A 71,719-nucleotide genomic window follows, 5' to 3' on the forward strand; every position below is an offset into this window, starting at 1 on the left:
CGGACTGGATAATGACCAGGTTTTGCGCACTTGAGACATTAAAGTTCATAGCTATTCAACGAATTTTACTTTCCCCATAAAGGAAAAACTTACTATGCGCATCCTTACCTACCCTAGCAGTGGTATGAGAGTTCATGTGGTCTAATAGGAGTCTGTCCCAGTGGTGGGATTCCCTGGATTCCAGTGCAGTTCATTTTGACAAAACAATGGCATGAAAACAGATGCTGGCCCATTCAACAAAGTCTCTCAATGTGCCAGAAGTGTTTTACATACCAAGTACTTGAGTTCAGAAACTAAGGCATATGTTTGCCTTTGGTTATAGGGTCCAGTCTTTAAACAGTTCAGCAATGCGTGCAGCAGTAGGAGACCCTAACAGTATGTTAAACAGGGTGACTCAACCCAACAAAGTTCTTTTGCTAGGGGTAGACACATGTTTGAAATCAGACCACAGCATGGTCTTCCTCAACTTCCTTGCAAGAATGAAAGAATTTCAGGATACATTCCAAGCAGGTGTTGAAAACAAGGAAATGTAGAACTAGAGCTATCCTGGGGATTGCCATTGACAGTATTTTACATGATTTGCCAACTGAATATACTGGAGCATTTTAATTATCACAGCCTTGGACTCATCTTGGGAGACATGTTCAGCTCCTTGTCAGGCACAGGATTCAAACCTACCTCTCCAGCAGACACTGCAGTCTGAACACAGCACTTTGACAACTTGTACATCTTCCCAGGCAGCTGTGCTGTCTGCCACTTGCATCGCTACTCTGCAGTTGACAGCATGAAGGATCCACAGATGAAAAGCTTTCCTTGTCTTGCACTGCAGCTGTTTTGTTTTTTTTTGTCCAGGTAAAAAATGTGTTCATTAATCAGCTATGGGCAGCCTCTGTGTGTGGCATGTGACCGACTGGGGAGGGGACAGGCAGCACAGTGCCAGATAGGGCAGGGAACAGAAAGGGCAGGTAGGGAGCACAGAGCTGGGAGCAGAAGGCAGAGCAAATTGGGCATGGGGAAGAGTTCAGAACAGCACTTGGAGGGCATGGAGTTAATTTCTGGCACACCTGCCAAAAAGCTTGGCCTCCATTGATATGAAGAGTTGCCAGACTGAAGTCAATGAGTATGGGAAAGTTTAAGATCCAGCTTAAAAAAATGTGCAAACAAATTCTGTAGGCACATTAATTAGCATGCATAATCAAAGCTTGGCAACCTTAGGCTCAGGCCCTTTATTACTCATTGAAATCAGTGAAGTTTGTGGTTCAGCACCTTGAATTGGGCCCAGATCTGCCTTCTGTGTTCATCCTTCAATAACCTTTCAGGTTCTTGCATTAAAGCGTGGTGTTTCCAAGTCAGACCAGCATATCCAATCATGCTGTGTCAGTGACGGGTCAGCAGAATACAGGAATAGGTTGTCCTTTGCAATTGGCTCGAACACATCTACTTTATTCCTAAATAGCCAGTCTGCCATAGGCATATTATCAGACTGTTCCAGTGCTGTAATGTCAATCACATAACCGTGCACCATGTGTTTAAATGTATCAACATGAACATCTCTCACTAGAAGTTTTTCAGTTCACCCACATGAGCCTCTACAGCACTTCTGCTACAACCCAGTCCCTTCTACAGACTGATCCCTTCTGAATTTCAGGCATTATAAGGTGATGCCTTAGAAGTCGTGGGGGTTTGCCCCTCTCCCCCAGTGCCAGTGACCCATGGAGGGATGTTCTGTAACTTGATGTCAAGAGACTAGGTTACAGGTGCCTTTTAAGAAAGTGGGATAATCTCAAATTAAATTGGGGGATTAAATGGCACTGATTTGCTTTCATCCCATAACAGCTCGGCTTTGCTCCTCACATCTACAAACATGGGCAGCAGTTCAAGCATGTACAACGAGAACCCAGCACTTTGAATTGGTCACAGTATTACAGCTAATGTTTTACATGGCCAGTTAGTCAACCATGTTTGTGGTCTAGCACCAAATTAAAGAGAGGCTTTTTCTTCAGCTTTCCCCAGCAAACATAGGTCTGATACTCATACTACATCAAACATCATAAGAAGTATTAGGGTAACCAATACAAGACAGAGGAATGTGCTGGTTTAATGACAGTGACAATAAACTGGTTGTTGGATCAGTTTGTTGAGGAGCAAGGCAGGATTCGGGGTTTTGCGTTTGTATTGTATTTGAAGAATCCTTAATGTGGAGACTACATTCTCCGTTATCATGCTTGATGACTACCCACCGTAGGCACTCTCAGGCTTTTCTGAAAAATAGTCTAGGTTTAGGTGCAGAAACATCACAGCAGAGCAGAAAGGGGAAGGCAGAGAAACCCTTTAAATAATTTCCAAACTCTCTCTCTCTCTTTAAAAATAGAAATAGGGTTTATTTACATACAAATATAAAACACACATTAACAAGAGTCCTGAGTCAATCTGATATAAAACAGTTTCAACTCATTCAACAGCACACAAAGTTTGCAGTAGTCATGAGGTGACAGTCTCTAGCATCGTTATAAAGATAGGGCACAACTTTACATCAGACTTAAAAAAAAGCAGGTTCAAATCCAGTTAAATAGAGCTTTTGCTCTAATATCCAACTTGGATAAATTCCTATTTAGTGTATTTTGGTTTCAGTGCAATATTCTATATACACAGTTTGCCTTTTTTTTAAAAAGGCACTATAGAAGCAAGTCATGCTCTGTCCTGATATTGCCCCTTAAGCTCCATTTCAAAGGGAGGATGCATCAGCATGAAACTGTATTTCCGGAAGATCAGGGTGTTTCCACCAGACAATAAGTGCAGGAGGTGATGCATTTTAAAATGTGTTTTGGTTGGTTCCTTTACAGAACTGCAGAGATCTTTTGCTGCAGGATATTGTCTCCTTTGTGTTATCTATGCATCTACAGAGCTGAGTAACGCCTGTTTATATAAGGCACAAAAGAGTTTAGATGGGAACATCCCTGAAGTTAAATAGGGTTCAGCAGGAAGCAAGGGAAAATAATAATTTACAATTAAAAAGCAGCAAACAAGGGGAATGAATCCATAGCAGCTTCAAAATGCAGCAGGGATGGAGCAGAGAGGGTCTGGCCAAGAGGATAGGGCGCGATCCTCCTTTCAGCTACACACAGCCTTCAGCGTCACTATTTCATGAAGAGTTACTGGGGGAAGGAGAGGGACCTTTTCTGTTTCCATGCAGCTGAGTCTATCCATGGATCAGTTCGAGGCATGCAGCTTTGGTCAGCTCTTTCGGCTTCATTTTATGGTTTCTATAAATACATTTTCCCTCTTTGGGTAGTTTGCCAGTGCAAAATAAATACATAAAAACAAGAGTCATTAAAAATGGGATTATAGGGCAGAGGCTACTTGTAAAACGAAGGGGAAAATATGCTGATTTCAATACACATTCCACAAAATGGTTTGTTCTGAAAGCGGTTTTGCCCAGAACACAAAAATGAAGGCTTGCAGATTTCAGGCCAATATTCACTGGCTTTGATTATAGTTTGGCTGTTGCATTAGAGTCTATTTTTGCTTCATTGTATGTCAGGGAGAGGAGCCCAGATCCAAGTCCCACCAAGGGCAAGAGATTTTGGAGGGAAGCGTCTTGATCGTGGTATCTTAACGAGTCCAGGCTTTTATACTATAAATAAAAGCTCGGGTCCAAAATAAGCATTCTTCCCATTGGAAAGGTAACTGGAGGGGCAGTGACTCAGTTCCTTCACCTATGAGTCTTCCACCAAAATGCACAAACCAGAGTTCCCTGGATTATAAACATCGGGAATCACGTGACGAATGCCAAGTCTCTCTGTGATGGAGCTTGATGTTCTTCTGAATGTGCTCGTAACAAGACTGGACAAAGCAACAGGAGCAGAGTCAGTAAAGAGACGTGTGGGCATCCATTTCAGTAGACTGGGCCAAATTCTAGTCTCACGCATGTATGCTGAGATCAGAGTGAGTTTGCAAACTACAAATAGGACTTCAAACATTATCCCCAGGGTTAGTCGGCATGGCAAGACAGGGAAGGTCTCTAGCACCTGCTGTCTACCAACCAAGGTTCAGACCATGGACAACCGATGCTGCTGTTGCAGCAAGATGGGTGCAAGCTACTTGTGTAGTCTTCATCTAATCTTAAAGCTGTCACTCAACCAAAGGACTGGTGTACCCTAGGGTGCCATGAGATCTTTTTAAGGGCACCATGTGATGCCGTACAATCATTAGCACTGCTAAGTGAGCAAATATCTACACAATTCACAAGATAAACCCAGTGATTTCAAATAGGAATCCTTAGTGCCAGACCTGTGATGGTCTTTCTGAGTTCTTTGCAACAGAAGAATTCCTCTATTATTTTTTTGGTAGTCAAAAAACAAGTGAAAGCTAAGAGGTGGCACTTTCCAAGGGGTGCTTTGAGTCTAATGAGATTGAGAAGCGCTGCCCCGAAAACTGCTCAGGATTAGGTCTACCATATAACCTGTGTCAATGTTACAAAGTTCTTACAGACCTCCCGCACCCCCCGTTTTCTTTTTTAAATCAAAACTACTTGATTTTTTGTATGAAGAGAAGCGATGAATATAATCTAAGACTGAAATACTGTAGATAGTGGCATGGTTTCTATAATAGCTGGATTAATGTACTTATCCCAAAAACATCCCTGGTCGGGGGGAGCTAATCACCTGTCTTCAGGAAAGCTAATTCCACAGCTTCTGAGCAAAAAAAGGTACTTTAGTTTCATCAAGTCTTTCCTGCTACAGTCTGATTGGCATTGTTAAACTCTCTTACCTCCAGTGCTGTTAACAGAAAGTCATAAATCCCTCCTGTGTTAGTAGGATTCATCAAATCTCTGATCAAATGTATTTCTGCACCTAGATGTTGTATACTAGAAAACAAAAAAAGGAGCCAGGTTTGTCATGACTCCTTGTGTTATGTATATATCTGGTCTAGTAGTGGAGACAGAAATTCTTAAGTCACCAATCCCTGGTGTGTGACCTTAATCTAGTGGGGCCTGATTTGAGGGACTGTATGCCTGACTTTATCACGAATCATGGGTGCTCAGTACTTAAGAAACCCCAAACCGTGACTTTTCTGCCACATCATCCCCAACTGCAGATAGGCATGGTGCTCAGAGCTATTTTGGACTGGGGTGGTCATGCCAAATCTAGGAAAACAGCATCCGTCTGTAGGTCTGAAGATGGCAAAACACTGCCCTGGGAACCTCCATAATCACAATGCATCGAGTATCAAGGATGTTCATTCTTGAACCTCACATTCCTCTCCTCTAAACTAGTGAGGGGAGCACATGCAACATTTCTTCCAGGTATGTCTTAAATTCCTAGCAGTAGGTTGGTTAGATTGCTCTTATTAATTCCTAGCTCTTGCTATATTGTGGAAGCTTAATCTTGGTCTCCCATGATGTCCTCATGGCTAAGCTGGAAAACTGCGGCCTCGACCACCTCACAGTCTGATGGCTGGGGAACTGGCTCTGGGGTCAGACCCAAAGAGTACTCGTTGATGGGAGCAAGTCAACATGGCACGAGGTGACTAGTGGTGTCCCTCAGGATTCAGTACTTGGGCCGGTACTCTTCAACATTTTCATTAATGATCTGGATTTGGGCATCAGTTGTGGACTGGCAAAGTTTGTGGACAACGCTAAACTAAGGGGGAAGGCGGTCGCACTGGGGGACAGGTTGGGGATACAGGCTCACAAGGTGGGTGGACCAAAACCTGATGGCATTTAATGCAGAGAAGTACAGGGTGCTCCACCTTGGGAAGAAAAACCAGCATCATACTTATAGGCTTGGCAGTGCTACACTCACTAGCACCACGATCAAAAGAGACTTGGGGGTCTTGATCGACCACAACATGAACATGAGCCACCGATGCAACGCTGTGGCCAGCAAAGCAGACCAAACTCTGGCATGCATCCACCGATGCATCTCAAGCAAAACCAGGGATGTCATCCTCCTGCTTTACTCAACTCTAACAAGGCTGCAGCTGGCATACTGCATCCAGTTTTGGGCCCCGCGCTTCAGTCCAGAGGAGAGCCACTGGTATGATCGAAGGCCAAGAGAGCAAGCCTTACGAGGAGAGGATGAGGGACATGGGACTTTTCAACCTGGAGAAGTGCAGGCTCAGGGGGGACCTGGCGGCTGCCTATAAGTACATAAGGGGAGTGCACCAGGATCTGGGAGAACATCTGTTCACCAGGGCTCCCCAAGAGATAATTAGGTCTAATGGCCGCAAATTCCTGGAAGACTGATTTAGACTGGACATTAGAAAACGTCATTTGGATGCTAATCTTGCGGGGGTCATTTGACCCCAGCAGACTTCCTGCCTATGGCAGCGGGGCTGGACTCAATGATCTGGCAAGGTCCCTTCCAGCCGCTGGTGGCTATGAATCATCAGCCAACTCAGTAGCATCTGAGTCCCTTCTATAATCTACAAACCATTGTTACCCAAATACATTAGTCATGTTTTCCAGGAGGGTCAGGAACAGTTCCCAGCGGTCCTCCTTTCTAATCTAACAGCCAACCCTTTTCTGATCCTTTCAAGCTACTTGGCAAAGAGACAAATAGACTGTGCTCCCCCACAGGAATGATGGACAGGGCGTGGATGCTGTGCTGCTTTGGTATTTTGGTTGCTACCGAAACGTCCGCAGCATGGAAGGCAAAAGGTAAGTCATTTAGGGCTGGTCAGAAAGAGCTAGGACAAGTTTCCAGACAACCCTGATTTTCCTTGATTCAGCAACTGTCTTTTGGAAATCACATCTCAGGGAGACATAGTTGAGGAGCTCCATAATCCTATTCTGGTCTCCTTCGCACCATATTTCCCACGATGCCCCACGGTCTCCCATCAGAGATGGATGCTGATGCCTCATTGGAGCCCCTGGCTCTGGCTCATGGGGAGAAGAATATGGCTAAGGAGCCAGCCTCATAGAGCGTGGGATTGGGAGCTACCACTCAGCATTTGCAAAAAGAATAATTTGCAAGGGGGTCTTGTACAAAAGCCCATCCGCTTTCCATGCAAACCTGAAGGGTTTAAGCAGAGACCTGGGTTTTTCTTCGAATCGTTGCAACAGAAAAATGTGGCCAGCCCTAATCATCGAGTGTAGGCGAGAGGTATCATTGCTAGCAGCCATAAATGCAAAGCTATTTCTCACCTGGCTCGTGACACAACGTACATAAACAGCGGTAAGAGATCGTCCATTGGGAGTTTATAGTCCTTCCCCGCCACCCGTGACACGGTGCTTTCAATCTCCTCATACGTCTTCTGGAGGACCTCCAGTTTTTCCTGGGGGTCCACGGTCATGCTACCAATAAAAGAAGCTCCATTACTACCAAATTAAGTAATAAAACCCAGATGCATTAAAACAGACCGCTCCTGGCCTAAAGAGCTTCGCTGACATTTATGCACTAAAGAGCAGTTAAACCAACTGAACTAAGACTTACAAGGGCTGCCAATCCTCATGTTTTAGGATACAAAATAAAGTCAGAAAAATATTTCCTACCGCAGTTCAAAAAATAGGCATGAAGTCCCCTGCATTAGTCACCCCCCATCCCTGCACCTACAGCCTCTCCTTATGGATACCTTTCCCTGGGCTCAGGTATCTTTACCACCACATTGTCTAACCTTGCATCATAAATCTAGAGAATTAGGCCAAAATCCCTAGTGCTGCCCCTTCATCCCCAGTACAAAGCGCCACTTCATTCAAAACCGAACTTGTGAATTTTAAAGAAAAGATGTTCTGAAAAAAAATTAAGCAAACTCGAAAACCTGGAGAAAAGGTTGACAAAATCTCAACGTTCTCCTTACATAAATGGACTGGGATGTTTCAGCTTCATTTCAAAGCAGCTGTTTCTATGTTTAATCAAGTCAAGAGGGTTTGGAGGAATTGTTTCCAATGGATCAAAATTTGGCTTGGTAGGGGCGGGATTTCCACAAAGCACAAACTGTGGTCCCTGCACTTTTCTTCTTATCACTAAGAGATCATGCAAGGCAACTTACATTATTTTCTGCAGGCATTCAGTGGCAGAAAGGAAGCACTTATCTTTGATCAGGGAGCGCCTCTGAAAAAGGCAGACAAACAGCTGGGTGTCATTTCTAGTGCCCCAATGACCAGCTGATCGCACATGAAGCTTACCTATATCAAGCATGTTTCCATCAAGAGCACTTCATTAGCACACATATATTTGCAAAGTGAAGACATCAAGGAAGTGGAATATGTATGTTCAGCATTGTACCAACACTGCATAACCACCAAGATCAGAAGAAAAGCGGTACCTACCACTGTGGGGAATCTCTTATTCTTTGCTTTGGTTCTGCTTGGTGGATACACCTACATACACGTAGCTCCATGGTGTTGTAAGATGAGACTGATTTTCAGCCATACTAGTAAGATACCTTATGTAATCATATACCACACTTACCTTTCCCCCACAAAAAATAGCAATAAAAAATTGGGATGCATCTCCCAGGTAAGAAAAATGATTCTGAATAGTTTGGTTAAGAAGAAAAATCCCTCCCCACCTTTCGTTCTCCTTTCACAAAAGAGGCGCATGCGGTATGTAAATATATATGGCATCTATTGCCAAAAATCCTGTTCTCCATGTAGTCCTGTGATCCGATCTCTATGACCTGTTATCAATTCCTAGATCTTTGAAGCATACCTAAGTATGCAGAGGCCCAGATCTTCAGCTGTAATTACATTTGCATGCCTCCTTCAATAAGATGAGATGGAGGGTACCCTCAGCAAGTTTGAAAGAGGGAGAGAGTAGTTGATATGCTGGAGGGTAGGGTTAGGATTCAGAGACCTCAACAAATTGGAGGACTAGACCAAAAGAAATCTCATAAGGCTTAATAAGGACAAGTGCAAAGTCCTGCACTTAGATCTGAACAACCCTGTGCACCAGTAGAGGATGGGGACCAACTAGTCAAGCAGCAGCTCTACAAAAAGGACCTGGAGGTGACAGTGGACAATAAGCTGGATATGAGCCAGCAGTGTGCCCTTCTTGGCAAGAAGGCTAACGGCATCCTGGGCTGATTGGTAGGAGTGTTGCCGGCAGATGAAGGGCAGTGATTCTTCCCCTCTCTTCAGCACTGGGGAGGCCACATCTGGAGTCCTGGGTCCAATTTTGGGCCCCCCACTATAGAAAGGATGTGGACAAGTTGGAGAGAGTCCAATGGAGGGCAACAAAAATGGTTAAACGGCCTGGGGCACATGAGGAGAGGCTGAGGGAACTGGGCGTATTTAGTCTGGAGAAGATAAGACTGAGGGGGGATTTAATAGCAGCCTTCACCTCCCTGAGGATGGAGCTGGATTGTGCACAGATGACAAGACAAGGAGCAATGGGCTCAAGTTGCAGCAAGGAAAGTTGAGGTTGGATATTAGGAAAAACTCTCACGAGGAGGGTAGTAAAGCACTGGAATGGGTTACCCAGAGAGGTGGTGGACTCTCCATCGTTGGAGGTTTTCAAAACCCAGCTAGACAAAGCCTTGGCTGGGATCATCTAGTTGGGGCTGGTCCTGCTTGGAGCAGGGGGTTGGCCTAGATGTAACCTGAGATCCCTTCCCATCCTCATTTTCTATGTTTCTATGATTTGTTAAAGTTGTTTTACCACTTTCATTGTAATTGCTTCCACATTGATGCTGAGAATCTGCCCCAAAGGGATATTTCTTACCTGATTGGTTGTTAGGGTGAGGTCTTTGAGGGGCCACAGGTGCCTGAAGGGAGACCAAAGAAGAAGTGGCTATAACATGTAGCCCTCCACCCATGTCAGCTCATTTTTGTCCTGCTGCAATGAAGCATCCTTTACAGAAGCTGCTGATTAAATGTCTGCTGCAGCTCAGGGGGACTTCGCAAGTCCTGCAGGCAAGTTCTCTTCCCACATCCATGAAGCGAACCTCCCCCTCCATCCCAATTGATATATTCCCAGGTATTTTAAGGATTCATTTGCTGCCGTGTTACTCACTTCTGGACATCCAGGAACTCCAGCAGCTTTAGGTCAGAAAACAAACTGAGGTTCACAATGCCTTGGCAGTAGAGGTCATCTTCCTTTTCATGATACAGCATGTAGAGCATGGAAAGCTCCGGGTAGAAACAGGGCAGGATCAGAGGTAAAATCATGCCGTAGGCATTCAGGTTGCTGAGGTTGGGGGAAAAGAAAACCCAAATGATCCCTACTGCGGTCAGCCAAAAGCTGTATCCACGAAGGTCAACCTACAGGACCTCAAAGGTTGGTCTAGCTCATCCCCCTTCCCCCAGTTTTGAGTCAAATATTACGGCTACATAACTGTGACTGGAGTACCGTGTCCAGTTCTGGGGCCACACATTGCCAGGATGTGCACAAATTGGAAAATCCAGTGGAGAATGACATAAATGATTAGAGGCCTGGAAAGCAAGGTATATGAGGAAATGCTGAAGGAACAAGGGGTATTTAGTCTGAAGAAGACTGAGAGGGATGTGATTTGTTAACAGTCTTCAAATACCTGAAGGGTGATTATTGAGAGGATGGAGATGGCCTTTTCTCTGTAGCCATAGGGGACAGGGATAAATGCAATGGTCTCAAGCTGCAGCAGGGGAAATTCAGGTTAGAGATTAGGCAGAACGGTCGGAGGGTAGAACAGGCTACCTAGAGAAATTGTGCAATCTCCATCCCTTAACGTGTTCCCGATTCGGTTGGGCAGACACGTGGCTGGGATGGTTTAGCCAGGGATGATCTTGCCTTGAGCGGGGGGCTGGACTAGATGACCTTGTGGGGTCCCATCCAGCCCTACTTTTCTATGACCCGACAAGGATATGGCATTTGTCGTTGCACGTTCAGAAAACAAATTGAATCTGATGTGCAAGGAAGGGGGGTTTCAGCCTGCAGCGTGTTGGCTGAGCCAGACTGCTGTCACTCCATTGAAGCCGAGAAACAGCTGAAGCTGCCCAACCTGGCAGCACCTGATACCCTTGCAAAAGATATGGCATGTTCCACTTGCTGCAATCAGTCAGATTGGTAGTAGTGCCTGGAAGGGAGCGAACAGCATGAGTTACTGCAACAGCCGGGGGGATCCGAGCAAAGGGAACTTGTGGTTTTGTGCTGGGTACAGAACAAGATAACGCTGCAGTGCCCTTGTCTGGAATGGAGGTACACGTGTAAATCAGTATTTGATAGGTACATCCTTATGAGTCTGCAACGTGTCGCTCTATGCCACTGAATCATGCTATGAATAAGAAAGTGAAGAAGTAAATATGCTTTTTTCCTTCAGTTTCTCAGTGGGTCTAATAAAAGGTATCAAAAGTTCTAGGTTTTTGCATTTCTAATAAATCCCTGTATTAATTGCTCTCCAGAGGTCTGATATGCTATGCTGTCTGACAGCTATTAAAGGCTATCCCAATAACAGACACGCGATTCACGCTCTGCGTGTTCACACTCAGTGGAGAAGAGGTTGTGATGGCTGCAACACAGCAGTCAGGAAGGACCTATTCATCTCATATCCCAGAGTCTCACGTTCAACCACATAACTCATTTAAATGTTAAGAGAAACATTATTTCACCTGAAGCACCATTTGTCCTGCCTTCCAAACTCACTGGGCATCTTCTTCTGGCTATGGTGGGCAAAAAGATTTACCCAAGTCTAGCAAGTCCATTGGACGAGCATGGTTAAGGAACTCCAGTTTTGGTTCCCCATGACACACGCGAAGGATGTGGCTAACCTCATGGCTGGCCTCTTCAGCCCAAAGGACTAGGTACCCATTTACAACTCAGTCAACTCAGTGCACCCTTCTCCCCAAGTCTGGATCAAACCCACCCTGCAACGTAATCAACCTCACACCACTGAAAGATGCTTTAGCAACTCTGCCTCATTAAGCTGGTAATGAAGAAAACTCATTAGAGCAATTTTTTTTCCCTCCTAGCATGCTCACCTAGGCATTTAGATATACTCATCCAAACACCAAGAAACAAATGGATTTCCAAACAAACATTTCTTTGGAAGAAATGCCACCAATGTGAGAGGCTTAAAACCAAATGACTATTAGCCACAGCTACCTTGTCTCTTCATCTTCCATCTCTGCCAATGGTTGGCCTTTCTGCTCCAGGGCCAAATGTAGCAAACCCCTGAAAGGAAAGCAAGAATCGTGATTTAGCCTCTTTTTTTTTTTATTTAATAAAGAGCAAATCACTTACAGATGAACTAGGACTAGCCCAGGATTCAAAATAGGAAGCTAGCACAGCAATGTTACAGAGCTTGCGCACTAAAACTTTTGTAACTTAAAAGGAGTCCGTTCACTCTCAAAAAGCAACCACATGTTCTGGAGAGACAGTGTGGGATCTGTGGACTGGAAACTTCCCATATAAACCTCTGAGTGAAAGGAGTTTCGTGCCCAAAGATGATGTGTGGGCCAGTGATTCATCCCTCGTGATCCTTGTTAAGCACAAAAATGAATTTTCTAAGTCTGTAATTAATCCCATCAAGAAACAGCGACATCTCTAGACACGTGGATACTTGCTCAAGTATCAGACAGATGTGATGGGAAGTATAACTCCCATCTCAGTCAACAACTCCTCCTTGCGCCCCTATATGTAGCATATGAGTTGAAGGGTTAAGAGGCATTGAGGCCTCTTCCTCCAGAGAACGCCCTTAACTTACCTGTGAGTATAATGGGCTCAATTCTAAAAATACATCAACTAAAAGTATGGGTGTCAAACATATGGCCCATGGGCCAGATCCAGCCCATGCAGTCTGGCGTATGGAGCTCCCAGAGGGCCCCAAAATTTGGAGGTGGGGCCTGCTGCTGAAATATGGGACATGTCGCCCCATTGAGAATGTGCAATGGTGAGAGGGGGTAAGTGATGGCTATGTCACCCCTCGCACCTGCTGCTCAACCCACCATTGCCACCACAGCTGGGTCCGGCCGGCAAGGGAGCCCCATGGTCCAATGGGGAGGAGAGCAAGGTAAATTTGAAACCCCGGATCGGAAGTATGGCTCTATTCTGAAAAGGGCAACTAAAATGATACCCTGGCATGATATCCAATTTTCCATCCACAAGTGGAGATGTTTGACTCATAAGCCTAGTAAACCTGAGTGAAGCTGAATCAAGTTGGGGAGGCATGCACCAGCCTACTTTTGATGTTCTGCAAGCTAAACTCAACCCTCAGCATACACAACTAGATGGAGCTCATCCAGTCTCGTTATGTCCATGTTCTTACATCTGCATATGAAGTAATGAGGTAAGAAAGTACTGGGTATAGATGACACCACTACTGTTATATGATCACCTACAGAGCTTCATAAATGAAAGAACTTCCTTGAGAGAAATGCATTTGGCTTGGACAGATGTGGCAGATGTGACAAACCAGCTCTAGTCACCAAGGCTACAAAAAGATGCCACATTTGTCCTGGGATAAGCCATTTTATCCTGGGGCAAAGTGCAATGGTTCAGATGGCTATGTCCATTGTCCCTTTGATAAATCCTAAAAAGGTTGATGGGATATGAAGTCTTAACAGTTTATCCTGAGATGTTACAAAATGCATCTGAACAGTTATTGCAGGATTACACCACTGAATGCCTGGCAGAAAAGCAGCAGTGCATTCAGCCATTCACCAAACCCTGATTAGGAGGGCAACATGTGTACCCACCTACCCTAAGATATTTCTGTTCTTGGACAAAATACAGTACAGACACAACTTGTCCAGGGACAAATGCAATGTCTCTTCTTAGCCCAAGGGAAAAAGCTATATGTCCTGCTCGGCAAGCCTTCTCCTGTAGCATGAGGAAGCCATTCCCACACTGAACTTACTGGTAAAATTCCCATATTTTCTTTGCATAGTGCTTGACCTCCTCTTGGGCCATGTTCAGTAGGTGTCTGTTTGCCCCTGTCCCAGAGTAGGTTGCTTGAAAGGCTAATGTCAGGGTCTTCAGCAGCTTGCCTAATGGATGGAGGGAAGAATTCAGAACCTGCAAAAACAATGGAGAGATGTTGGACTTCATTAGAGACTGGAAGATGAGACAGAGAAGATGGTCAAACCCCAGGCCTTGGTTCACTACCAAGATGGATTAATCTGGGAAAAATGAGCACAGGTCTTGTGTCCATATCATGCTGGAAGAAAGTCACATTTCTCTTGACCAAGGCTTACTCCCACCAATGGCACTACTGCTTTGCAAGTAGCATTTTGTCGGTGAACCTGAAGAAGGATCAACATCAGGGTCTCTCGTTATCACCCGTGCAGGCAACCTGAGCACAAGCCAATCACTGAAAGTACATAGAAGCCACTGGGCAATTTCTTGGAGCTGGCTCTTCCAAAGGTGTGATTTAAGGAATGAGTAGGCTTGTCGTGCCATAAACCGGGCTACCAAGCTGAGCAGGGAACTTCAGTCTCCAAAACAGACCACCTCGACACCAAAGCTCACTGCATAATTCAGAAGGGGGAAATGATTTGTGGCATAACTGGCTACCGAGTCTTTGCTACATGAGAATTAGAGATGAAGTGGGGGAAGGAGCTACCAGCAACCAACAGTAAGTCACTAGCTAGAATGGGACCACCCCTGATCAACTTACTATATGGTTGAACTTGTTCTCCCTCTTCCCTCCATGTTTTTTTGGACCCCTCACTTGTTTTATAGGAGTTTAATGCCAATCAGACCTGTTCTGCACTGGCACCAAGGTCTGCTTATACTGAGTGCTTGACAGTCACAGACCTGATTAAGGGCTGTTGAGGGCACAGACCATTTTCCAAGGTCCAAGGGTGCATTCAAACAGACCTTTTGTAGATAGCAGTGCAGCAGCTCCGGCTCGCGATGCTGAACTAGCTCTTCAAGGATGTCTTCCATCTTCCCAGGTGCATCCTCAGCCCCCCTGCGAGACAGCAAGACAAGCATGACAGTGACATGAGATTTTACACGCATCACACCCATTTTCTACCTTAGACCTCCAGGCATTATAATCACATTCCTGGTAGACTTTTGCAAATGTGTGAACTGACACACGAGGCACAGGAGAAGTAGGCCTCGTTGCATTTATGGTCCATCTCATGATGAGTATTACTTCACTGTACCTTTCCCCTTCCCCAAAGACACACATAAACCATTCTTAGGGTGACTTGAGGCAGTCAGTGAGACGTTAGGATCCCCCCCAGATGATACAAGACAAGTTTGACTGGCCAAGTCATAGACAGAAGTAGGGCTGAAGGGGCCTCTAGAGGTTAACAACTTTAATCCTCTCAAGTTTCTTCTCTTGGTAAGAACCTGTATTGAAAAAGATCCCTATATGTGCATTCACCTCATGCTAAGCAAGAAGAATTGATTGGTTCTGGGCTTATACAATGCACTTGCCTCAATGAAGTGATACTGAGCCTGTGAACAAGGGGAAAAACAGGGAGGAGGTGACATAAACAGACACGAGCGACACACATTGCGAGTACAAGTCCACCGTGCAACTGAGCTCCGCCGCACTGGGAAGCCATGACCCACCTTTGGCAGCAGAGATACTCCTGAGATTTCCGTAGCTCCTTGCTTGTCTGCACGTGAAACCCCGTGAAAGACTCCTCAGTTTCTTCTTTGCAGCCAGAGTGGACGAACCCCAAAAACTGGTCGTAGATTCCCCACCATCTCGCCTCCACTGGGAATTTGTTAAGACCCAACTGACTGCACAATTAAGAGATGTCAGTGAATTCAGATCTGACGCCTTCTTCCATATGGCCATCAACTTCCTTCTCTCTTGATCTCATGCCGTCATAAACCCAAACAGCTCAAGCACAAAGGCATTTAACATAAGTGGGTGCAACTGGGAACAACAGGCAGGAATCCAGCAGGTCAAGTTAGACTGACCATCCTGGAAGGACAAGGCATTAGGCCCAGAAGTCATGGATGGGCCATTGTGGCCTAAAGCACTTGCCAATGAATTGATTGAGCAATAACAAGACTACATTTTTTCCCCCTTGTAACATGTACCGAATTCTATAGTGAGTGTGTCTACACGTACATTAATGTGCAGTAGTTACAGTGCATTTAGTTTAGTACTTGCTTAATGAAGTACTAAGTAAATGTGCAGTAGCTACAGTTACTGTGCAGTAGTGCTGGCGCACGGGTTTTTTGTGACACTTACTGCACAGTAGCCTAATAACACTGCACAGTCGCGTCTTAGCATGGTTTTGGATTGACATGTGACTGCACTGTATTATGAGGCTACTGCGCAGTAAACGTCTTGTTTAGACGTGCCCAGTGACAGTCACAGAAACAGCTGAACCATTTCTGTACAATTTCATTTGAGTGGAGTAGTGCCAAATGGAAACCAATGTGTGCAAGGCCAGCATCCCCTTTCTTCCCTCTAGGCTGAGTTCCCCCACAATATATTCCCCATAATCCCCTGGGGGCCTTATAAGAGTCTTAGAGTTTCTCCACATTCAGTTTCCTGTAACGTTTGTGACGTCATGAGCGTTTGCAAACTTTGTCATGCACTGTGGCCTCTCGTTCTTGCTTACAGCTTTGTTGCTGTCTGCTGGTACCTCTTTTGGCCCTCCTCTATAGGCTCACTAAATCTGGACCTACTCCCAAGCCATTAGTTGCTGTTTCTTACACTTTGATCATTCTGTCGCCCAGCTGATGGCTGGAAGTGTTCAGGACTCCCTGCGTCTGCAGCCCTTGACCGGACTTGTTACTAAAGGTGCCCTCCAGAGTGAAGCCATTGGCAAAGGTCAGCTTTCCCTGGAAAACACAGAAACGGGAGGTCATGGGGAAATGGGAGACTGGAAACTTAACCCAAGCTCCCCTCCCACAGAGCCCAGAAGTTGATGCAATGCCTGAAAGGAAGTCCGTTGCCATCAGAAAGACCATAGACTTGAAACACTCCAGCATGGGAACTTTATTCATTCTCCCCCGCTCCATAAGGATCTCCAGACAAGACGCAGAAATGCACTTGCATTGAGGGACATTCCTTATGCCAGTAGGATGATGGTAGTCCAGCAAGAAATTTAAAGAATCACAGAAAATTTGAGCTGGAAGGACTTGCAGGAGCTCATCTAATCCACCCCCTGCTCAAAGCAGAGCCTTTCCCATTAAAACTCTCTCATCCAAGTGTTTGTCTAACCTGTAACTGGGCTGAGTAGGATCAGGAAACTTTAATTCTCACTTAGTTATTTCAGTGTTCCTTAAATTACTAGAAGGTATGACCATTAGTGATGCGTAGGGGGTGCACGCGGGTGCATGTGCACCCCCTGAGATTGGCCGTGCACCCCCTGGTAGCACCACAGGCTCAACTATCGGCTGCTGTTGGCAATTGGCCACTGGGGGACCCCCCCCCAGTTGGTGATCTGGTGTCCCCACAGACTCAGGAGGCACCAGTCGCCCATGGGTACGGCGGAGTGAGCAAAGGGACAATGGAGTTGGATTTATGTAGATAATGGATTTCTTGCAAACGCGCATTGCTACCAAAGCAAACCACATACTCATGGTTTCAAGACCTGGGGAAGCTACAGCTCACCTGGGCAGCTGGAAGTGTTACAAGGAGAAGGGCCACTCGTATGGTTAAGGGCCTGCAGGCCAGGCCCTACAAGGAGAGATTAGAGAAACTGGACCTTTTCAGCCTCCGCAAGAGAAGGTTGAGAGGCGACCTGGTGGCTGCCTATAAGTTCGTCAGGGGGGCACAGAAGGGAATTGGTGAGTATTTATTCACCAAGGCGCCCCCGGGGGTTACAAGAAATAATGGCCACAAGCTAGAAGAGAGCAGATTTAGATTGGATATTAGGAGGAACTTCTTCACAGTTCGAGTGGCCGAGGTCTGGAACGGGCTCCCAAGGGAGGTGGTGCTCTCCCCTACCCTGGGGGTCTTCAAGCGAAGGCTAGATGTGTATCTAGCTGGGGTAATGTAGGCCCAGCACTCTTTCCTGCTTATGCAGGGGGTCGGACTCGATGATCTATTGAGGTCCCTTCCAACCCTAGCATCTATGAATCTATGAATCTATGAAAGGAAGTTGATTCAAACTAAAGAGGTCAATATAAACTGGCTTCCAAACAGAGTACAACCATAGCTAATCCTTTGCGGGTTTGAACCTTGGATCTTTGATGCCAATAGCAGGGCATTTGCTGCTTAAGTTGAAGAACCGAGATTTTCAAAACCAGCCACCCAATATGAACGTTCATTTTGGATATAGTTGTGTCCAAGTGCTCAAATTAAATTAGATCTCAGCCTACCTAGAAGCTGTGGCAGGCACCAGCAGCCATGGACTAGCAACCAGAAGGAGGAAGCTGCCTTTAAGATATCTTATCATTCATCCAGGAGCACCCAACTTATTTACTCTGAAAGCAGATCAATAGGATACCAGCCACTCACTCCATGCTTCATCTGCAAAGCATATTTGTAGTGGCAAGCTAGAAGATTGAAGGGTGAGCTCATCAGCTGGTTAATTTAGTTAGTGATCAGCAATGACAAGGTTGACATTTAAATGGTCATTCTTCAGTTTTTGAAGTTAAGTCGATAAATCAAACAGGGCAGGTCATCCTTCAACCATTGTTTTATGCCATTGCAGACTCTGGTACTTCTCTGCTGTTCTTCTCACAGGCTTTGCTCAGCCATTATGAAGGCTGGAAGCTATTTTTAAAAAGAAAATGAAAGTTTGTATCCTGGAATACAAATCTGGCATCGGATTCTGCAATGCCAGAGGTGGATGATGAGAACAAGGGTCCATTCTGAAGTGTAGCCTTCCAAAATTGCTAGCATGATCCAGACAAGACCAACTGGAAGGAACTTTAAGGGTCTAATTAGGGAGAAAATGATTAACTTTTAACACAAGTCTCAGCTTTCTCGCACAAACAAGTAGTAATGCAGCTGAGTTAAGATTCGGTGAAACACTCACCTTCCCAACGAACATCAGATCTTCCGTGAAGTTGCCTTCATAGATAGAGTCATTTTCCAAAAGCAGAATCCCAGAGCCCTATGGGATTTAGGAACAGGAAAGGAAAGCGTTTAAGTGACACACACCCCACACCGGCTTCTTTGTCCAAAGCAGAGACAATCTCTGGTTACACATCACAAATGTCATGAGCTTCAGATATCTTTTTTCTGAGACATCTGGCAGGTAATCTACAGCAGGTCATAGACTGGAAAGGATGTGGCGTGGTAAGAGTTTATCAGGCAGGCACCATGTGATAAAGGTGTCTTATGCAAGGAAGTGGACAATGGTGTTTCACTCAGAAATACTGTATTAGCAGCCAAGTGTGCTGGGAAACAGCAGTCACTACGAACTGCGGATCAAGCCAGCAGTCTTTCTGATGGAGCACCTCTTCTGTGACTGCAGTCACGAATGCACATACAGATGTAACCCACTTGCCTGGGTTGATGATCTGCCAGTTCATGTGCTGCTGTAACTCACAGCACAGATTGCAGGACCAGCAAAACACTCCAGAGTATCTCTTGCTTGGCTGAATAATATGAACTCCAAACAGAAGCAAGACACTTATGACCATAATAAAGTAGAAACCCAGAGGAAAAGTTGACACTAGGAGGACAAAGCAAGAGTCATGTATGGGGCAAGGCAAGGCCCTTCCTATCATAGTTTCACAGTTGGTTGGGTCGGAAGGGACGTGAGCAGATCATCGAGTCGGACCCCCTGCCATAGCAGGAAAGAGTACGGAGGTCAAACGACCCCAGCAAGATGTTCATCCAACCTCCTCTTAAACACCCCCAGGGTAGGAGCCAGCACCACTTCTCTTGGAAGTTGGTTCCAGATCCTAGCCGCCCTGACCGTGAAGTAGTGCCTCCTGATATCTAACCTAAACCTACCCTCTGCCAGCTTGTGACCGTTATTCCTGGTCACTCCTGGCCATGCTCGGGAAAACAGGGACTCCCCCAGTGCCTGCTGATCCCCCCTGACTAGTTTGTAACAGGCCACAAGATCCCCCTCAGCCTTCTCTTGTGGAGGCTGAACAGGTTCAGGTCCCGTCGCCTCTCCTCGTAGGGCCTGCCCTGCTGTCCCCTGACCATGCGAGCGGCCTCCTCTGGACCCTCTCCATGCCGCCCACATCCCTCCTGAAGTGCGGCGCCCAGACCTGGACGCAGTCCTCCGGCTGCGGCCTGACCAGTGCCGCATAGAGGGGGAGGATCACCTCCCTGGACCTGCTCGAGACGCATCTGTGGATGCATGACAAGGTGCGGTTGGCCTTCCTGACCGCGTCCCCACACTGCCGGCCCACGTTCATCTTGGCATCAATGGTGACTCCAAGATCCTTTTCTGCCTCTGCACTGCCGAGAAGGGAGTTCCCCAACCTGTAGGTGTGGTGCCGGTTGTTCCTCCCCAGGTGCAGCACCTTGCACTTGTCAGTGTTGTATCCCACCCTATACTCATCCGCCCACCCCTGTAACCTGTCTAGGTCCAATTGCAGCCTACTGCTCCCGTCTAGCGTGCCCACGTCCCCCCACATCTTAGTGTCATCAGCAAATTTGAACAAGTGCTTTTCACCCCCTTGTCCAAGTCACCGATGCAGACGTTGAACAGCGCGGGCCCGAGGACCGAGCCCTGGGGGACCCCAGTGCCCACATCCCTCCGGGTCGAACATGACCCATCCACCACCACGCTCTGGGTGCGGCCCTCCGGCCAGTTGGCAACACATCTGACTGTGGGGTTGACACCACAGCCCCCAGTTTCTTAATGAGAACAGGATGAGAGACAGTGTCGAAGGCCTTCCGTTCAAGGGCTTTCATCCTCCTATAGCTACCTTTACACACAGAGATGTAGTTATTGTTCACATTTTCCACCTGAAATGATTTTCCTGATGGAGGCCTTTTAAAAAATAAATAAATAAAAATGGAAGATTTCCTGGGAAAACTTTGCAAAAACGGACACTTTCCACCAGAAAAAGAAAGTGAAGCCACTGCTACAGACTGGAGAGTTTTGGTTTGAAATTGTCTATTTCAGGTCTCCCAGAATGGAGTTCCAAGAAATAATTTCTAACATGACATTTCCAACTCGACTTTTCATCCCAGTTTAGGACTAAATTATTAACACGTCAATAATGAGACAGGATGTCCTTTTTTTCCAGCCAATTCTAGTCATTTTGTCTAGACAATCTCAAGTTAGATATGAATGAATCTCGCCCAGTCCTTGGCCTAATCCACTCCTTGGAGCAGCAAGTTCAAGGCGATTTTGGGGCTGCAAGCCTTCAGGGCAGACCCTCTACGCCGTCTGGGACAAAGGGGACCTGATTCATGACTGGGCTTCCTAGCTGCCACAACAAGAGTGCAAGTGTCGGATCCCTCTTATTCTTGTACCATGAGTACGGAAAAGTAACAACCCCGTGTAGACATAGGTGGACCTCAAGGAGATCAAATGCAGAGCCTCATGGGTATGTGAACTGTTCTGGGCCACACTTTTCAAGAGTTGTGATGACTCGGTGGTAACAGATCGGAGCTTAAATCTTATCACCTCCCTTACATGAGGATGCCTCCTAAAAGTCTTCATCTTCTTCTCTTAGGTAGGTGTTGCCAAGAGTCAATGATTCAACGCCATCCACCCAAAAAAGGCATTTTAACTTACCACCATTTTATCTGCGTGAAACATTCTTTGGTAGCAAACGCCGGACTGAGTCACCACAATGCCGTGGCCGTGCCGGTGGTCATCCTGCCACATCCCAATGTATCTCTCCCCCCTGGATCACAAGATGAAAAGAAGAAGTTGGATCATATGTAGAAAGATAACAGCAAAAAAAGAAACAAAATGTAACTTGAGGTTAAATGAAAAACTTGCTACTTCTCTAGGAAACCTTTGGGATATTAGGGAAATTGTGCTGATGATCTGTTTGACTGTTGATCCAGATGAAATACTGTGTTTTCATAAACATTTCATCCATAAGGTGCAAATCTACCCTGCCTTCTTCATGAGCACCAGACACAGTTACTCATCCACATGAGGGCAGATACAAGTTGGAGAACCATGCGCACCGGGGGCTTTTCCATCCCGGTATCTTTGCAGCCATCCTGCATAACTTACAGATCACTAACAGGTCCTGACAGCAAGACACGGTGTTGTAATGCAAACTAAATTGTCCATGTGCCCATGCTCAAGCCACTTGGAGGAGGCTGGGACTTCACCACCCATTACTAGCTCCACAGTAATTGCCTGTGTGCCCACTTTCACCCACGGGCAAATAAAAGCTAACTTGCTGTAGCTGTATCCCATGGAAATCACCATGAAGCACCTGTCATGCAGTAGGCTTCACCCATCTCTGCCAGAGTAACTTGCTTAGGAGCATGGGAACACAGGTGTTTCTGAAAGGGGCACGGCAAAGATATTTGGACCTTGTGCTAAGGCAAACTGTGGGTCAATTTTCTTGATATCAACATCATGGCGTTACCAGTAATACTAGACCTGTTTATAATAAGTGATGGGACATACAACTCTAACAACCCTTCTTGTTCTGGTTGTTGTTCAAGGACCTCCATCTACCAGGACCTCCATCGAACCCAGGAGGTGCACAGCCCCGCCAGGGGGGACGCCTTGTTGGACCTGGTGCTGGCCACGGGCGACGACCTGGTGCGGGGGCTGTCGGGGCTCGACCACCTGGGCCACAGCGATCATTGCCTGCTGGGAGTCACCATCCAGCACAAGGTGGCAAAAGCCTGCAGCAGGGCAGCGGCCCTAGATTTCAGGAGGGCTGACGTCAATGAGCTAAGGAGAGTAGTTGGGGAAGTGCTGAGGTCCCGGAGGGGAGGGGAGCCCGGTGTCCAAGGAGGGTGGTCGCTCCTTAAGGAGACAATCCTCCAAGCCCAAAGGGAGGTAATCCCGACACGGATCAAAGGGGGCAGGAGGGCGCAAAAGCCCCCATGGCTCACCAGAAGCATCCGGGAATGTCTCCTAGCTAAAAGGGAGGTGCACACCCGATGGCGGAGGCGGGGGGCCATCCCCAGGGAGGACTACACTGCGGTTGCTCAGGGATGCAGGGGGGGGTCAGGAAGGCCAAGGCGGAGATGGGAACTGGGACGAGCAACCTGGATCAAGGACAACAAGAAGTCCTTTTTTAAATACATCGAGGGCAAAAAGAAGGTACCGGGTAACATGGGGCCCCTACAAGACACACTAGGAAATTTAGTCGTCACACCAGATGACAAAGCTAACATATTAAACAAATTATTTGTCTCCATTTTCCTGAGCAGGGACCAGATCACCCCCACCACCAGGCCCCCTCAGGCCCCAGGGGAGGCGCACCCAGGCCCAGGGTCAGGGAGGATCTACTCGGGGACGTCTGGAGGGACTGGATGTATTCAAGTCAGCCGGTCCAGACGATCTCCACCCCCGAGTGCTGCGGGAATTGGCTGTGGTCATTGCGGGACCCCCGGCATGGCTGTACAAGCACTCGTGGTGCTCTGGTGTGGGGCCAGAGGCCTGGAAGAGGCCAACGTGGCTTCCATCTTCAAAAAAGGCAGGAAGGAGGACCCAGGAAACTACAGGCCAGTTAGTCTTACCTCGATCCTGGGTAAGCTTTTTGAGAGAGTTATCCTGGCGCATGTCCACGAAGGCCGGGGGGAGATCATGCTTAGGGGCAACCAACACGGGTTCATCAGCGGCAGGTCCTGTCAGACCAACCTGTGGCCTTCTACGACCAGGTCACCAAACCCTTAGATGCAGGGGTGGCAGTGGACATCGTCTTCCTGGACTTTCGGGAGGCCTTCGACACTGTCTCTCACCCCGTTCTCATTAGGAAACTGGGGGCTGTGGTGTCGACCCCACACAGTCAGACGTGTCGCCGACTGGCGGGAGGGCCGCACCCAGAGAGCGGTGGTGACGGGTCATGTTCGACCTGGAGGGATGTGGGCAGTGGGGTCCCCCGGGGCTCGGTCCTCAGACCCGCACTGCTCAACATCTTCATCAGTGACTTGGACGAGGGGGTAAAAAGCACCTGCTCAAATTTGCTGATGACACGGAAATGTGCGGGGATGTGGGCACGCTAGATGAGAGGAATAGGCTGCAGTCGGACCTAGACAGATTACAGGGGTGGGCAGATGAGAACAGGATGGGATACAACACTGACAAGTGCAAGGTGCTGCACCTGGGGAGGAACAACCAGCACCATACCTACAGGTTGGGGAACTCCCTTCTCGTCAGGGCAGAGGCAGAAAAGGATCTTGGAGTTGTCATTGACTCCAAGATGAACACGGGCCGGCACGTGGTCAGGAAGGCCAACTGCACCTTGGCATGCATCCGCAGACGCATCTCGAGCAGGGCCAGGGAGGTGATCCTCCCCTCTATGCGGCACTGGTCAGGCCGCAGCTGGAGGACTGCGTCCAGTTCTGGGCGCCGCACTTCAGGAGGGATGTGGGCAGCATGGAGAGGGTCCAGAGGAGGCCACTCACTCGCATGATCAGGGGACAGCAGGGCAGGCCCTACGAGGAGAGGCGACGGGACCTGAACCTGTTCAGCCTCCACAAGAGAAGGCTGAGGGGGATCTAGTAGCCTGTTACAAACTAGTCAGGGGGGACCAGCAGGCATTGGGGGAGTCCCTGTTCCCCCAAGCACCACCAGGAGTGACCAGGAATAACAGTCACAAGCTGGCAGAGGGGAGATTTAGGTTAGATATGAGGAGGCGCGACTTCACGGTCAGGGCGGCTAGGGCCTGGGACCAGCTCCCAAGAGAAGCGGTGCAGGCTCCTGCCCTGGGGGTGTTTAAGAGAAGATTAAATGAACAACTCGCCGGGCTCATTTGACCCCAGGACTCTTTCCTGCCATGGCAGGGGGTCGGACTCGATGATCTGCCCAGGTCCCTTCCAACCCTACTAATTATGAAACTATAAAAACAGGCGTTTTCAGGAAAACACCATGCCTGAACCTCCCATGACAACACTTCTAGAAAGAGAATTTGGCTTGGTTTTAGACAGATGCTATCTAATATTAAATACAAGAATGGATCATCAAAACTGAAACCCTCATTAGTCAAAACTGAAACAGAGTGTTTCAGTCTATCCAAAATTAATTGCAGGTTTCTTATCCAGAATTCGGAAATTCGGTCCATATGAAGCATTCGGGGCTTGTTATTTTTCCAAAAATGGGACACCCGTTTCTTGCACAATGCCAGGTTTGTGCAATTAATACATTTTTGTTAACTCACCCCCATCTCAAGTTCAACAGCAAGACAAAGAGTTGAAGCTCAAGGTTGTGGAAATTATTGGTCTGATTCGCTGTTACCTGTTTTTGTCATCCCAGACTCCATAGCCGTTCTTCTTGTCGTTTTCCCACTGCCCTGTATATTTAAAGGGATGCTCAGCTGAGGTGTCTTCCAGGATGCCAAAGCCTTGACGCAGGTCATCCTTGAAGTATCCCTTGTAGACCATCTCATTTCCATACCTGTAGAAATCAATTGCTTTAAAATAGCACCTGCTGGACTGCTTACAGCTCCTGGGCTGGGGACCCTGTCTCTCTACCACCTGAAATTTGTTTTTAGTCTGTAAAAAAGTTGTCTATTTTTTCCATCATCTTTCTATCGAAGGAACAGGTGGGTGGGACACTTAGTCTTGCTCCTGTCATTCTGCTGGGAATGAAGACTGAAGTCTAATTGCAGGCCAGGAGCATAGGCAAAGCCAAAAATAATGCAGCACATAGAGCTGAGGTTCTCAACTTTTTTTTTTATTATTTGTGGACCCCTAAAAAGTTTCTCATGGAGGTCTGGACCCCTTTGGAAATTGTGAATGGAGGCATGGATCCCTTCGAACTATAACTGTGGGTATTCCCATACTTTTTGATCATAGTCATCTTTTGTGGACCCCTTAGACATTGTCGACAGATCCCTTGGGGTCCATGGACCGTAGACTGAAAACCACCGTATTAGAGAAATGCTTCTGTTGCAAAGCACTCAGGGAGGCCATAGCAGCTCAGGATGGTTTTGACCTTTTGGATTCCTATTTAAAACCTCTGGCTTTATCTTGATGATCACATGTAGGTGCCTGCACACCGAACAGGGCTAATATTACACATACTCCAGAATGACTTTGCTGCCACACTTCTGGGTTTAGTTCCAGCAGGGAGATGGATTATGCTTGACAAGAGCACACCTAGGACTGCTAGAGCTTGGATACGTCATGTGCTACGTGGCCTATTGATGTCTGGCAGTAGCTAGATTATAATTAAAAATGCTTTGAGAAATAGCTTGGACACCTTAACCTGGTCCCTGATCCATCTGCCTTGTGCCAAGTATCGACTAGAAGACAGCATTTAATCCTTCTGAGAGCCTAGTTCAATCTGCTTGCCACTATTCACCATATGGGCTCAAACCATCCTGTTATCCAGTATCCTTTCCCTGAGTGCAGCGAACCCTTGATTCTCCAGAGACCAGCAAAGACACAATGCATGTAAAAAATACTGCTTTACTGGCCAGGTAGTATCCCATCTGACTCCTGGTACTACCCTACATACTGAATCCAGATGGATCACCCCATGTAGCCTGCACGTGTGCTACAAGTCCTACGGCAGGGAGGACAGCATGGTCCCATGATAGGGGTAGGCAGAAACGCAACCTAATTTCAAAGCCCAGTTGGCTCTAAGATGACAGAAACGTGTTAACTAGGATAGTCTTATCTGTTCTGGTCTTGATATGGTTAATGCATTTGGGGTTGCAGACCAAAACTAGGGTTGTATTCACTCGTGCTAACCAGCTACCAATCTAGGCTGCACATCAAAAGTACACAAACCTCTGAAGAGACCTCAGTGGTGAAATCCAGTGGTCTTGAAGTTCAGGGAAGGAGGCCAAGGCTCGTTACAGAGCTGCTTTTTGACCCGGGTTATACCCAAACTCCCTAATGGGGTTCTGAGATACATGCTAAGCCTGTGATAATAGGTTAATGCTACCCTGTCCCTCGAGCCTTTCAATGGGAAACTGCAAATCTTCCCATTCTTGGGACCAGGGTTAGAACCAGAAGCAGAAGAAATGGTTTTCTTCTTTCAAAAACAGCCTGCTTTACCTCTCCAGGAGGATTACAATGCCCCTCTGAACAAGCATGTACATGGCGGAGGGATGATACAGTTTAGCTCACACCGCCCGTCAGCCATGAGAGCCGCGTGCATTGCTAAGACGTGGAAGGACTAGAAGAAAAGAGGCATGAAGCCATGCAAGGTCTTTTGCAGAGCTGCCTTTGAGCCATCCATAACACTGCACTTACCATGGAGAGGCCTCAGCCTTATTTGACTACAGGCTGCAGGCTAGGGACCTACATAGGTCCCTGTCGCCCTCCTATACACAAGAGATTTGGGCCTATTCCTCAGTCTTGCCCCTATTCGATGTTGCTGCAATTCAAGGCATCCTGCAACAGAGCAAAAAGCTCCTGTGGCCTGTCCTACCCTGTGGTGCAGTTGTGCCAGGACCTTCCTTGATGATGAAGGGACTGATCACCCCTCCAGGGTCCAGCCATTCCCACACCCCAGAGCCCCGACCACAGACATTACTTACTCACAGATTCCATAGCCTCTCATTTTGCCTTCAAACCAGTGGCATTTATAGCAGTCAAAGCGATCTTCAGAAACGCGGGGGATAAGGCAGATCCCAAACCTAGGGTCAGACAGGAGACTTCAGCACAGGTGAGGGAAGATAGAGGTGGACTGGATTAACATCAGACAGATCGCCTAGAAATAGGGCCCCTCTAGACGGCTGAAGCTACCTACGTGTCTGCAACCAGAGCCACCTTCAGTATCACCCCACCCTAGGTTTTGATTTAGCTTCCCTCGATCCACCTTATCATGATAAGCCAATGAATAAGAGTAACTACTGAAGCTACAACATCTGTATCATCCATGAGGAAATGCACTCAGCTCAGTTAATCGCAAACAGAAGCATCTAGTTGACCAGGGAGAAGCAGCTATAGCCACGGTGGTCTACAAGACAGGCTGTATAAGGACCTCTCTCTTTCCCCATCCCACCTCATGGGCCAAGTTGGACCCTTGACTTTCTGGGCTAATCATGAATTACTGCTGCTTGGACTAAAGAATGGTGGTTGGAGACATTGGGGTTGGAGACGTTGAACAAGTGCCATTGCAATTGCAAGCTTCATTGCCTTTCCGGCGAGTACGGGGGAGTTATGCTCATGTGGTTGCACTGAAAAAGCTGAGAGATACACTGAAGGGATAAGATTGCTGCTCCGCATCCTGCCTGGGCTAGCAGCTCCTGCATCGTGAGGGTCAGCGGTTCCAAGCTACAAACAAGGACGATACCGCTACAAAGAGATGGGCATTCAACTTTTGGTAGGCATTGGTCCCACATGTTCCCTATGGACTGTGGCCATAACTCTGCAATGCTTCTCTAAAGGTTAAAGCTGGGTGATTATTTCCCCACCCCTCAATTCAGAATGAAGAAAATGGTTGGGGGTGAACTATTTTTTTTTAAATCCAAATAGCTTTTGAGTGTTTATATTTAATCTCCGTTTCAAATGAAAAGTCCAAACATTTGGCTATCTGAGAAAGAACACACACACTTGGACTTGAGATGTTTGACTTTTCAAAATAATCCTGAACAATTTAAATCCCCCCAAGACCCCTTTTTTCAGCAAGAAACTAATACATTTTTTACCAGCTCGACTGCAGAGAATGGGATATGGTGACCAAAAGGTTAAGGCATCTCGTGGTGGAACCACACATGCATGTATGACTTGTGCTCCTCCAGACACATGCTGAAGGATCAGTAAACTCAGCTATAAGTTTACTGTCAAAGGCAACCAGGTGCGATGCTGTCCACATCAGTCCCTTGTGTGCTAACAGCTGATGGAACTGGGGCTAGCTTCCCAGATTAAGGGCAATAAGAAGTCATTTTTTAAATACATAGGGGGCAAAAAGAAGGTCCCGGGTAATGTGGGGCCCTTGCAGGACACGTTGGGAAATTTGGTCGTCACACCAAACGGCAAAGCTAACATGTTTAACGATTCCTTTGCCTCCGTCTTCCTAAGTAGGGACCAGAACAGCCACCTCCATGCTGGGCCCCCCTCGGTCCCCGGGGGAGGCACACCTGGGCCACGGGTTAGCGAGGATTTAGTTAGGGAGCTTCTGGAGGGGTTGGACGTATTCAAGTCAGCCGGCCCAGACGATCTCCACCCTAGAGTTCTAAAGGAACTGGCCGAGGTCATTGCAAGTCCCCTGGCACAGCTTTATGAGTGCTCGTGGTGCTTTGGAGAGGTACAGGAGGACTGGAAGAGGGCCAACGTGGTCCCCATCTTCAAAAAAGGCAGGAAGGAGGACCCGGGATACTATAGGCCGGTTAGTCTTACCTCGATCTTAGGCAAGCTGTTCGAGAAAATTATGCTGGCACACATCCAGGAGGGGCCAGCAGGGGACTGCATGCTTAGGGGCAACCAGCACGGGTTCATCAGTGGCAGGTCCTGTCAGACCAACCTGGTGGCCTTTTACAATCAGATCACCAGATCATTAGACGCAGGGGTAGCAGTGGACATCAACTTCCTGGACTTCCGGAAGGCTTTTTACACTGTCTCTCACCCCGTTCTCATTAAGAAACTGTGGGGCTGTGGTGTAGACACCCACACAGTCAAATGGGTCGCCAACTGGCTGGTGGGCCACACCCAGAGGGTGGTAGTGGAAGGACGTGGGCAGTGGGGTCCCCCAGGGCTCGGTCCTCGGGCCCGCACTGTTCAACATCTTCATCACTGACTTGGATGAGGGGGTAACAAGCACCTGTTCAAATTTGCTGATGACACTAAGATGTGGGGGGACGTGGGCACATTGGAAGGATGCAACAGGCTACAGTCAGACCTAGACAGGTTACAGGGGTGGGCGGATGAGAATAGGATGGGTTTCAACACAGACAAGTGCAAGGTGATGCACCTCGGGAGGAACGACCGGCACCATACCTACAGGTTGGGGAACTCCCCTCTTGTCAGCACGGAGGCGGAAAGGGATCTGGGGGTCATCACTGACTCCAAGATGAACATGGGCCGGCAGTGTGGGGACGCGGTCAGGAAGGCCAACCGCACCTTGTCGTGCATCCACAGATGCATCTCGAGCAGGTCCAGGGAGGTGATCCTCCCCCTCTATGCGGCACTGGTCAGGCCGCAGCTGGAGGACTGCGTCCAGTTCTGGGCACCGCACTTCAGGAGGGAAGTGGACAACATGAGAGGGTCCAGAGGAGGCCACTCGCATGATCAGGGGCAGCAGGGCAGGCCCTACGAGGAGAGGCGACGGGACCTGAACCTGTTCAGCCTCCACAAAAGAAGGCTGAGGGGGATCTCGTGGCCTGTTATAAACTAGTCAGGGGGGACCAGCAGGCACTGGGGGAGTCCCTGTTCCCCCGAGCACCGCCAGGAGTGACCAGGAATAACGGTCACAAGCTGGTAGAGGGGAGATTTAGGTTAGATATGAGGAGGCGACTTCCCGGTCAGGGTGGCTAGGATCTGGAACCAACCTCCAAGAGAAGTGGTGCAGGCTCCTGCCCTGGGGGTGTTTAAGAGGAGGCTAGATGAACACCTTGCTGGGGTCATTTGACCCCAGTATTGTTTCCTGCCATGGCAGGAGCTCGGACTAGATGATCTGCTCAGGTCCCTTCCAACCCTAGAAACTATGAAACTATGAATCCCAATATGACTTAACCATACCAGCCGAAAGGGTCATTAGGCTTGGAATGGACCTTTGACCTTGATTTAAGCTAAAGACTGGGAAAAAAAATAGCAGTACTAGAACCTGAAAGCATGAACACCCAAGCAATAGTCTTTAGGTTGATGAGTAAGGGAAGCCAGCCCTATAAAGACGTACCCATGTTCCAAGCCCTCCTTGAAGTCTCCAACGTGGTTACGTCCATCAGGCCACTTCAGCGTCCCCCTGCAATTCACAGCAAGCATCAGAGAAGCTGATCAACCTCTTTATGATTCTCTGACTTAAGCTAAAACACAAAGGACTACCCATGCCCTTGCTCCAAGACACTTGTCACTAGGCTTGGGACTCTCTTTCTTGGTATAAAAACTCAGGGAGAGTCACAGATTCACAGACGTTTAGGGCTAGAAGGGACCTCGTGAGATCATCGGGTACAGCCCCCCCTGCTCTGGGCAGGAAAGACTGTGGGGGTCAAGTAGCCCCAGGCAAAGTGTGCGCCCAGTCTCCTTTTGAGGATCTCCAGGGTAGGCGCCTGCACCACCCCTGCTGGGAGTCTAGTCCAGAGTCTGGTCACATGAACCGTGAAGAAGTTTTTCCTTGTATCCAGTCTGAAACCTTCTAGTAGTTTATGATCATTGCTCCTGGTTTTCCCCTGGACCGCTCTGGTAAATAGTTGTTGGCCTTGGCCCATGATGCTAGGCCACAATTTGGAACAGGTTTCCAAGAGAGGTGATGCTCTCCCTTACCTTGGGGTCTTCAAGAGGACACTGGGTAGGCATCTGGCTGGCGTCATCTGACCCCAGTGCTCTTTCCTGCCCAGGGCAGGGGGTCAGACTTGGTCATCTGTTGAGGTCCCTTCTGACCCTAGCAGCTATGAATCTATGCTCTCCCCTCATTTATTTGCAAACTGCCACCAAATTCCCCCAAAGTCTTCTCTTTTCTAAGCCAAACAGTCCCGTATCGGTCAGCCTTTCCTCGTATGGATTGCTCTTCAGGCCTCTAATCATATAAGCGTCTCTTCTCTGGACTCTCTCAAGCATGTCCACATCCTTCTTGAAGCGCGGCGCCCAGAGCTGGACACAGTGCTCCAGCTGTGGCCTCACCAGTGCCGAGGAGAGCAGGAGAATAACTTCCTTAGTTTTCCTTGAGATGCATCGGTTGATGCATGTCAGCATCTTGTTTCCTCTGCTAGCTGTAGCATCACACTGGTGGCTCATATATTCATTTTATGGTCAATTATGGTCAATTAGGTCTAGGATTGTTCTCCAGAGTACACATATCGACTCAAGTGTTTGCGCCTTGGTGCAGAGCTAGGAATCAATAAGGAAAGGGCACTCGCATCCAGAGCATTTTTTATAGCCATGATTTCATTCTGCCACGATGATATTCATGGTCTCATTGCAAGTTCAGCATTTCAGGGAACTGAGCTGGGCAAATCCAATTAAGTAACACTTTTGATATATTTGCTGCGAATCGAGACTCAGCTCACTTCACAGGCACCAGGTCAAGGCTGGGATGATTTGGGCATTTTCATCAAGGTGTAAGTGCAGGTCAGAGACAACTCTTTGTTGCAAGAGCTATATCAAGTTTGAATCTTCAAAAATGTTTAGCAACCCAAATAAGCAAAGCCCAGCAAAATTGGTTTGTGAAAGTGTTCTGAGAAGATTTAGGGGCAAACTTTTCCTAAAAATGTTCATTCAGCTCCAGTCCCATTGTCCACAGCATAGTGGCCAACCTGTGGCACATAGCAGGTCACAGAATCACAGAAAATTCAGGTTGGAAGGGACTTCAGGAGGTCACATCTAGTCCAACCCCCTGCTCCAAGCAGGACCAGCCCCAACTACTTCATCCCAGCCAAGGCTTTGTCTAGCCAGGTCTTAAACACCTCCAAGGATGGAGACTGCACCCCCTCTCTGGGTGACCCCTTCCAGTGCTTCACCACCCTCCTCGTGAGAAAGTTTTTCCTAATATCCAACCTCAACTTCCCTTGCTGCAGCTTCGCTCAGCAGAGATCAAGCAGCAGAATAGCAGGTAGGACAGGGAGTACAGAGAAGGAAGGAGAAACCAGAGCAGCAGGTTGGGCTGGGAAAGATCAGAGTAGCCCTTGGGACGGGTGCAGGGCTAATTTGTGACATGCCTGTCAAAAAGGTTGACTTCCCCCACACTCATCTAAAGGCTCCAAGTCACTCTATGGATCTGACAAGTGATTCTCAAATGCAAGGAGGTGCCAAAAACGTGCCCAAGTGCCCAGAGATTGACAATGCTCACAAAAGCTTTTAATTTAGAATTACAGATTGCAATAATAATAATAATAATAATAATAATCTCAGTTACACTTTCCAGATTAGGATGCAGAACTGGAACTCAAGATCTTAATCCTACTCACAGCCCTGCCACTGGGCCAGAAAATACTAATCTTTATCTACTTCCCACTGAAAAGAGGTACTGAGCTCCACTCTGTAAAGTGCTTGGTGATCTACTGATGAAGATCTAGGGATTATTATGCTATAGCATCTAGGAGAGGGAGATAAATAAGTGTACCATTTGAAGAGTAGGTGAGGGAGAGGGAGATGTATTGCTAATTGCTTCATCTGTCAGCTTCCACCCCATGGGGAGTGGAAGGTAAACCAGACAACTCTATGTCACTTGGGGTAAGATGAATTACTCAGGCTTAGCTTCATTTGCTGCAGGATTGGAGTGAATGGATGAAAAGGTTACAGTGAGTCAGCTGATGTACACTCACAAACAGGAAATCCCCTTTATAACAGGATAATTGTTCACCCATCCCTGCCCCGACCACAGATCAGGACACTATAGTATAAGGTGCTAGCCCTATAGAAAATCCATACGTCCTATAGAAAATCCATACTCCAATTTAGGCACAAAGTGAGACAGGAAGGAACAGATGTATGGGCATTATGATGGAAAACCTAGATTTCATAAAATTATGGAGAAGTTGGGCTGGAAGGGACTTCCAGAGATCACCTAATCCAACCCTTTACCTGAGGCAGAATCATCCCTATCCAAACCAGCCCAGACAAATCCATAATCTAACCTATTAATAAAACCTCAATCAACCCTGACAACTCTAGACATCACACCCAGCCTGCCACAGGTAAAGCAAGGGGGACTACGACAACCAAAGTCCTGCTGCTATGAGGGTTGTTAAAATACCTGAAGACCTCCCCTTTTGGTCTGTAGTTTCCTCTTTCTTCTCCTTGTCCCCACCCACGTGCTGTTTTCTTTCCTGCATCAGCACAGAGGCTGAGAACCACCTACTAGTTTCCCAAACACATTTAGCAAGAGCTGCAGCACCAGGGTTACACAACACTTGCATATTTGTATTAGCACATGCACAGAGCAGGGAGCGCATCGGGGATTTAAGTGCTGGAATATAAAAACACAGCGCAGCGCTCATCATGCCAATTTGTGAAATGGGTTTGAAATGCATCTGAATGAGCTTTGACAGTACAGGCACAGAGCCAGCAAGATCAGCAGGATTTGTGCAACCACAGCAGGCCCGCAGAACTGGTGCAAAACTCAGCCAGCCCTTGGAAGGACAGACTCATTCACACGTTAGCAGATCAGTCAAGACATTTTCCTGCTCCCAGATCTCCAACTCTTTAGGGGTCCGGAAGAACTGGACTAAACTAAGGGTTACCGGGATCCAGATATGAATGGCCCATGGCCTAAGAGGTGACCCAGCACAGGACTGTATTATATGAGCAGAAAAGAGCAACCATCCGCGGCATCTAGTGCAGATCAGCTCACCAGTGACCTTACGCGTCAGTAGGCTTGTTATTACAGCTGGGTTCAGGGTGCACTGAAGGGAGCAAGGGTTGACAATAGAGGTTGTCTAATGGCTTTTCCCAGCTCTGCTACAGACTCCCTACAATGCCTTGGTCAAGTCACATAGTTGCAAGGTCTTCACCTGTGAAGTGGCAAAGCACCTTCCAATTTTAGCAGAGAGACAAGTGCTGTCTCTGGACACATCTACACACGGAGCAAGCCATACGGGGTCCTCATCTAATAGTTTCTTCAGGCCCTATTTTAAATTAAATTGGAAGCAGAGGGAAGGGTGTGATCTGACAGTATGCTGTAGAGCAGTAAGGGCCAATCTTTCAGGCAGGCATGTCACAAATGAGCACTGCACCCTCTCCAAGTGCCACTCCGATCTTCATGCCTGCCCGATCTGCTGCTCTGGTTTTGGCTTCCTGCCCCATGCTCCCTGCCTGTTCTGCTGCTCTGCTTTCTGCCCTCTCTGCTGCTGTGCTGCCTGCCCCCACCTTTCCCCACCTGCCAACCCCGATCTGCCATGTGTCACACAGAGCTGCCCATGCCACTTCTGGCACCCATGCTTCAGGTTGGCCACCCCTGATCTAGACCAAGCAGCAGCCCCATTCTGCAGCTGGGGCGAGGGACAGCTGCAAGGGAGCTTAGCTTTGAGCGCGAACTACTTTCAACCCAGCAGACACCACTGCATCCGCCACCACCGCGACAGCCACTGCAAAACACCCTTCATCAGGCAGCACAGGGGGTCCAGGCACAGGCTGGGCCCATGGGACTAGATGGATTTGACACCCCTGGGCTAGATGCCGCAAAATTCAAGGCCAGACATTTGCTTTTCTAAAGAACAGGTCTCAATACCAGAGCTACCGTGTCTGGTATGGAGCACTATTCTCTGCATATGACCAGGATTTAATACCCATGAGGAGTGCTTTCATGGTCCTTAGCACATAAGGATCAAGAGCAAATTGGATGCTTATCTTGCTGGGATCCTATGACCCCAGCTGACTTCCTGCCCTTTGGGCGGGGGGCTGGACTCGATGATCTCCCGAGGTCCCTTCCAGCCCTGATGTCTATGAAATCTATGAAATATGCCCTGAAGTTCACAGTACAAACAATACCACCACCAGCAGGTCGGAGAAGGGTCCCTACGGCAGACCGACAAAGTCCTGAGGACAGAAGGAAGCCGACAGACGACCTGCTCCTATTCTGCCTGCAACCAGCCCACGCTACGATGAGTCCCATTCCTTTAAGATCAAAGAGCCGGAAGCAAATGGAAGTCCTTACTTGCCATGTGGTTTCCCCCAACACCATTCTCCTTCGTACGCCGCGTTCTTGAGCCTGCCCTCCGCCTGGAAGATGTGCTTGAAACAGCGACAGATCGGAGGCTCGTTTCCTCCTCCAGCTTTGCTCCATAAAGGGAAGTCTCTCTTCCCGTTCAGCGCCTGACGCACTGCTTGACTCAGCTTCCACTGCCAGACAGCCTGGGGGCACAGAGCAAGGAGAGGATTTGGGCTACAGAAGGAAAGGAGGGGAAAAAACTGCTCGTGGCAAGATGAAAGTGAACAGAAGGCCATCTCCTGGGCCCCCACATAGTCTATCTACCACTGGGTGTCTGGTTTATCCATCATCTTCTGGTCATGTTGAATCAACACAAGGAAATCCCTCCTGGATATTCCTCTACAGCTCCAATGTTAAATGAAAGTGTTTAACACACCATCTAAAAATCTGACTGCCTTGAAAAGCAGGCTGTTTTGGGAATCTAAGATCTTTTATTGGACCAACTCCGCAGTGGGAGAGATGACAGACAAACTCCCAATGACACAGTTGGCCCAGTAAAAGAGATTACCCCTATAGTCCATTGCTTCTCACATATTTCCCGGACCATCACAGCTCCAGACACCACTTCTGCTCTACTCCGCTGCATGGTGGCATACATGGTCTTATAATCAGGAGGAGCATGGAAGTCTTATCTTGACCAGCAAGAGCAATGCAAGGTGGGATCCCAGGGAAAGGGATTTGACATCAAATTTAAATGTATTTTTTAATGTTAAAGCTTCAGTTACTTTTTCCCTCTCCCCTTATTGCTAACAATCAAGTCATCCTTGATATTAAATGTATCACATCTTCAGAGTGGTTCTAGCACTGCACTCACCCTTATCTGTGGCTCCTTGGTGAAGAGGAAGAACGTATCTTCGGGGGTAATGATGCGGAGACTATACCTGCAAAGCACAGGGCAGGATTAGGCGGGGATAACAGTATATCAAGCCGACCTACAAGACTCGCTGCTTTTACATGTTGAACCAATAAGCAAGTAACTGCAACCTGGGGCTTGTGGATGCCACAGCAGCATTTTGTCTCAGCAAAGACAGACCACTGATAAACCCAGGAGCGCTCAAGTGAGGTTTTTCCACCTCATCCTTCAAGTTAGCAGGCAAATAAGAGCCTAAGAGTGGGTGTTGGTGCTAAGCCTGCCTGGAGTGGCCTCACTGATGTCCTTCTATGTTTGGAGCATGCCTTTAGATGCAGAAAGCGAGGGGTATTCAGCCGCAACGTTGCCAGGTTCGGCCACTGGCGTGGGATTGATAGAGCCCTTTGTTAAAGGCCAAAGCAACCACAGCATCATCTAATCTGACCTTTTGGTATATCACAGGCACAGGATGCCATTTGGGTACCCCTTCATGGAGGCTGACAAACAGATCTTCCAGCAAGGCTGCTAATCAAGGCCAGGTGCACTGAGGTGAAGCAGGTCTTTCACCTTGGACATGCGTTCAGCCTCTATGTGAGATGCACATCTCTTAAAAGTTGTTCTTCTTGCCATGTCTGCTAGATTAAAGACTCCTTTTTTACTCAGTGTGTGCAACTACACATGCGCATTTACTGCACAGTAACCAAAATCTTTGCGCAGTATGGACACGCGTCTACACATGCATGCCCATACTGCGCAGTAAATATGGTGACTGATGCTGACTTGAGTGTAAATTTGATACCTGCGTATCGTGGGAATTAAATTTATGCCCAGTTAGTTACTGCAGTTAGTTACTGTGCAGTAACACACATGTAGACGCCTTACTGCTCAGTAACACCGTGCGTGTGGACTGACTTGGGACTAACTTTAGTCCCAAGTGGGAGCACACACAGCATTAATGCACTTTAACACCTCCACGTGTGGACTCCACCCTCTTCCCACTTACTGCACAGTATATTTAAGCTGGTGTATATGCACGTGTAGACACACACAGTATTTTCTTCCTGAGAATGTACTCAAAGAGCCCTTGAGTCATCTCAGTCTTTCCAAAGCAGCTCTTCTTTTTTCTAAGGTTATGCTTTGCTGGATGGCATTTTATCGATTAATTTTCAAGATGCCAATAAAAGCAAGCACTGCAAAGGTATCAGCTGCCTGGGAAGCTGCCTAAAATGTGTAGTAATCTCATATCCCGCACCCAGCTCCTGCTCACGTAGCCAAGAAGAAGAAGGACATGGGGCACATGATCTCAAACACCAAGCTAACCCCCTTCGCCAAGCAGAAGCATTTCACTCACAGTTCTGGGGCCGGCTTCTCCCCACAGGTTGCATCGACCCACAGGACCTTCAGATCAAAACTCTGAAAGCTGCTTCCCTGAGGGCAGCACAAAGAGAAGCAGGTTGGTTAGGTTAGACAACATCACTGTCTTGGGCAGCACTGACAGACCAGGTCTAGCGTGGCACCCTGAACCTCCCACTCTACCTTCTCGCCCTGATCGCCGCATGCCAACCTGCACTGGAGCAGGGAACGCAAAGGAGGGCCGGGCAGGAAGGGAATTATTTCTATTCAGGGCTTTATTGCATATAATTTTCTAAGGTGAGCTCAAAACTATTGCAGGAAAGAAGGCTTTGGCATGAGTTTTGTGCCTTTTCCCCAATCTGGGTAGGTCTAAAGCTGCTAGTACATAAACTACTTAGCTCAATGTCTAAGCTCTTGTATAGCTTACGGTGTAGCTGTAGCAACACGACCAAAGCCAGCTGCCCACCTATTTAATCAGCCTTTAGGGCAGGCTTGACAGCCCATGCTAGAGTCTATGCTACTCACAACTCTGCTTCCATCAGCACCTGACATAGCTAGTTTCCATTTAGCTTGGGGCATATTTGCACAGGATGCTGTGAATACCCTGAAGCCCTTTCCTTACATCTATTTACACCTAGACCTTGAAAACTTTTAACCACTTGCATAAGCATGTACAAATCTGCACCTAATATTAGCTCTCTTCTGGGCTAGCGCGTGGGCCAGCATTCATGCTGGACAGCCATGTACACGCCAACCAGCCAGGAGCCTGGATTTATTAGGAAGGTATCAGTGGCACAATACATTACTAGTGTGCTGGGGAAAAAAAAAAATTTCTGCTGGTGATCAGAAGTGAATCCAACTCTGCTGTAGTTACCAAATCAACAGGGTAGAAAGTCTTAGCATATGCCTTCGTTGAAAAGAGTCCAAGACTGACTCACCTGAATGAGCACTAGGGCATCACTGAAGAGCAGTACCTGGTCAGACCGGCCCGTACTGGCAAAAATCGGAAGATTTTTGCTGTCCTCCAGCAGCTTGCGCTCAGGAAGACGGAGTGCATCCTGGAAAGGGAAGACAAGGCGTTTTATGAGAAAGAGGTGAAACCCTCTTACTCCTGATCAAGGGCATTGATTAGATCAGAATTAGAGTATATCTTCTTGAAGCAAGACTCCCAGAGAAGCCAGCTGAGGGTTGAGCAGTGGTCCTCAAACTTTCCAGACTCAAGGGAGCCCTTGAAAAATGCCAGCTCTTAGTTTTCACTTCTTTTTCCTTGAAGGGAAACTCCTAAAGTAATCCTTCTGTTGCAAGGAACTCAGAAACTCCACAACAGCCAGAAAGTTTTTAACACTGGATTCCTGTTTGAAATCTCCAGGTTTATCTTGCGACTCATTCTTGTGCACCCAACAGCACTAACATTGCATAGGTCTCCATTGCACCTTTGTAAGCATCCCAAGGCATCCCAGGGTGCATCCCTGTGCATATTCTCTAGACAGGGTGCTCTGGTGCAGGGAGATTTTCCAATCATTGGATGCCTTTCTGTGGTTAGTTTGGTTTCCAGCTATCCATAGCTGCAGGACCCCTAGACAAGGAAGGTAAAATCAACAGAGGTTTAATTCCATCTTTGCTCTCAAGAACAACTGGGTTGTGTGTGCCTGGATACATCTGACCATGGGGGCCTACTTCTAAACCACCTACAGGCCCAGAAAAAGCCAGAGTACTTCTGGTGTGTTCAGGGCTTCATTCGTATTAAGGTTAGCCGCGTTCAATGGGAAGCAAAACGGCAACACCAGGAGCCTCTTACCCACTTCTCTTTTGAAACAAATTGTGTATTTTCCCACCTATGAGATGTCCCCAAATAAAATATGCAACTTGTTTCTGAATAGCAGAATGAAGGGGTGGGAGGAAGAGATAGTCCCTTGAGCATCTCCGCTGGGGAGCAAAGAGAAAACATCCACAGCCAGTAACTTCTGCTTTTTCCTGGAAGAGACTGCCAGTGGCGGAAACTGCTTTATTTCCTGGATCGTAATTTCCAGCAGCTGAATTTTGGAGGAAACGTGTGTGTTGAATGTGGGAAGATATGGCACTTATCCAAATCCCTTAGACCCCATCCTGTGAGTTTACTTCTGGTGGGGCACATCTACATGAAACACTTACTGCGCCTTAGCCTAATAACACTGCGCAGTAGCAGTGGCGTGGCGGTTAAAAATTGTGCTAATCGCCTACCGTGCAGTACTACTGGTAATGTGCAGTAGGTGTCACAAAATAAACATGTGCTGGCGCTATTGCGCAGTAAATGTAGTTACCGTGCATGTACTTAGTACTTCATTAAGCAAGTACTAAACTAAATAGGCAGCAACTAAGGCACATGAATGCATGTGTAGATGCTCCGTGGAGACCCGCTGCAAGAAACTTGCTTAGCTAGAGCCAGATCTTATTAGCAGCTTGCTGCTCCCAGCTGAAGGATCATGGGATCAGAAAGCTAACTAGACAGCCTGCCCATGAGCCCCATATTGTGGCAAATGGTCATGTCCTGGGAGAGGAAGACCTGGGTTTTCCATAAGCCTCTGGAGAAGGTGGAGAAGGAGAGAAGAGTGAGATGGAGTAGCAGCATGGTTTGAACCCTTTAAAAGGAGGCAGGATGGTCTTCTGGGAAGCAGGGTCCTTTCTCAATGAGCATGAAGCAGAAGGAAAGCCGGGCTCCTGGGATGGGAGGCTTGACAGGACTCGCAAGGACTGAGAAGGGATTGTTTGATGTGTTGTTGAAGACGGTAGTGGGAAGACTGGCACAGGAAACTTATGCTATCACTGGGAAGTAGGGATGTTAAATTTGACTCTTCAGGAAAGCCAAATTAAACCCTGGGCATTCTGGAGGTCACTGGGGATGTCTGAACAGACCCTGGGACAACGGCTACGGAAACTAACCCAAGATTGCAAGGACTTGCGTGTCCACCATTATGGCTGCCTGGAACCGTAAGGGAGGCCTTGCAATGATCACACCTTTGGTAAAGAGGAATGAAGCCCTCAATCACAGAAAATAAGGGTGGGAAGGAATCTCAGGAGGTCACATCTAGTCCAGCCCCCTGCTCCAAGGCTTTGTCAAGCCAGGCCTTAAAAACCTCCAAGGATGGAGACTGCACCACCTCTCTCTGTTCCAGTGCTGAGCCACTCCCCTACTGAAAAAGTTTTTCCTAATATCTAACCTCAACTTCCCTTGCTGTGACTTGAGCCCATTGCTCCTTGTCCTGTCATCTGCAACCACTGAGACCAGCCCAGCTCCATCCTCTTTGCAACCCCCCTGCAGGGAGTTAATCCATGGATGTTGCTAGTGCAAGCTCAATGCTGCTCTAGACTGCCAATAGGACCGCCACAGGATGCCAGAGACGGGACGACCATCCAGTCCATATTTATGACTCACTGTGAGTTTGTGCCCCAAGGATCTCCACAGGGCTTTGGTCAAACTGGCTTCATCCAGCACTTGGCTGATGAAAGACTGCAGCTCTGCATATTCCTTGATGGCACTGGTAATCAGGTCTCTCTCAGGGCACTGTTGAGCAGGGAAAGAGAGTTTAGGAATATTTCAGCATCCAGCATATCTACCCCTTCCTATGTCCAAACCAGAAGAGCAGCTATGAATTGCCAGCCTGCAATTCCTTGATGTCTTAGGAGACCTTGTGGCCTCGTCATTAGAGCAATGGGCTGTGGGTCAAGCCTCCTGGGTCCAAACCCTATTTCCAATGCATCTGTTACACTGGGCAGTACCGTACCCCTATCGTCTGTCAGATGTACTACTCCAGAGCCATTTCACTCAGTATGTGGGCCTCTGAAGAGCATCTGGGCATTTGGATGCTGCCAAATTCCCAGCCAGAAAGCTGCTTTGGGGATCATGTTGGCAGTGGTAGGGAATGAGTGACAGCTGCGTTAACCCCTTCACCACTACCGCCAAGGAGCCCCGTGGTCTGGGTCTGATAAGAAACCCATTTGAATTAACACTTTTGATCTATGTGATGTGGGTCCGATTTTTTTTCTCTTCTATGACCAAGACCTTTACTGTAAAATGCTTAAAGACGCTCAAGCAGAACAAATAACTCACACTGATAAAAGACTACCACCTGGGAAACCCTATTAATAAGCGTTTTGGTACAGATGTAAGTCATCTTTGTTATCAAAGCCCCACAGCTCTGGCATGAGGCTATCCCGGCATGCAAAGGTTAGTACCTTTCCAGTGGCCTCGCTCAACCTGGTAAGGATGAGGGAATACTGCTGGACGTGCTCTCGGATGGGTTTCTGGAGGATGGTATGCAAGGCCATGGATACGGAGGTCTCTGGGATCCCATCTGTGAGAAATTGCTTCAGCGCTGTCTTGTGATTCTTCCAAGCTTCGCTATGGGATTGAATCATGGCACAACTTCATTATCCAGTGGTATTATTCAGCCCCCCACAGTGAAGAGCTCTGCTTTTTTCTATCTATCTAAATGACGAGGCGACACGGCAGCCTTGGGAGCTTTTTAGAGGACAACCCTGGTGAATATACCACACGACAAGCGTACGGCATTCAGGCCGCGTTATAGTCCAGCAAGCGAGCCGCTGGACTGCAGACCAATATAGTACAACTATATTAGAGCTGCTGTTTAAGCTTGGGGGGAAAACAATCCGTTTGCAAAGGAGGGCAAATCAATTGAAAGGTGTTCCCAAAATAGTAGCCACTATAGCATTACTTCCCCACGGACTGAATTATGCATGAGGGACAATGCAGCAGCAAACCAAAGCTGATCAAACAACTCAGATTAAACCCTAAAACCAAAGGAGTTCAGTTTTTGTGTCTTCGCAGTGGCCTTTTTGACAGTGCTTGGACAATGGTTGACACCATACTACAAGAAAACCCAGGCTGCTCCTGGCCCCAGCATCAGGGGTGTTGAAACACAGTCGACTAGAGACAATTCTTCTTTAGTCGCTCACTGAACAAAACTGACCAGGAGCGCAGACCAAAGGAAAGTTATGCGTGCAGCATCAGGAGAGAGGGAGTTGACAAGCAGGCTGCAGATCTACACTATTCCTTCAGGCAAATCCAAAAAAACCCTCCAAAAAACAACTTTCAAATAGAAGGAGAAAGCTTTCCGTGTGAGTTTTACAGGCCTGGTGAGAAATTCTCAGTCTTCGGGGTTCCCGACAGTCCATCTGGAGAGACACTGAGTGCTCATAAAACCATTTTCCCTTATAAGATCAACTCTAAAAGGGCCAAGCGTCCATTGGTTCCAATCATCTGATTCCTTCCCACAGTTATTTTGCAGGAAAAAAGTCAGATTCAGTCTTGTTCATTTATGCTGGCCTCTAAATCATTGCTATTAAAAGGATTGTTTGCTTGGGCTTTCCCCACCATACAAGTTGAAAAGTTGCACAAGACATAATCAAGTTGCTGCATTTGGGCTCTTGTCCCAAAAATTAAGATTATTCATTCTGGGTCCTAAGCCTTTTCATCTTCCTATTCTCTGCCTCACTTCTCAGCCAAATTTGCTGGTAGGTGTCAGGACAGGGAACCATATAGGATCCTTTCTCACCAAGACAAGGATGGGACACAACCACTGACTGGTCCTTCTCCCGGTCCAAGAGTAGCAGCATCCTCTTGCTAACATACGGTGATGCACTAAGCACCATCTTCTGAGGCATGATATCTCTCCTTCCCACAGAGGAGCCAAACACTCAGCTGAGTCACTTTATTCGAGTTAAAACATTTCATGCTCTCGTGATGAATACGGTGCTTAGAAACCATCACACTTCAATCTCTACCTCAGTGGTTCCCAACCTCAGACAGACTGTGCACCACCGATTTAAAACAATGCAACCTTCAGAACTACCAGCAATTATTTGTCATATAAAGTAATTATAATCTGTTCATGCATACCATGGACAGGTCGTCTGCGTAATAATGGTGGTACGCGTACCGCCATTTGGGAACTGCCGCGCCTTAATACTAGTGTTGAGTACTTATTTGCAAGTTAACAGAAACCGTATCAAAATCCTTCTCCTCTAACCAAGCCTATCAGCACTGACACCTTGCATTGACCATTCTTGCAGAGGAGACTAGCATCTCCCCTACACTACTATTAGGTGTACCACTTGGACTCATCTTTCAGGACAGAAGCACATCAGCACTGCTACACTGGGATCAGGGAGGATCAAGCCACACACAGCCTGGTGTTGTGTCAAAATGAAGAGGGATGTCTTAAAAAGGAAGCAGCTTCTCACTTAGCCCCACCTAAACGTCCCAGGAACTGGACCAGTTCAGCCTGGTCAGATGAAGGACTTCATTACAGGAGTAAGAAAACCCGCAGCCTGTCCAAGCCTGGAGAGAGAGGGGCACGTGCCCAAATCCACCAGAGAGCTCAGACAATCAGACTTGTATTCAGTGTGAGCACAGGGTCTTCGGTGGTTCAAGATATGATATTCAAGGTGCATGAAATAGCCTGAGCACCACAAAGGTGGCACAATGTCGTGAAGCAGCAGGCGCCACTTTCTAGCTGTGGCAGATAGTTTTAGATAAAGACAGATGGTGAACGTGACCAAGTTTGGGAAGTGGGGAAGCAGCCATGTGTTTAAAGCAGAAGTCATTCACCCCGGTGTGGGTCAAGATGGTGTTGTTATGACTCAGCATTGCACCACAATGACACAGCAACTAAATGCAGAAGCAACCTGCATGGAAGTTGGCGGGACATGCAGACTCACTGTGACAGTGGGATCACTGCAAAACAGGACCCCCATGCCACCTCTTTGATAGACAGGCTGGGTCACAAGATGATGAAGCCCTTTCTCCCCATATATCATTGGTGCCTTGCTCACTGCCTCTCTCTTATCAGCCATGGGACCCCAGGACCAGCCTAAAAGTCCCACTCCATTATAATTCCACCATTCAAAATGGATGTATTACTTAATGCTGGACAGGAGATCAATGAGTCTAAGCCACTAACCTCTTATTCTTTGCAGCTTGGTCAAAGCTCTGAACTACAACACAGTTTGAAAAAGTTGTGAAGTACCTGTTGGTAAAAAAAAATAAATAAATATATAGACAAAGTTAAGTTAGGACTTAGCTACCAGGTTTCAGCAATGCTGGTGGTGACTTTGAAAGTCTGCGCCAGCTCGCTCCATACCTAGAGAGGCAGCTGGAGACAGGGCCCACCACATCCGATCTTGTAACTCACTCCACAGGTTTCACCCACTTTAGGTCCTCTCCAGTGTCTTCCCACCATTAAGATATTCTCCTGACACTCAACCTAACACCCCTTGTGCTCATACAACAGCAGCCCTAAAGAACTAAACTGCAGGGAAAGGACTACAACCCCAGGTCTATACGTACAACTTTCTGTCGCTCAAGATCAAGAGCCAAGTCTGCACTCAGCACAGACTCAAAGTAATGTGCATGGTTTTGCCACTAGAGGGGAAGAGAAACACGATTTGTCAAGAGTGTGCAATGGGGAGTGTCACTAGGTATTTGAATTACTCTGGCTATTCTGCCAGGAATTTAATCAGCATTTGTTAGATCCATTCCCATCCCATCTCCTTCTTGCTGCTTCCCAGAAGCTTGAAAATCCATGGGCTTTGTAATGGGGTGGCCCCCTTAGGCACATGCACACACAAGGGCACACTAACGTCAGATCCATCTGATCAGGACAAAGACCACAGGTGTCAGTGCAAGGGCTGGGCAGACAGACAGATGCTGTTTGGTGGGAAATGCAGCAATTAAGATTTTTCAGTCCAGAATGAAAATGGTTTTTGGAAACGAGATTCCAGATGTCTTTGGGGTGGCTCAGCTTGACCTTTACCTTTACACGCGCACACACACACACACACACACACACGCACACTACTTTTCAGTTCGTTTTTGACACACACCACTTTTCAATACCTTTTTATACAAGAACAATGAGCTTTGCTTCCAAGTCGGCTTCTAAACATATCTGAAGTTTTCTACCGCAAAATTGCCGAAATCAGGAGATTTCAACAAATCATAAAAAAGGAAGATCCCCCCACACACACACACACGCACACAAAACGGAACTGCTGAAAGCAGCACTTCTTTATTTTGACCACAACCCACACAAACTCAAATTGAAAAAGTCACATAGCCCTTGGTTAAAGTCTAATACTGGGAGGAGGGAGGGAGGGAGTCTGCAGGCAGATGTGGCTCCCAGTCCAACCTGCAAGCTCAGGCCCAGGTACCTAGATAAACTCAGGCAATACCAGGAGTAGGTAGGGTGTAGTAACTAATAAAAGTCAATCTATTGCTAAGAACATCTCTATCATGTAGCACACAGCAGCGACCGAGCTCTACAGTTCATCTCAGTTGACAACTGAAATCATAGACCATAGCAGAGCCCCAAACCTGCTAACACTTATTCATGCTTACCACTGACAGCTGTGTTTCAACAAGTCCTAGTGATGGTTGTTACTCCATCATGATGTGCTACAAGCCAGTCTCTCAATAGACGTTTCCATCTCCCCGTACATCGTCCTCCTATAAACCATCCCACTGTGATCCCAGCAACGCCTTTACGGGCTCGTAGCTCAGAGACATCGATTATTTCCCTGACACTCCAGGTTTTTTTTTAAATCTCTGGCGCAAACATGATCACGAGATCATAAGTAAGTTAAACCTTCTCGGAAGCAATAGCCATCGCTAGAGAGAGGACACCCATTAGATCGCCCAGTGCTAATCCTATAGTCTACCGGTTTGCTCCTATAAGCTACCTTGCAAAGACATTATCTATACTTACTGGATGTAGTGCCTGAGAAACAGGTCAGCCTTCCAAATGATGTAGATGTCTTGGATGTGGAAGGACGTGGACGTGCTGAACTTCTGCCGTAGGGCTCGGTGGTGGTCCTCCGTCACGTCCCAGAGAGCATGGAATCGGTCGTTCAACAGCAGCAAAAGTTTGAAGTTTTCTTTTCCTTTCTGATCATAAGGTTCTTGGAAAGAGGGAGGGGGGGAAGGACACCACAATGTCTAGAGAAGTGGTTCGCAAACTTCTTCAACTTGAGGGACCCCTGGGAAATGTCAGCTCTTAGTTTTCACTCCTTTTTTGACTACAGAAAAGTAATAGAGCAGGGTTGTTTTCTTTTCTGTTGCAAACAACTCCAAAAGACCATAACTGTGGCTTTCTGTTTGAAGCCTCTGGGTTGATCGTGTGAATCATGTTTGCAAACCTAAGAGTCCCCAAGTTGTGTAGCACCCCATGACACCCTTGGAAAGATCTCAAGGAAGCCTGGGGTGCTGTGGTGTCCTGGGTGAGTCGCAGGTCTAGAGACTTCATGTAAGGCACAGATAGGACTGGAAGGGATGGCAGGGTTTATCTATCTAGTTTGCCCTGATGCACACAGTAGAGTACATTAGTCTGTTTGCCAATACTTTTTATGTGTCTTCATATGCAGACAGGTATTTGACACGCTGACTTGTTGCAAGAGGTGTCCCTGGGCAGTCCCCCAGCCATTAGGCACATTTGTGTAGCTCCATCGATGTTTATGGAGCTGTTTATACTGGCTGAAAACCTGACTCCACGGGTTATATTCCCACACCAGAGTAAGGCAGGAGAAACACAGGGGAGGGGACGTTGCCAGGAATGAACTGTCAGACTCCACCCGCCAGACTTAAGCAAGCCTGAAGGCAAAAGCAAGACCGTGGGTGGCATTTAAACCAGGACTGTCGGTGGCCAGGAGAAAGGAAAAGGTCTCCATGTCTCCAATGGTCTCACCATACCTTAGCTTCCAGTAGAGCAAGAGAAAGCGCCTCATGGTCCCAGAAAAAGGCTTGCACTGGAGGTCACTCATAACCTACCAACCTCACTATCCAGTTTGGGTCTAAACAACATTTATTCCCATCCCCTCCTGCGAAAACCTACCCAACAAGCTCTGCTTTCAGATGAGAAGCAGCAAATAATTATGGGAAGAGGAGGGGACTTACCTGCTTGCAACATGGGCTTGAGAATGATGGAGTCAATCCGGGCTAGACATGCCGAGAAGGTTTCTTCCTCTCGCAGAAGTGACGTTATGCCTTCAGCAGTGCCCATGTCCTAAACGCAACACGCAAGAGCTTTACAGAGATCCCAAATGATTCATATTGCAGTCCTTCCTATAGCCCAAATTTGTCCTTCATGCTTGGTGTTGCCCAGTCCCTACCCTAGGAAGCAGTCGGACACACAGTACTAGTAGCATGTATTAGTTGCTCCGGGACTTTATAGTAAGGAGCGAACATACAGAGGCTTGCAGTAGATGCTGTTACAACGAGTGGGGAGTAGCCCGGTTTGCTGGGAGCAAACTCACCTCCAGGATTAAACGGACTAGAGAAGCAGAGACATGACACTTGCAAGAAGTAACTTTACCCTGCGTCCAAGTGAGTCGCCGTGTAGTAGGGCCCTTTGTTGAAAAGTCGAGCCCAAGTTATTTCTACAAGTGCTAAATTCACATTCCCAACTGAAACCCATGTATGTACAAAGCAGCCACACTGAGCATCAGACCACATTTCCTGCCTCAGATTATCTAATGCTAGCGTGCAGAAGCCCAGCTCTGCTGGAAGCCAGAAGACAACTCTACATTGCCACAAAAGCCACCTACCGCCACAGCAGCTCTGCCCACATCCCACTTCTTCAGGGGAACAGAAAACCTCCCTTCCTTTTCTAAGCACAAACTAGCTACGTCTGGCACCCGGGAGGATTTGCCCAAAATGGAAGTACCAAGCCACAGCGATGAACCCACGTGAACACATTCCCAGGGCTTCCTCCTTTTCTAGACAGAGATAAACATGCTTGAGAAAGCAAGCGTTGCCAACTAATGTCACAGAAGACTAGCAGGGAAAGGAGCCAAGGGAAAGAAATGCAGGGTGTGGTTTGCAGATATTGCTAACCAGAAAAAAAAATGCAACTCTGAGGGCATGGACAGATGTACAGAAGGAGAGAAATGGCCTTTAAGGAGCACAATTCAGCATTAGCTGTCACGGTGTAAGTGTTTCATCTGCCTATTCCTAACCTGCAGCGATTTACCCCCAAATGAAACAGGGAGGAAAGTTACTGCAGTTTAGCTTCACTTGGGAGGGGACAGATGGAAGCGGTACACCTGACTCAAATGGACAGCAGTAAGCCGCCCGCCTCTCCAGCCCCTGTCCCGTGCCTTGAGATCACTTTCATATGAAGAAGCACCTGTACAAGCCTTTTTTTTATCGGTGTGAAGGCAAGCAATGAGGGGCTGCCGCTTTGAATCTGTCCCAGATTCGCAGCATTGTGCAGGGATCAGAAAACAGCGGGTTCGCCCTTGCAGGGGGGCAGCACTCCAGCCTGCATGGGCTGCTTGGGGCTGCCAGGAGTGGGACACAGGGGATGCCAAGTGCATGCGCAGGCCTGCACATGTGCATGTGGCCAGGAAGGCAGCCGGGCAGCATAGAGAGCAGCCCCCTGCAGGTAAGTCTATGGGAGGCCCCCACGGTGAGGGAGGGAGTGGGGTAGGGGCAGGGCAGTGTGTGCAGCCTGAGGCTGGGATAGAGCCACATGTGGCTCATCCAGAGGACACAGGGAGCATATGCCCCTAAATTTTTCTGTGGGACAGAGGCAGCCCAGTGCAGGCTCAGGGCTCCTCACCCTGTTGCTTTTGCCCTGGGAGCCCTGTCCTGTCCATGCACCCCGTGCCTGCCCAGCAGCAGTGGGGGAGTGGTGGCATGGGGTTGTGCCCCCCACTGCTGTGGGGTGGGCAGGGGGCACATGGATGGCACGGGGCTCCAGGGCAGAAACAACAGGGCAGGGAGCCCCAAGCCCGTAGCAGACAGCCCACATCCGCTCCTGCTCGGCTCTGCTCCTGCTGCAGTGGGAAGGGAGCTGGGGGGAAGAAGGAGAGGGAGGCACATGTCCCCCCTTTCCATTTTGAAAAGGTGGTCAGCCTGCATGCAACAAACACATCCACTTGCTGGAAAAGGTGCTGAGGCAACTGCACCCATCCAAATGCACTTTGCAACCCTTTTTCATTCACTCCCCACTCTCCCCCAACACCTCTATATTATTTAAGGAGAAACTCCATTTTTTTTTTGCCTAGAGAACTTCAGCCTGTTCAGCAAAGCACTTCTGCTTCAAGACTGAGAATCAGAGTATAAAGCTGGTGGGGAGAACTTTTAATTTTGCTTTCTAATGCTTTTTGGCCAAAGCAATCAGTCTGCTGAGAGAAGCTAGTTTCACAGAGCGAACGGACGGTTATGTGTGGTTAACAAGCAGAGATTTGAAATCAATAAGAGTCTCCTTTGTGGGATGAAAGGTCATCGTTTCAGACGCCTCTGCTACAAACCACTCCAACGTCCCTCGACATGTCCTCTAGAGCACACACTGGAAATTAAGTACATCCGGTGCCTCCTTTCTGCCCCGCAGCCATCGGAGATAAGCCAAATCTGAATGACCTTCCTCGAGCCCTCACCACCTGCAGCATTGGCAACCAACCTGGATTGTCCAAGGCTATGATTTCAGTACTCTTCCCTCTCCCGTACTCGTTAGTACCATCCACTCCTCTGAGGAAGGGGACTCAAGTTCATGAACGCTTGCGGATGCTCTCTCTATTGCGCATGTGGCAAGAGGTCGGGTAGACATGCACTTTACAGACTACTACTCTACATAAGAGATATAAGTACACACCGTCATGTGCATGCATACAGATCTACATAGCTATATATGTATACATATCTACATATACATATCTACACACACGTGTATACAGTATATATCTGTGTGCGCATGTGTATGCATATGTGTGTATGCATGTGCATGCGTGTGTTTGTCTCTATATGTGTGTGTACATATGTGTGCACATGCATGCACATGTGTATATGTGTGTGCGTGTGTACATATATATGCGTGTATGTATATACACATGTGTATACGTTTGTCTATATGTGTGTGTGCATATGCATGTAAATATATGCATGCATAGATTTGTGTATATATGTTTGTGTATGTGTATATATGTGTGTGTGTATGAGATTATATGTACCCCCCCCCTTATTTATTTAGTCTATAAAGTGCAATCTCTACCCTATCTTCTGCCATTCATTCAGCCAGAGTTTGGTGAAGTTTTAAAGCAGCCCTTCTTACTTCACACGCAGCTGTTAGCTGGCAAGGTTATATGATCTAAGGAGACTAAAAAGATAATGGAGGGAATTCAGCCCCCCTTTCTTAAGGTCATGAGTTGGAGTCATTTACTGGAGCAAGTATTTGAGTATGGTGTTTACTCACCCCTAGACAAAGGAGATTTCAAAGCAATTGCTATTGTGCCATCCGAATGATGACTCAGGGCCGAACCTTAAATAGCCAAGAGGGGGGTTAGGGGCAAGCAGAGGTCACATCCAGCATTTACACATTTTAGGAACTGAATGGGAGTTGCGGCAGAGCTGCGCATCAGCAGAGTGCCTCAGGTCGGACGAGTGGCTCCTCTGGACAGAGGGTTCACAAAACTCCCTTGTTCTGCAGAATTAATAAAGGCAACGTGGGCTAAGCATCCCCAGTCTGCTGAAGTCTGCTCCTGGCATTATTAACCGTTTGCCTTCAAATACACGATGAAATCTCAGTCACCCATGGGTTAAGTTGCTTTATGATCCTGATTGCAATATTTTCTGTGGTTCTTACTTTCTGTACGAGTCCATCTTAATAATATGGCTGTAAATTCTGGCTTTTCCAGTTGCGTGATTTAGCACTGGGGAGAGAAGATGGAAGGATAGGAGCAGAGGGAGCTCCCCGAACACATTGCCCTACCTCGATCCTGCTTGAAAACTGGATGGATAGATGATGCGGAGCTTTCTCAGAAGCCATCCAACCTCATGGCCCACCAGGTTTTTGGCCTCTCTGCTGAAGTATACCAGGTACCCTCTTGCACCAAGAGGGATGGGGAGGCGTGAACCAAGACTAAGTCATCTTCCTGTGGCCAAGCATCCATTAGAGAAGAACAATCCTCGATCCAACCTGAGCTGGTGATCAGGTCCTATTGTATCAGGATCAAGGCACAGCAGAGCTGTCAAACATGCACATCAAGATGCAGCGGCCTTGACACCCCTGAGAGAGGTGAGCAGCATACTAGACTTGTTCTGCGGAGATCAGAGAACAATACAGAGAGGCATGTCCAATATTATTTTCAGCAGAAGAGATGAAGATTTTGCTTTCCACTAATTTGCAGTCCTATGCCCCATGCCTCTTGTTGCATTAGCATCACTACTGGGAAAAAACCCATAGACATCAGACAGGATTCAAAGCCTCTTGTTGAATTGCTTATCATCACCCGTTCTGTTACCTTCTCACCTATGATGATGTCTTCAGATGGGGACCATCCGCTCTCAGCACAAAATGCCCCACTTCTGCCCTTGAATCCTTGCTTTATCTCAGCTGCATTTCCAAATCAAGTGGAGCTTGATGCTTCAAAATCATCCCAGACAGAACTTGTGGTCCATGGGTAGGAATAGCACCAAGTCCTTTAGCGTCTAGGCAAGGTGGGAGGTATCCTCCATCCAAAGCAGGGGTGCCAAGAGCACATCTGTCCCCAGCACTTTCGTTGCTTTAAACTCCCCGTGTGAAAGGTCACAGCTCCACCCCTCCTGACTCATTTGTCCTTGCAAGTCATTGCACCATCCCAGTGCTTTCTGCTCCAATGACTGCCAGTTCATTAGCTTCAGTTCACCCACTTTTCAGTCTCATTCCCATCCCGTACTAGGCATATGCACCATCCTCCCTGAGCTGGGGGATACCGCTCACGTGACCCTCCGGACAACCCAACCTCATCAGCATCTGACAAGGAATGAGCCCACTTCATTTCTCTTGAGCAAGCTCCTCACCTCCCTAGAGACAGGCATGAGGACCCCTGGAGTCAAGCTTGGCGCTGGTGGAGAGCATCAAATGCAACTAGGGAGTTTTACTATGGGCATTTCTTCATGGCAGAGTTAGCTCCAGGCTCGTACTGAGGTGTTGACCCTAAAAGCTTGTTACCCGATTACCACGATGCTCCCAACTCAGGTTTGTTGGCTCCATTAGGAAGAGAAGTTAGAGCCGGGGCAATCCTCCTCCACCCTGTAATGAGGATGTCGGCTAAAGCATTTGGCTGTGAATAGCCCTCCAGTGGTTTTCTACAATGCCATCACCCCTCACATCTGCCTCTGTCCACAGAAACGATCCCACCTGGCACTGGGAATACAGCAAACAGCAGCTCAGTTCACTGCATCATGGAGAAGAGAGAGAGAGAGGCTGGGTGGCATGTCTAATATCGGTGTCAGAAGTGCCCCCCTGAAACCTTAGAGACAGATGTGTGCAGTACCAGTGGGGATGCAGTCATTTAGGCAGGGCTCTGCAGTGTGGCCTGCCCATAGCGGCAGGCTTGGGAGGCTGGGTATCCAGCCCCCTAGGCCAGTTCTGCAGTGAAGACACCACCTACTCCACAGATCATAACTCTTCTCACCCCACCATTGCATTTCAGTTTGCAGCACAGGTGTCCCATCTTGCAAATGCACTCAGGTCCAGGCATTACTGTCACCTAAAAGTATGTTGGCACCTAGAAGACTTGGATTATGATCACGGCCCTATTCCTCCCAACACTGCAGAGGTATAAAGATGAATCCCATCCTGTGGTTTATGGTTTAACATCCATTATGGTTTACATCCTTGCTCTTTAGAGTTAAACATAGAGGGGGGGGGGGGGGAATGGATGCAGGTGCAACTGCAAATTATGACAGGGGTGGCTTGTGGGAGCTAAATGTAGCACCGGTCTACGTGTCAATAGCAGGTTAGTACTTTCCCCCGGCAAAAGTACACCCAGGGAGATCAATCTCTGCACCAGCACCCACCTGCACCATTTGCGGCATGGAACAAGCCTGCAATACCTGGGCAGGGAGGTGTGATCTGATTACGAGCTCTGGGGACAACCCTAGATTTTAAAAGAAATGGATCTGAGCATTTGCGGCAGCGGTGGTCTCCACAGAAGACAGACGACTGGACTGTATATTTTTCCTGTTTGCTTGCTTATAATGCTGTAGTCTTTGACAAGGCTCTCCTGACTTGTTAATACAGTGAGAAGTCTAAAGAGGTACAAAAGCAACTCGTTTGGATCCATGCAGGTGAAAACGTGGACCGAGACCTAAATTAGGCAACTGGGGGCCAATGCAGACTGCTCTCGAGTCAACATGAGTTGTGAGCTCTTTTACAAGCTCCCTGGAGGCCCTGGGTTAATCTGTAGATAACAAAGTCTGCTTCTTTCTTATCTAAATCTTTATTCCTCCCTATCAAGACTAAGAGCATTGAGTTCATACAAATGCAGTGTGTTATCCGCTAGCTGAATTTGCAGTTAGGCTGGAGTCAAAGAAACCTTTTGTTTTACAAGGGAAACAATCCTAAGCCTTGTTTGGCCAACACCAGCTCTCTGAAACAAGCTTTTCATGTCAGATGGTGGAGGCAGGCAATGGGACTTGACTGAGAAGTTAATGTTCATGTACAATTGAAGTCACCAGGGAAGCAGGCTGGCAAATGCAGTGTGCAGATTAAAAGATGAACATTGGAAAGAAAAAAAAAGGGGTGGGGGATGACAATATAAACCCCCAAATACAGTGTCTAACAGGAAGAAGGAAGCATTTAGATACAAGATAGTAGTGAAATGCTTTGCGGGGGTGGGGAAAGAAGGAAGACCTCAGGACAGTGTAGTTGAATCAGCTGCTTAATCCCTGTGGTCCTTGGTCCTGGATGTCATGTCACCACCAATAAGTACTGCACACACCGGAGGAAAGGAGAACCAGGCTGATGTGGCAGCCTTGTAGACCTGATGGAGAAGTGAGGCAAGGTATGAGCCAGTGACAAGAAGGAACATAACACATTTCACAGGACTGTCCCTGGATGAAATCATCCCAGGCTGAGAGAGATGTAGCCGGTAGACTCATAGAAAGGGCTGGAAGGGAGCTCAGGAGGTCACATCTAGTCCAGCCCCCTGCTCCAAGCAGCACCAGCCCCAACTTCATCATCCCAGCCAAAGCTTTGTCTACCCAGGTCCAAGGATGGAGACCTGACCACCTCTCTGGGTAACCTGTTCCAGCGCTTTACTACCCTCTTAGTGAGAAAGTTTTTTCCTAATATGCAACCTCAACTTCCCTTGCTTCAGCTTGAGCCCATTGCTCCTTCTGTCATCTGCCCCCACTGAGACCAGCCCAGCACCATCCTCTTTGCAGCCCCCCTGCAGGGAGGTGAAGGCTGCTATTCAGTCCCCCTCGGTCTTCTCTTCTGCAGACTCAATCAGCCCATTTCCCTCAGCCTCTCCTCACCAGTCCTGTCCCCCAGCCCCACAGCCATTTTCATTGCTCTCCACTGGACTCTCTCCAACTTGCGCACATCCTTTCTGTAGTGGGGGCCCACAGCTGGACACAGGACTCCAGATGTGGCCTCCCCAGTGCTGAATAGAGGGGAAGAATCACTGCCCTCGATCTGCCAGCGACGCTCCTTCCAATGCAGCCCAAGATGCTGGTTGTCTTCTTGGCACCAAGGGCGCACTGCTGGCTCCTGTTCAGCTTCTTGTCCTCTGTGCCCCCAGGTCCTTTTCTGCAGAGCTGCTGCCTCACCAGGCAGCCCCCAGCCTGCACCGGTGCATGGGGTAGTTCTGTCCTAAGTGCAGGACTTTGCACTTGTCCTCGTCGAACGTCATGAGATTTCTTTTGATCCAATCCAACAATGTGTCAAGATCTCCCTGAATCCTAACCCTACCCTCCATCTTATCGATCAGCTCAGCATCTTCTGCAAACTTCCTGAGGGTGCACTGCATCCCATCTTCTATGTCGCTGATGAAAAGATTGAACAAAACCAGCCCCAGGACCGACCCCTGGGGCACTCCACTTCATAACAGCTGCCAACTAGACATCGAGCCATTGATTACTAACCTTTGAACCTGATAATCCAGCAAGTTTTCTATCCACCCAAGACCCTGGGAGGAAAACTTGCTGGCATGCTACTTGAAGAAAGAAGCTGTGAGCAGGTCAGAGAGCATCTGACCCAAGAGCAAGGAGACAGGGCGCGTGCTAGCGTGAACTAGTAAACAAATGGCTGGATGGGTGCTAAGGGGCTCGTTTCAATCCTGGGGACTGGAAGACTGGTCCACCCCCAAGCCAGAAGCTTTTCATAACCCTGTTCAACCTTTGCCTGCTCAGCATAAGCTAAAATCTGAGTGCACCCCTCTGCGCTCAACTACCTCCTGTTTCTAATGCTGCATGAGGCACACTGGATCCGGACCTGATTAAATGCCCTTTTAAAAACCACTGAAATAGATGTATTTTTTGTGATATTTGAATCAGAGCCTTTTGACCTCCCCCCAGATCTTCATTGCAGCCTGACAACCCTTTGCCTGTTAAAAGCTATTGAGCCCACTAGATCAGCTTGGCTCTAGGACAGCAGAGCTCAGGGGGACTGATTCCAGGGAGAGCTTCAAATCCCTTGCCTCCTACCGGTATAGGCCTCACTAGAATGACTGGAAAGGGTTAATGGCTACAACTGCCTGGGGAAAAAAAAAAAAACTTAAAACCAGCTGAAGCTTCTGGACTTAGCAGGGCCCTTGCAAAAAGACCCAAAAAAACATGCTCTGCTTGGTGCATGGGGAGGGGAGGATACCAGAGCCGGGAGGGGAGTGAACAAGACATGCTTCAGGAATGCAGATACATGTTGCTGCACCATCATTTAGTACTTGCAAATACAAGTACTGAATGGCAGCGCAGTAACCGGCATTACTGTGGAGCAGCATCCCCGCACGGCTTCCTAGTGACGCTGGCTGTGCAGTAGCTCGCTACGACTGCGCAGTAGCAGCGCGTCATGGTTCGTGCCCTGCAACTTGCAGGGACAAATGTCCGGTCGGATGCAAGGGCGGGGGTAGCAGTCATCTCCGAGGCAGTGCTCCCTGCCATGTTGCAGCAGAAACGCTCTCCCTGCGGCAGGGCATCACTCTGACCTGCCTCTCTTGCCACCCATCCCTTGGATGTTACTCCTTTCCACAGGTAGTTCTGCAGACCATTGCAACAGTTGGTGTGAAAGCCGGTGTGCAGAGTTGAGTTTCCCTACAGAGGACAAACTTTACTATGCTACCCACATGCTTTACCATCTTCCACGGATGGTCCTAAACACTGCTGCAAGGCAGAGCTGCACTATAGTCCCCCATTACACAGATGGAAAAACCAAGGAAAAGACAGGGCACAGCTTGCCCAAGGGCACATAAGGTATATAATGGAGCAGCACACTTGGGTTTATGTCCCTTGCCCCCCCTCACACACACACCTCGTCCTGACCATTGCACATGACAACATCTTGCTTGGCCCTTTGATCATGGAAAAAGATGTGTTGGCACATGAATAGGAGCACAGATCCACTCTCATCAGCGAATGAATCATCCATTCATTGCTCACCTCCACCACTGCCCCCGCCTCCTTTTTTGCCTATGCTAGGTCGACACAAACCTGGGCACAGCAGAGTTTTGTTGAAGCCTGTAGACACTGGTGGAATACAACGCAGCTGTGCGGCGCTAACCAGACATATCCCTAATATATAATTGGGATGCCAGGGGATTTTTAAGTTGCTGTAACTCTTACGCTGGAGGTGTGCATTCTCTAGATCACATGCAGAAACCTTGCCAGAAGTTTTCTGCCCACATTTTGCTTCATCAGAAAAGGCTGGTCCAATCCGTCCAGAATTTGGCTTGAAGCATTTCAGGCTTTAAGACACCGTCACACCAAAGGAGAGCGCTGACAGATCCTTGGCAAGATGAGAGATCCTCAGAGCTGCGTTGTGAATGATGCTCTTACCAACTTTACTGATGAAGGTAGCAAAACCCTCGTCTCGCAGAGCAGCTGCATCATCTGGGGAGTTTTCTGGCCATTGGAAATTAAGCAGTTGATCCCAATTCAATCAAACCAGGTTAAAAAAAAAAATCACTCCTGGACCAGAAAGTTTGCCTAGGTTTAATCACATTTCTTTGTTACCGTGTCTTGTGCGTGTGTCAGGTTTGATTATGTAGTTTTGGTAAGAGGGTAGACAGTGGATTTGTATGGGATGGTTTGGATGGAGAGGATCCTGTCTCAGGCAGGGGGTTGGACTAGACGAGCTCCGGGGGTCCCTTCCAGCCTGACTTCTCTGTGATTCATTATCAACCTTTGAGTGTGTTAGAGACGATCAGAGACCTTTCCTATCTGACCCCAGCTGCAGCGGGGCAGGACCCGAGGATCCTGTAGGGTCCTTTCCAGCCCCGAACACCGATGCCTCTATTAGCACACATTCACCACCCGTGTCAAAGTACCTGGGTGAAATCCTCCTTTCTGCAGAAACACACCAGCCTCTTTCACCATAACTAGGGCCAAATACCAGGCTCGTGACTCAGTCAGGGAGGCCGCGCACCTCCCCGGCAGACAGCTCCCCATCTTGCTTCATCAAGCCAGCCATCCCAGGTCAGACGAAGGCTGCCTGCCTTTTGCAGCCTGTGTCACGCGCCGCAGGAATAGTTTCAGGCAGGGGCAGATTGCTCTCCTGCGAGGTGTCTCCAGCTAGACGGTCTGCATCCTCCCCTTGTAGTCTCACGTGAGAGATGCAAGGCTTGGGTTTAACCTTGGCACGGAGGAGGACGGAGCCCACCGCTCGCTTACCTTGATCGCTGGTGCAGGGGTTGGACTAGATGTCCCTGCCAGCCCTCGTTTCTTAAGACTCTACGATCCCACTTTCCACCACTTTGGCATATGCTTTATTGGTAACAGCAGTACATTTCTCCCCCTTTCACTGAGACAGCTCAGCCCTCACCATAGTGCACCAATACACTTGGCTTCTGACAGACACTGCAGGAAAGGCACTGCCCTCCCATCATTACATAAGCCCCGAAAAGGGACTTCTATGCAGCACGCTCCCAAACTCTCATTTCATCAGTGACTTACCCGGTGCAGCGTGACTTTCAAGCCTCCCCTTCTGCAATCTGCCGAGCACAAATGCAGCCAGCTTTCAGACAAGTAGCCACGCGCAAGAGCGGCTAGAAACCCTGAAGAAAGGCAGTGTAAACTTATCTTACATAAGAGGAGCGCTCATGTTTTCCCTGTTGTTCAGCCGTCGCCGCAGATCCTCTGAGCTTTGGGGCCCTGAACTACTTTGTGGCTTTAAAAAGTCACTGCTCACCACACCCACCTCTCCCTCCCACAGCTGATCGGCCGAATCCAGCCGCGCACAGATCCAGGCCTGTCTCCTGCAGTCACAAGCACACGCGCACACCAGGCCCCGCGCCACACTTACGTAACCCCACTAAATAAACAGGAGTGTGTGATGCGTGGCCTATTACTTCTGTTTCTCAAAAAGCCGGTGGCAAGTCTATGTCAGAGGAAGGCAAAAGCACACGCGCCACTTAAAAACAAAGATATGCCAGGGAGTTTCTTCCCCACCGAGTTGTACCCCTGACTTCAAGCATCTAACGTGTCGTTCCAGCTCCCGGCCGCCTGTTTCCTTTTGGGACCTTGCGGTTTCCAGGATAATTTGCTGGACGGCTTCCACATAGGAGTGACTTTGGTTTGCATGGATCACGCTCACGTATCGCCTTCCTCTGCTGAACGCTGGCCCACATCAGATCAAAACAGAAAATAAATGCTTCCTGCTATTCAGAGCGCAGGGCCTGGGATACAGCAGAGCTGCTGCCCGGTGTCCCCAGGCCAGCGGAAAAGCCAGCCTGTATCAGCCATTATCAGCGACAAATGACGTGGTTTTCTACCCCAGCCCACCCATTCACGTCCAGTGACTCCCTGCACAAAAGCTTGGCAGCGTCTCCCCCTCGGGCTATAATGTGCAAATCCCCATAAAAGCCCCCACTGCCTATTTACACCCCATCAAAAAAAAATAATGTTGCTAAGCAAAGGCTCCTGCTGTCCCTTTCTGCTAGCTGATGAGCAGGAACAAAGCCCCGTTCTTTCCCCTCCTTGGTGCTCTGGCATGCTATGAGTCGCGGGTTTTCGCTCCAGCTGTAGGCTTTCAAAAAGTGCTGAAGTCACTGGCACTTACTGGGAAAAGAGGTCCGGCGCTCATCAACTCCCGCGGTACAATGCAAAGCGGCTGCCTTGCAGATAACAAGGGACCCGAGCAGCGCTGGTGGCTATGGAGTCTTTGTGCAGACAGATTGCTTTATCGCACCGACTTCCTCCCTGCTCCCCGGATATCCACAGGGCTCCCTGGGGTGGGACATGCACCATAACTCACTGTCCACCTTGTCAGGGGAGCTTTCTCTGCACTGATGTGCAGGCCAGCTGTCCCATACGGCGAGGAGAGGATGGAAAGGGGGGAAAAAATAAATAAATGAAGAGTGAGCGATGGGGTCAGCGTGCGCCTGCACTGTGAAAAGCTGGAGGGCTGCGTGGTTAAGACACGGGGCCATGCAGTAAAGCATCTAAGTTTTATTCACCACCTATTGCTTAAAGGACTTTGGTCAAGTCTCTCCACTTTATGGCACTTTGGTCAGGTCTCTCTACTTCGGAGCCTCAGTTTTCCCCACCTGTAAAATGGGGGTACAACTGCAAGGTAGGAGATAAGACACAGGGCCATGCAGTAAAGCATTTGAGTCTTATTCACCACCTATTGCTTAAGGGACTTTGGTCAAGTCTCTCCACTTTATGGCACTTTGGTCAGGTCTCTCTACTTCAGAGCCTCAGTTTTCCCCACCTGTAAAATGGGGGTACAACTGCAAGGTAGGAGATAAGACACAGGGCCATGCAGTAAAGCATTTGAGTCTTATTCACCACCTATTGCTTAAGGGACTTTGGTCAAGTCTCTCTACTTTATGGCACTTTGGTCAGGTCTCTCTACTTCGGAGCCTCAGTTTTCCCCACCTGTAAAATGGGGGTACAACTGCAAGGTAGGAGATAAGACACAGGGCCATGCAGTAAAGCATTTGAGTCTTATTCACCACCTATTGCTTATGGGACTTTGGTCAAGTCTCTCCACGTCCGAGCCTCAGTTTTCGCCACCTGTAAAATGGGGATAAAGCTGTGAGGTAGAGGTGACTTTGGGAAATTCAACTCCCCATTCACATAGGGCTTGGAAATCACAGAGATGTGGGTTTGGGGGGGTCTTCAAGGGTCATCTGGCCCAATTCCCTGCAGGAAAGCGCAAGTAGAAGGCAGGATGGGATAGCAGTGTATCACGAGAAGCTTGTGCCCCCCTTGGTTGCCTGCTCAAGGCGTTCAAAAAGAGGGTGGGAGGAGATCTTTGCTCATGGGAGAGCTCCAGATGAATGCTCTCAGACTGGAGGAACGGCAGGTCTCGCTGGCAGCACCCCAGGCAGATATCTAGTGCACAGTGCAGGGCAGTGCTGCAATGAAGGATCACTTTGCATTCCAGCTTTGGGTTTGGCCTGTGGGCGCTCTGCACAGAAACGCTCCTGCCAGGCAAGTCCAGCTCCCTGCCCAGCCTCCAACAGAAGTCACTCCGAATTTCCAGCCCTGAAAACAACCCCCAAACTCAGCATTAGCTGTGCCTTAAAAGCCACATCGCCCCAGTGTCACGGGGACGCCAGCTCTTCCTTTTACCAGCAGGAATTAGCTACTGGGTCCTTCTCATTATGGCCACAGGGTCTTTGGAATTTACCACCCCTTGGAAAGTCCTGACAATTCAGCATTTGTTTCTATTCCACATCAGGCCATGATCTTTTGCTCAAATTTTGCAGAAAAGTGTTCAGGTTTTTCTTTTTTCTTTAAGTTTGACGGAAACGCAGACACAACTATTCCCGAATAGCCAGCGCATTCCACTTAGGTCTACTGACGGATTCAAGCACTTCATTCTGGAGTCCTTTCGATCCTGAATGTCATTTCCCACCCCGCTGTGGAGTTGTAGTCAGTAAATCAGGTGGCCTCATTTTACCCTATGGGCCTGCCCCGTGGCTAGAAAGCCCCTCCAAGGCACCATGCAGAGCCTAGTCTGGGGGCAACTATTGCATAAGGAGAGGCGCGGGTCTTCACCACCCCAGCCCACAAGAGAAAACAAGGGCCTGAGCAAGCCTTCCAGAGAAGCAATGCTGGGACAAAAATACTAACTCATGTTTCCTTTTTAAATCAAGCTAAAAATAGAAGTGGTTTTCCTTCAGTTCCTCCCTGCACCCGTCAGGGCATGGGGACGCAGCATCTAGAGCAGTTCCCACGCAGCGTAACCCAGAAGCAGACAGACGTGCACACCAGGTAAACTGGTTTAAATCTGCATGGAACAATTCAAAAGCAGACGTGGAAAATCGAGTGCTATTTCGAAGCAGTTCAAGGGTGCGTGTGGACACCGAGCGCTCCATGACACAGGGCTGGTCGGACCTCCAGGCATCCCACAGTGCATTGCTCCTCACCTTACACACACTGCTGCTACTGGCTGCTCTGGGCTGTAGCCGCCTCCTGTTTTCTTGGCAGTTTTTCCTCACAAGCGCCCTTGCTTGGCACAGTCAATCGGAGGTCTCTTTCTAACAGCCAGCTGGGTCTTCACTCTCTATCCAGCCCAGGCCTTTCGATTCCCACAACCCCAGGAACCAAAAAGCACGGATCCAAGCACTCTCCCCTCCCCAAGGCAGGCAGACGCATTGCAGACGGGTCACTTGCCAGCTCCCGAAGTTTATTTAACTCGCAGTTAGGACTCAAGCAGAGAAACGACAACAGCCCTGGCCAAAGGGCACCCACCCCAGAGGCTTTCCAAAGCACGTGTGCAAGCGCTCTCCCCACTACCCAGCTACCATGAAGGGCTGGGCTGGGGCCCCTGCCATTGGAGACACAGCACTTTACACCCCATCCGTGGCATTTTGGAATATGTGCGCCCGTACCCACATGTACAACATGCAGAAAGAGACGCCTGCTTTTCCCACTGGCAAGTTCCCAACCAGCTCTGGTCCTCCTGTCTGACCTTGCACCCACTCCAGGGCCCCATGCAAGGGCAGCATTGACTTCCAGCTGCCGTCGTGCTCCTGGTGTGATCGTGCGATTGGGACAGCAACCATTCCCCCACCCCGCACTGTCTTCCTCCCCTCCTCCCACGTCAGCACCCAAGGTGGCTGCCCCAGATGCCCCAGTCTTGCTATGCCACTGCTCCCCATCCCTGACTTACCCTTCTCTCTCACCCTTTCCACCACCTCTTAGTGGGACAACTGGTCTCCCACCTGCATCCCTTGACAGCCCACTTCCTCTCCCGTTTCAGGTGACTGCTGCTTAAATCAGCCTCTGTCCTCAGCGTCCTGCCACTGTTTTTTGCACCCTCCAACACCTTCAAACACACTCAAACATTCAGGGATAAGAGATCGGTGCACTTAGTCCTGGCTTCAGGGGCCATGCAGTCTTTTGGGTAGTGGTCTGGACTGGATCTCAGCACACTTCAGTTCTGTTTAGGACTGGGCAGGCAGGTTTCCCACCCTGTAAGAAACTAAGACTTCAATGTTTCTCTCTGCTGAAATCAGGATGGAAAATCCAAGCTTCACATTTTTCTTACCTGGTGAAAAATAAAGGTCAAAATAGAACAATATTTCCCACCTTGCAGTTGCATCCCCAACTCCTACCGTGCAGTTGTATCCCCATTTTACAGGTGGGGAAGACTGAGGCTCAGAAGTGGAAAGACTTGACCAAAGTCCCAAAAGCAATAGGTGGTGAAATATTGCCTTGGCTGACCAGGAGTCCACTTCTGGTCAGCCAAGGCAATATCGTTCCATTTTGACCTTTATGTTTTTAAGGTTAATTTTATCATTTTTGTAAAGTTGTGGAGCAAAATTACTTTTTCACTTGAAAAGAATGATGCCCACCCCCTCACCACCCCCCACGCCTCGCCACCAAAAAGACCCCAAACCAAACCAAAGAACAGGATGCACTGAACAATTCAAAATGATTTCTCAAAAAGGAGTTAAAAATGTTTGACTTGGTTGGTTTTTGCAAAAAAAAATGACCGATTTTTGCAACCACATTTCAAGAAATTATTTTTGTTTTTCCAAGCAGCAAAAGATATTTCGGGCTATGTCCAACTACCCGCTATTTTAAACCTCTGGACGGTGGTGAGACTTACAAAGGGAACCGAGAAGACGTGCCCGATGTTGTCTAGATCCCCTTCAGTGCTGGAACTACCTCTTGCTGTATGAGCATATCATTTATAGCAGGGGTGTCAAACGCATCCCGGGCCCTGGGTCAGATCCAGACTAAGGGCTCCTCCTGGGGTGGATCAGTGGAGCCCAGAGCAACTGCAATGGGTCCAGCAGCGTGGGTCTGAGGACAAGCATCAGCATAGGTGAGGGTGTGGGGCAATGGCACCAAGCTGTGGCATGGGTGAGGGGAGTAGGGTGGCAACGGGACAAGTGAAGACTGTATCGGCATGCCCTCACTTACCTTTCCTGCCTCCAAATGTCCAGCTGGGGCCCAGGGCTACTCCACTAGACATTTGGGCCCCAAGGCTAGTCCAATGGCTATGCCCCCCTCGAATCCCTGCCAAACAGAACGGGTCCGTGAGTTGTATGTTTGCCACCCCTGGTTTATACCACAGTGCTTCCTTAATGATCAAGAAAATCCCAGCACTTATGCATGTGGTTGCAGACCTCGTGGAAGTTCAGCCGCCAGCCCAAAAAACTGAGAAGAGCTGCCCTGGCACCGAGCACAGAGCCAGGATTCTTCAACCTCTACATGCAAATAACCAAGAAACCCTTTCCCCGGCTGGAGAAATGAGACAATCACGAACTATGAAAATGAAAACCTGCCCTATTCCATCTCAGCATGCCAAATCCTTTGCAGCAGGAAGTCTGTACTTGGTACCAACCAGCCTACAGAGGGGACCGTTACAGCTCACGCAGCACACAGCGTGCTTCCCGAGATCATCTCCTCCTGCTTCCACCTATTTAAAGCTCTAGACCTAGACAGCTCGGAGACCTCGCAGCTCCGAGGAAACCCAAACCACTGACCAGTGCTTGCCCCAGCGACAGTCATCTATTCCAGCAGAACCTCTAAGGAAGTTGGTTCATAGCACAAGTTCCTCTTATTTTTTTTCAAGCTGTGGGACACGGTCTCCTCTTCCCCGGGGGAGGTACCGGGGCTATTGACGTTGCCATGCTGACTCGGCCGCGGAGGAAGAGGTTTGCAACACAAATGCTAAAAGGGGCAATGCCAGCTCAGACTTACAGGTACTATCCATTATAGGCTAGCGGATGGGTGTACTCAGTTCCAGGAATAACTTTGGATCCAGGGAGCCACTAAATCAGCCGAAGCATGCACTAAAGTGCTTCCTGTGTGAGTTTTATCCAATGCAGTGACAAAAGCCATCGCTCTTCCTCCTAACTGCTAACTTCCTTAGCTTCCTCCAAAGTTAGGTTTTACGGTGGTACAACTCATGGTGTCACCTCACGCTAGATTTCTTTTATTTGTTTAAGGCTAGAAAGTCCCTAAAGCTCTTTGCAGGAGGCGTCATCTCCCACCATCCAGCCACAGTCCTGAATCTTTGCCAGCACGGGGTGGCTTTGTCTCCCTGTAAAGGTCAGATCAGCATCTTAGCGGAGCTAAGTGACACAGTCCTTTAGCTCGGGCACTGGGCACTCATGCTTTTGGATCCCAAGGTCCCCATACATTGCCCATCAAGGGGCATTGCTGCATTAGCAGAGCCCTAATGCCGGTCATACAGAAGGAAAGCAAGCCTGAGCTGTGAAGTGATCACAGAGTCCTGCTTCTTCACATCCATGAAACAGGCTGTACTATGGGGACTGTAATAAACAGTGGATGGTATCGGGCAGAGGAGATAAGATTACAAATCACAGTATGGCCGGGTGTGTCCATCTCCCTCCTGTGACCCAAATCTCTACTTAGATGGTCTTCCCCATCCTATTCCACCACCTCTTGCACTTGGCCCAAACTACTGAAGTGCATTTAGATAAAGTCCCAGTGCTTCCCAGTAGGGAAAACAATGCGTGTGGGAGCATGGCCAATTTGCAAAAGCCCTGGAAGTGCCATGGCTTAGAAGCCAGCGACTTGCAAGGACCCTGGGATCCCAAGATGACCTCCATCTCTCTCCATACAAACAGCCTCTGATTTCCAGAGCACGCCCAGAAATAAAAGAAGTGACCGAAGCCCAAGAAACTATTTACTAGGTTTCTTATTTTAGACAAACCTGTCCGGTTTGCCCAGGCTTCATCAGTCTAAGACCCGGCTGGAAGCTTCCTAAAACCATTCTGGAGCTCAACGAAGTGTGGCTAGATGTCACAAGCCAAAAACGCCACAAGGCTCACAAGACGGCGATGAGTTCGAGGCTACCTTTTGCACCTGTTGGTTTATATTCTGGGACAGATTCAGTTTGGTGGATCTGAATCCAAAGATATAGCAAAAATAAATAAATAAATAAAACAATTGCAGTTTGCATTGCGTTTTAGAGGGTTATTTTTGGTTCATTCCAAAGAAGCACTCGGGAGATTTTGGCTGACTGCTATGAACAGAAATAGCACAGCTCTTCAGAGCTGGACGTGTTATCCTGGCAAAGCTGAAGCCAAAGGGTAGGTGTGACATTGCTAACACAGGGAGTGCTAGACCAGACATGCAATATCCCCCTGGACTAGAGTTAATTGTTGTAAAGCCGACTGAGGGCAGAAAGGATCCTAGCATCGAGTCTAACCTGCTGAATCACACAGGCCTCACCCCCTCATTTCCATGAGCCCTGCTGGTTTTCTAAGGAAGTCATCCAGTCTTGAACTTCAAATGAAGGAGAATTCGGAGAACAGTCATAACCAGCCTGAGTCGTTCGGAAAGTGCTTTTGGAAATCACCCTTGAGGCCCAAAATGGAAACAAAACGATGGATGGGGGAACTATCAAGATACAGCTCTGCTCTCCAAAACAGCTGCCTTACTCCCGACCTCAGCCAAGGACACATGGAGGCCAGAGGAAATGTTTCCAGGACTCTCTCATGGCGAACATTAAGTGTGGCATTGATACCCCGAACTGGGAAAAACTAACCTGGGACAGGGCTACATGGCAACATCTTGCGGGAGAAGGTACGTCTTCCTTTGAGGAAAACCACCTTGCCCTGGAGGCGGACAAATGACAGACATGGAAGGAAAGGAAACAAGACCTAGAAATCTGTGGTCTGACCTTTTATCCAACCCCAGCCAGAGAACTGGCGGCCTAGGATCGGCTTTCTTAGCCATCAGTGGGCTCCGCTGCAACCCTTTACGAGATCCGTGGGAGCGAACATCCTTGATCACAAGGGCTCATCGCAGCTGCCACTGATCAATGATCCTTAGGGCTCCTCTGCATCAGTGATGTGCTGCAAAGTGAGGTAGGACTGCATCCATGCCCATTAGCTCCTCTGCAGAAATGCTCCAGGTGGGCAGGCTGATTACACACCAAGGACTGGATAAGCTCCTCTGAGGCATGTTTTCGTGGCAGGGCAAAGGAACCGCTGAGCTATAAATTCACATCCCCTGCTTACTTTGCCGTAACATGCCTGAGTAGGCTGGTGCCTGCCTCTTCCCAGGATCTCTGGCCTCGGCCAAGTTGTCATCTATCATGCAGCTCATCCGTCTGCAAGGCTGAGACCGCGACTGTGCAACTCAATGGGGTCTAGTGCCACTCATGCACAGCCTATCCACCTCAAGGTCCTCTTGCCAGATATGGAGATAGCTTGACCTGTCCTGTCTCTGGGACAGAAGCAGCATAGGAGCAATTGCACGATGCTATTCCCAAGCCAGTTCTCAGCAGAGCTCACCGGCTGTGTTGCATTTCCCTTGGGAGCTAATGCGTGGGGAATAGTAGCCTGGTGCCTTGATATGCCACAGCGGGAACATCAGGAGTTGGCCAGCCACTCCCATAGCTCTCCCTGGGGGTCTGCAGCATCTCTACAACCCACCAGTCGAGAGACCCTGTCCTCGCACACAGGGTACTAGGCAGCAGGGTGGATGAGCTGGACTCCGTACTCAACACCAACCATCTGTGCAACCTCTGGCAAGTCGCTTCATCTATATCCGAGGGCCTCTCTACACATGCAGGTAAAGGCACGATGGCATCTAATGCATGATCCACACAATCACTCTCCCTGTCTTGTCACATGTGTCAAGACCCAAAGGTGGCAGATGCTGGGCCTGAGTCCTCCCAGCTGCGGGACTCCCAGCCCTACAGCCCGAGGGGACTCCCAGTTGCAGGGGACCTTGCTGCAAGTACAAATTAAAGCTTGCTGGCAACCAGCTATCAAATTTCTACACATTTTAAAGGCCTAACTTTATAGCTGGTTGGAGCTTTTTGTGGCGTGATAGGGTGCGTATATACATATTTAGTTGACTTAAAATAAGGTGGCTTAAAATAAGGCAGATCAAGTTAAGCCACATTGGAGCATACACACCTACAGCTCCTTGACATGGTGGCAGCCATCTTGTGAACTAAGTCGGCTCAACTGATGTGACTCAAAATAATATCTCTTAGAGGTGTATTATCTCATGCTGCATTTATGTCGACTTTGCTCCACATACATGCAGACACTCTGACAGTTAAGCTGACTTTAAAAAGCAGCTTAACTATCAGAAAGTTAGCATGTATTTATGCACCCATAGGTATTTTGCATGGGTAGCTGGTCTCGAGGTAATTGCATAATTAAACAGTTGATTCTGCAATACCTGCCATGCATAGAGGGGGCACTAATCTACTTGGATGGCAAGCCACTCAAAGCCTCACTGTTTCTGTGCATTTCTGCAGTGCCCAGCACAACAGGGCAAGTCCCAGTCTTGGCTGGTTTCCCTCCACTAGATTTATGGGAACTTCAGCACAGAGCACAGCATAAATAAGTTCAAGGAGCAACTTCTTTAGATAACAGCAATAGTAAGCACTTATCCTGTAGTGCCGCAGTTCCTGGAAACAAACAATGAGACAGGAAGCAGTAAAGATAGATCAGATTAAGATACACCTTATGTACCATAACTACATTGCCACAATTCAAAGCAACTAATCTCTTTTACTGTAACCCAGCTAACTGCAGGACTTGCTGAAAGGAAAACAGGTAAAGAAATGATGCTTTTCTTTCGGAGCCTGCTGGAGCTGGAGCTGCACAGGAAGCAAGACACATTGGCTCCTTTCCTATGGCAGCTGGAAGATCTCTGTTTCATGGGGGAGGATGATTTCTTCCTCACCCAAGGAAAGAACATGGATAGCATCACTTCCATTCAGCCTTGGGGTCCCAGCGTGAATGGCCCGATATCCATTTATAGCCATGCTGGGCTTCTATAGACATGCAGCGAGGCTGCTCCTTTGTGCTGCAAATCCAGCATGTCCGAGCAGATTCGATGAATCGATTAATCAAGTCTGCTGGAGCATGGAAATTAATGTGCTCCAGCAGCCTCCGGCATCATGTGTATCAGCATCTCCATGCTGAAAAACAGCGGTGGGGATGCTTTAAACTAAAACTCGTTTAATAAGCTTTAGTTCAAAGCCCCCGCCACCATTTTTCAGTGCGGGGATGCTGATACACGTGACACTCAGGTGCTTTTCATTAGCATGACTCACTAATTAAAGCCCCCTGCACCCTCCCAGAGCACATCTATAAATGCTCATTGACTGTAGAGCCATAAGGAAGCACCTTTCCTGCTCTGCTACAGTGTCCCATGACTCTGGGGACTGAATCTGCAAGTGACAGAAATGATGATTTGGCTAATAAGTCCTTAGTGAGCCCGCGCCTGGGAAGCAAACTTACACTCTTCGACAAAATTATTACAGATTGCCCCATTCCCTACCCACGGCAAAATGCTTTATCAGACAGTTGCAATGTCACTTCAGCTTCCAGCTTCCCGGGAATCGAAGATCCCTTTGAGGTCAAGAGGGGATAGGACAGAGAGGCAGAGATGACAGCGTGCCCCACGCATACTGCCCCATGGGGCTAGGCTCCACTCCCAGCTTCTGGTTGCCTGCCTCAAATGCAACCCCCATCCTTCATGAACCTCCGGAGGCACCAGATCAGTTATGGGGATGTTGGAAGACTCGGTAGCGTTAAGTGCCACTAAGCTACACAGCTACGAGGAAACACATTTGACCAATTCTCTCATGAAGGAACGAACCCTTCTGGAAAATATATGTGTATATCAGGCTCTCGTATTTTATATCTATCTATCTATATAGATACATATACAGGGGTGGGCGTGTGTGTGTGTATGTGTATAGATAGATATATCTACACCCTCCCACACACACACACGCACATGTATATAAGGCACTCATATTATCTATCTATCTACTAGCATAATTCCCATCCTGAATGACAGGGGTGGGGGTGGAGACCCATATCTGCCCCACGCCCTACCCCCACCCGCTGCAGCTCCGGGTCCTGCCCTGTCCTTCCCCCCTCGCCCCACTGCCACTCTGGGTTCAGCCCCGTTCCACCCCCTCTTCTCACTGCTTCGCATGTGATGGGGGGGACATGCGCTACGTGGCTGTGCAAGAGGGTGGCATACGGCCACAGGGCATGGCATGGGGAGTGGCCACGGTGTGGGGCGTGCTCACTGGGTGCAGGGAGCGACTCTGGCGTGTGGTGCAGGGGACATGGCACACAGCCGCGGGAGGGGGGTGGCGTGCACCGTGGGGTGGAGAGCAGCCGTGGCAGGTGAGCACGTGGCCATGCAGCGTGGAGTGGTGCAGGGCACACAGGGATGCGTGGTGTGTGACCGTGGGGCATGGCACAGAGAGTGGCCGTGGTGTGGGGGTGCAGGGAACACCGGCCAGCTGTGGCTGTGTAGCATGGACAGCAGCCACGGGGTGTGATGCAAGGTGTGCCGGGGGCATGGTGAGCAGCCACGGGGTGTGGCACGGGGAGCAGCCACGGTGCAGGGACTGGCTGCAGGCTGCACCCATGTGGTGTGGGAAGTAGCCCCAGGGTGTGATGCATGGTGTGGTGTGTGTGACTGTGGGCCATGGAGCAGGAAGTGGCCACGGTGCGGGGAATGCCCACTGGCTGCGGCCATGTGCCACAGGTAGCAGTCCCAGGGTGTGGCATGGGGCACACAGGGGGCATGCTGCATGGCCATGGGCCAGGGCACGAGGAGTGAACATGGCACAGTGACTGCCCGCAAGCTGGATAGTGCGGGGAGCAGCTCCAGGGTGTCGTGCGGGGTGTGGCATGGTGCATGGAGGGGGTGTGCTACGTGGGAGTGTGGAGGAGGTGGTGCATGGCCACAGGGCATAGTGTGAGGAGCAGCCATGGTGGGAGGAGCGGCTGTTGGCCGCAGCCGTGTGGCACAGAAAGCAGCCCCAGAGTGTGGTGCTGGGTGCATGGGGCAGCCATGGTGGGGAGAGCATCTGCCGGCTGCATGGCATGGGGCTCAGCCCTAGGGTGTGGCACAGGCATGCGTGGGGGCGTGGTGTGTGGCTGTAGGGTGCTGCACAGGGAGCAGGCATGGGGGGCATGCCTCACCCCATGGCCAGCGGGCACTCCTTGTGCTGGCTCCCCACGTGGCACCCTGTGGCTGCGCGCCCTACACCCAGCAACTCCCACCCCCTGCACCTAGCATGCCCCCACCATGCCCAGTCCACCCTGCAGCCATAGCTGGCAGTCACTCCGCATGGGGGGGGGCATGGCCACAGGGTGCTGTGCGGGAAGCGGGCATGGGGGGTGCACCCCACCTCGGGGCCATGTGCTGCGTCCGGCAGGTGCTGCCCACATGCCCCAATGCCAGCTCCCCACACGTGCCCCATGCCCTCCTCCCTGCACGCCCCGTGGCCACAGCCAGCAGGCGCTCCTCACGCGGGGGCATGGCTTGTGGCCACGTGGTGGGGGGTACGGGAGGTGCACCGCATGGGAGCTTCCCATGCCCAAGGCCGGTGGTGGGCCATCCACGCACAGGCCGCAGCTGGCAGTCGTTCTCGGTGGGGCGGTCGTAGGGTGCC

General features: G+C 48.7%; 1 protein-coding gene across 1 annotated transcript; it reads right to left on the reverse strand.

The window, feature by feature from the left end:
- Window positions 1-2,356: 2,356 nt before the first annotated feature.
- On the reverse strand, window positions 2,357-59,513 carry ALS2CL (ALS2 C-terminal like). The gene is made up of 26 exons (XM_090047963.1): window positions 58,786-59,513; window positions 47,809-47,917; window positions 46,625-46,817; window positions 44,822-44,887; window positions 42,075-42,240; window positions 41,275-41,403; window positions 38,801-38,920; window positions 37,861-37,937; window positions 36,474-36,540; window positions 35,606-35,802; window positions 30,695-30,760; window positions 27,396-27,494; window positions 25,142-25,300; window positions 21,500-21,611; window positions 18,824-18,901; window positions 16,549-16,676; window positions 15,444-15,617; window positions 14,736-14,829; window positions 13,774-13,931; window positions 12,021-12,089; window positions 9,957-10,130; window positions 9,666-9,708; window positions 7,993-8,054; window positions 7,148-7,297; window positions 4,771-4,867; window positions 2,357-3,843 (listed from the first exon to the last, which is right to left on the reverse strand). Exons 2-26 carry the CDS (start codon window positions 47,912-47,914, stop codon window positions 3,760-3,762), a joined length of 2,868 nt encoding a protein of 955 aa, XP_089904089.1. The 5' UTR covers window positions 47,915-47,917; window positions 58,786-59,513; the 3' UTR covers window positions 2,357-3,759.
- Between the last annotated feature and the right edge of the window lie 12,206 nt (window positions 59,514-71,719).

This window comes from Crocodylus siamensis, chromosome 5 (assembly GCF_052110815.1).
Source record: "Crocodylus siamensis isolate JL-2025a chromosome 5, ASM5211081v1, whole genome shotgun sequence".
Lineage (NCBI taxonomy): Eukaryota > Metazoa > Chordata > Crocodylia > Crocodylidae > Crocodylus > Crocodylus siamensis.

Excerpts from the sequence above, each read along its gene's own strand:
- ALS2CL (XM_090047963.1), bottom strand. The coding sequence starts at position 47,914 with ATGGGCACTGCTGAAGGCATAACGTCACTTCTGCGAGAGGAAGAAACC. Across the intron at positions 35,803-36,473 it reads CCAAGGAGCCACAGATAAGG|GCTGTCTGGCAGTGGAAGCT; the intron begins GTGAGTGCAGTG and ends CTGTGCCCCCAG. Across the intron at positions 18,902-21,499 it reads TTCACGCAGATAAAATGGTG|GGCTCTGGGATTCTGCTTTT; the intron begins GTAAGTTAAAAT and ends TAAATCCCATAG.